Below are 72,089 nucleotides of genomic sequence, written 5' to 3'. Positions count from 1 at the left end.
ATACTTTAAAAACTCCTTGAAAAGATTTAAAAATAAAAATGGACTTGGAATGTTGACATAGTTCACGTTAATGAATAAAATCTTTATAAATGAAAATACAACTCCAAAAATTATGAAATTTCAAACTGAAGCATTTTGTATTTTTTTTTGTTTTTTTTTTTTAGGATTTCAGTGAATATGAAATCAGCAAAAAGTGACTAATGAAAAGTTAACAAATTGTCAAAACGGGATTATTTTCGTAATTTTCCATTTTTAGTGAAAAACCTAGAAAAAATATGTAATTTCATGCCTAATGCATGTATGATGATGTGATTACACACAATGCTATTTTAGGAATTTTTTTTTAATAATTTATAAAAAATTATTTTGAAAATTATTTGGACTTGGACATTTTAATCATTTTTGTAGTTTATTAAGATTAACATCCCCCCAAGTGGGCCAATTTAAGAAGTACATCCGCTCCAATAAACCTTATTGGACACCCTATCCTAATTCCTACCACACCAATCTCTTGAAGAGGATTAAGAGAATATACCTGGACCAAGACCCAATCTATTAATTTGGTCTTAGAAATAATTTGGGCTTTTGCGGCCTGCCTTGGCGAAAGTGGACATCAACACTCTTATATATTTTTTATTTGTTTTTGTTATTTAAAATTCAATGCCATTTTTTTTAATTATTAAAATTACAGTTATTAATAATTAATCATATTATAAATGGATTAATGATGTTATAATAAACTGATTAAACGTTACATAAATGTGCTCGTATTTTATAAACAGGTTCGCATGTTATAAATAAATTCATAGGTCATAAATGAGTCACTTGTCATAAACTAGATTGAGTTAAAGACTTTTTTCTCACCCAAATAATGGCTTAATGGCCTTTTTTACCCACAAATTTATACATATTTACTACCCAAATTATATTCTGACAGCAAACAAATAACAAACTCGGTCTAGGATGATGAGGTTTTGAAGAGGGGAGACCGATAAGTCTTTTGATAGTGGAAGGTTAGGTTTTGGTGATTAGAATTTATCAAAATTTAACTTGGAAGGGGTAACTGTGCAAACTATAATCGTTCGATTATCGGCGATTGACAAGGTTGGATGGAAATAGGGTTCAAGGGGTTTTGGTAAGTGATGGTCGGAGAAGAGAATAGTGGTTGTATGAGATTGCAACGATATTGAAATTGAAAATAAAATATAAATTTAAATAATAAAGTGATAATTTAAAAGTATATGAATGAAAAAATGTGATAAAACTATGATTTGGGTATTAATAAAGGGGTTGAGTTTTCCAAATATTAGTAGGGTAAACCCAACCCATTTAAAGTTTAAACCCTGTCATGTTGGTGTTGGATTGGCAAGTCATGTCAAGAAAAATTGTCACCCCTAATAAATATTAAACCCTGTCATAAGGGGTTGAGTTTTTTGGTCTTTGTTTTGTATACTTTTTGAAATTAGTGCTTTATCTGCTTACTTTAGAAAATAACTTTTCCCTTATTGATAATATTTGTTTTTTTGTTATTTGAGAAAGTAGATGATTATTTCCTACCTAATTTTCTTACTTTACAACAGAGAAAAACTAATGTCTACTAATTGAAAAATAATTGGGCGGTCAATTTAACTTTTATTTTTATAAATAAACCTAAACCTACATAAGTTTTGACGGATTTGCATTCATTAATTGTCAAAGTAAACTCTCATTTCGGTTTATGTTTGTACGCCACCGAATTAAATCATACAATTCGTAGTAGATGATAAAAGTAATATACTTTTTTTTTTTTTTTCCTTAAAAATATTATTAGTAACGCGCAAATTAAGGCAGAAGATATAATGATAAGAAATTGATGAGGTCTCTGCCGGCTTGTCTTCAACCACTTGTTTCTCAATCACCCATTTGTTTTTTATAAAGTCCAAGACTCTGAACGGTCAATTTTGACAAACAAATTAATATTAAAGGAATATGAAAGAATTTTTCAACATCTTGACCTTTCTATGCTTTGGATGCATGCATAATCAACAAAATACGGTATTCATCATATTATTAACTCCCACCTTCTATTATACGGTATTCATCATAGTCAACTTTTTTATATATCTTTTCTATTCCAATATTGCCCTCTTGTTTTTTATTTTTTATTCTGATTCATAGACCTAAAGCATGTAATTATACCCTTGGCTTCATCCTATTTTCTCTAAATTTACATTTTAATTTCTCACTTTCTCTTCTCCTCACCAGTTCTTGGATGATGAAGCATTTCAACATATGGGCCTGAGATTTAATTTGTAATAATGGCAAAATTGTCTGTCTTTCAATGGATCAAGATATGTATATGAATTAAAAGATTTATATTCTCATGATAATCTTATTTTAAGTAATTAGGTCCAAATCAATACATACATATATATATACAGTAAGACTATACTTACGATCTCCATACTGACTCTGATATACTTACTAACGTGATAGATTTGTGTAGGAGGTTAAACTAATATAGCACATAAGGTGATATTTATCATGTCGATTTTCACGTTAGTCAGGATGTTAAAGTCAGTATAAAGGGTTGTAAGTGTAATCTTCCTTTTATATATATATATATATATATATATATATTCTTTAAAAGAAACCGTGTATATGTGAAGTTCTTTCAATTTGTTGTTTCGTCCTTTCTAACAATTGTAGGTTAGGTTAAAGTCGGAATTTGGAAAATAGTTTTAAGACTAGGATTTTAATTGTATAAATGTGCGGTATGGAACCATCACTCTAGTTTCTGCATATGTTAGAGAGGTTGATGAATAGAAGCAAAAGGTATCAAAATGGCAAAGAACTTGTCAGGATTTTTCTTCTTCTCCTTCATTCTCATACACCTTCTTGCTCTTTCCATTAACGCCCAGCCAGAGTTCCTGATAGATTCATGTCCAAATGATTCTGGAAATTACACTACTAACAGTACCTACCAAGCAAACCTTAACACCATCTTGTCCTCCATCTCCACCGGAATAGACTCTGGTTTCTACAATGACTCTTTTGGTCAAGCACCCAACCAAGTAAACGCAATTGTTCTTTGTAGAGGAGATGTTTCACTAGACGTCTGTCAAGGTTGTGTCAGAAACGCTACTCGAAAGATCTTTCAAAACTGTCCCAACCAAATGGAAGCAGTTGGATGGTATGACGAATGCATGATTCGATATTCCAACAAATCTATTCTCGGTGTAGTTGACACTGGATTAGGTGGCTACCTCTGGAATCAACAAAATGTCTCGGATAATTTGGTCGATGAGTTCAACCAGGAATTGCAAAGTTTGTTAACTAGTCTACGAAACACAGCTGCTTCAGGGAATTCTCTTCTCAAGTTTGCAACTGGAAATACAACAGTAAATTTTCAACCAGTATATGCACTTGTGCAGTGTACTCCTGATTTGTCCAAGACGCAGTGCACTGAGTGTCTAGATGAAGTTATTAAACAAATTCCAGCTTGTTGTCAGCAAAGGATCGGAGGGAGGGTTCTTATGCCCAGTTGTAATTTCAGGTTTGAGAGTAATGACCTTTTCTTCAATCCAACACCGGACTCACCACCACCATCGCCATTGCTGCCACCGCCAGCAGAACCGCCAGTAGAAGGTAATACCGAAATAAGGCATTTTTTTTTTTCTCTTTTTTTTTTTTTCCCAATTTTGTTTTGGCTTAGAATATCTATTCGAAAATTTAAACTGATTCTCTTTGTCACTTATTCTGAAATGAAAACCTATCATATTCTCTGATTGGTTTTAAGTGTTTCTCTGCATTATGACATGTCATTTGAGTTGAATTTCATGTATTAACCTAGTTTAGGAAATTAAATTAAATTTTAAGACATTCATAAATTGTGTGCACAAGTTTTTAGGTTGTCTATTAAAGATATCGATTCTTTGACCAATTAAAGTCCGGCTTTCCTTATGCTACTATTTTTAAACTAATGATAAACTTGTGGTTTTCGCAGGGAATAACAATAACACAGCTCGAACTGTTATTATCATCGTTGTTCCAGTAGTTAGTGTTGTGATACTTATCATATGTATCTGTATCTTCTTAAGGATGAGGAAGCAGCCAAAGAGAAAAGTTGAAAGTAAGTCAATTGGTTACTTTTATTTTTTAACTATTGGAAACATGATTCCTGTAATTTAAAGAAATTATGAGTTAGCATGATAAATGCTCTGCTAAACTCATCATAACCATAGCAAATGTTACATTGAAAATTGCTTATACAACAATTTAAGCTCGTCATTCACATGCTATCCAAGTGCTTGAAGAAACTAGTAATTTGATTTTCTTATGACCTAATTTGTCCTTAGGTACTGAAGCTGTGGATGAAATCAGTCGGGTAGAGTCCTTGCAATTCGAATTCAATACTATTAGAGTTGCAACAGATAACTTTTCTAATGCAAATAAGCTTGGACAAGGAGGATTTGGTGCTGTTTATAAGGTAATAAAGGTTATTATTCTTCCGCAGCTTATATTTATTAAATTAAGAAGTTCCAACTCTCGAAGGTCATTTATACAACTTTCACCTGCTCTACTATCAGGGTATTCTTTCCAATAGGCAAGAAGTGGCTGTGAAAAGGCTCTCTATGGGTTCTGGACAAGGAGATTTGGAATTTAAGAATGAAGTCCTATTAGTGGCCAAGCTTCAACACCGGAATTTAGTCAGGCTGCTTGGTTTCTCCTTGGAAGGAAATGAAAGGCTTCTCATATACGAGTTTGTGCCTAATACAAGCCTCGATCATTTCATATTCGGTATGGTTCCTTTTCTGTAATGACTTCAGGTTTTTTGTGAAATAATTTTACTTCAACTAGAATGTTATAAATGAGATGAACTAATACACTATAAATCTCAATGTCATTACATTTCCTTTCAATTTTATTTTAAAGATATTACAGATACTTAGTGGTCAGTATAATTTTGGTACATTGAATCATATTGCTAACTATACATGTATATATAGATCCCTTGAAACGTGCACAACTAGATTGGGAAAGGCGTTACAAAATTATTGGAGGTATTGCTCGAGGACTTCTTTACCTCCATGAAGACTCCCGCCTAAGGATAATTCACCGTGACATGAAAGCTAGTAACGTTCTATTAGATGAGGAGATGAACCCTAAGATTGCAGATTTTGGTATGGCTAAAATGTTTGAGCTGGATGAGACTCAAGGCAATACAAGTAGAATAGTAGGGACCTAGTAAGTACTGCAAATTAAAGTTAGTAATGATAAATATAATGTTTAAGTGATGAAAAAATTTTGCTACCATTCAAATTGAAATGAATATTCTTTGTTTTGAAGTGGATATATGGCTCCAGAGTATGCAATGCACGGGCATTTCTCAGTTAAGTTGGATGTATACAGCTTTGGTGTGTTAGTTTTGGAGATAGTGAGTGGTCAGAAGAATAATTGTTTCCGCAATGGAGAGACTGTTGAAGACATTCTAAGCTGTGTAAGTATAAATAACAACTAATATGGAAAAAAAATTATTATCTGTAGCTGACAAGATTGAATAGTTTAAAAATTATGTCTCCTTGTCGTTGTCATTGCTGTTTGCAGGCATGGAAAAACTGGAGGGATGGGACAACTATGAATCTCATAGATCCCAGTTTGACAAGTGGTTCAAGAACTGAAATGATAAGATGCATTCACATTGGATTATTATGTGTTCAAGAAAATGTAGCCAGTAGACCAACAATGTCATCTGTTGTTCTCATGCTTAATAGCTACTCCCTTACTCTTCCAGTTCCTTCAGAACCAGCGTTTTTTATGCACAGCACCATATCAGACATGTCGTCCTCGGTTGCCTATAGTTCAAGTATTAAAGAAGCAGATCGGACCAAGAATGACACTATTCCATTGACGGCAAATGAGGCATCAATTACAGATCTTTATCCTCGATAGTCTTCATTAAGAGTTGTTCCACCATTACTAAACACGATTCTGTTGAAACCTTGAACTACTCTGAAACCTGATTGTATAAAACGATTAATATATATTTTCATTCTTTCTGTTTGTTTTCTGATACATATTTATGAAATTACCCATATATCAGTATTTAATTTCTTTGACCTTTTCTCTCCATTTGTTATACAAATTCACTTTTTGACCTTCACAAATTTCTTATATTTTTTTTTTATGGAGTTAACGACCTTTTCCCATCCAAATAATGGTTTAACAACACTTTTCTACCTACAGACTTTTAGAATACCATTTTAATACTAAAATTTATATTCTGACAATGAACAAAAAGTAAACTCAGTCTAGGCTATTGGGACTTTTGGAGGGGGGGACTAATGAGTCTCTTAATAATGGAATGTTAGATTTTGATGGTTGGGATTGATCGAAATTTGACTTGGGAGGATGGTTATACAAACTCTAACCGTTTAATTGTCGGCAATTAATGAGGTCGGAGTGAGTAGGGCTTGAGAGGTTTTAGTGGGTGATGACTGAAGAAAAGAATGGTGGTAATGCAAGGTTGCAGCGATACTGAAATCAGAAACAAAATATAAATTTAGATAATTAATAAAGTAGTATTTTAGAAGTCAAATGTAGAAAGTGTCAGTAAACCGGGTGAGAAAAAAACCCTTTACTCTTCTTTTATAAGAATGATAGTCCATGAGATATCGTGGACACCACCTGGAACGTGGTTAAATCAGGAACCGGTAATAAATCCTTTTAAGAGAGGTAGATNGACCTTCACAAATTTCCTATATTTTTGTATAGAGTTAACGATTTTTTCTCATCCAAATAATGATTTAACAATACTTTCTCACTCATAGACTTTTAGAATACCATTTTAATACTAAAATTTATATTCTGACAATGAACAAAAAGTAAACTCAGTCTAGGCTATTGGGACTTTTGGAGGGGGGGACTAATGAGTCTCTTAATAATGGAATGTTAGATTTTGATGGTTGGGATTGATCGAAATTTGACTTGGGAGGATGGTTATACAAACTCTAACCGTTTAATTGTCGGCAATTAATGAGGTCGGAGTGAGTAGGGCTTGAGAGGTTTTAGTGGGTGATGACTGAAGAAAAGAATGGTGGTAATGCAAGGTTGCAGCGATACTGAAATCAGAAACAAAATATAAATTTAGATAATTAATAAAGTAGTATTTTAGAAGTCAAATGTAGAAAGTGTCAGTAAACCGGGTGAGAAAAAAACCCTTTACTCTTCTTTTATAAGAATGATAGTCCATGAGATATCGTGGACACCACCTGGAACGTGGTTAAATCAGGAACCGGTAATAAATCCTTTTAAGAGAGGTAGATGAAAAAATCAAGAACAAAACTCCGCGTTTAGATGCAAACATTGATAAGGTCAATTGTGGCTTGTCTTCAACCACTTCTATCCTAATCCGCTGTAATTTATATTTTAAAGTCCAAAATTGAACGGTATTATGTAATTCTACAATGAATTAGTACAGATATTGTCAAAACATTGACTTCAAATCCTTTGAATATACAAATTCAGCTGCAACAAAACATTCCAATATATTGTAACTTCGTAAATTTATATCCATAATTCAAATTTTACAAGCCGAAAGTGTAACAATGGCAAAAGGTTATTCAAGACTGCTTTTCTTCTTCTCTTCTATTTTCACACATCTTCTTGTTCTCTCCCTGGCCCAGCCGAACTTCGTAATCCAAAGCTGTTCAAATGACAATGGTAACTACACAAATAACAGCGCCTACCAAACAAATCTCAATAGCCTCTTGTCCTCCATCTCCTCCAATAACGAAATAGACTATGGATTCTACAATGAATCTTCCGGCCAAGAACCCGACAAAGTGAATGCAATTGCTCTTTGTAGAGGAGATGTTTCACTTGACGTCTGTCGAGGTTGTGTCAAAAACGCCACCCAAAAGATCTTGCAGGTCTGCCCCAACCAAAAGGAAGCCATTGGATGGTACGATGAATGCATGCTCCGATACTCCAACAACTCAATTTTTGGAGAGATGGAAATTCAACCATCGTTGGAATTGGTTAGTACACAAAACGTCTCGAGCGATGTGAATGCGTTCAATACGGGGCTGCAAGATTTATTGAGGAACTTACGGAGTACAGCTGCCTCGGGGAGTTCACATCTCAAGTTTCAAAAGGGAGATACAACTGCAAGTTTTCAGCCCATTTATGCACTCGTGCAGTGTACTCCGGACTTGTCTGGGGTGATATGCTCTGATTGTCTTGATCAGGCTATTGCAGAAATACCATCTTGTTGCAGTGGGAAGATAGGAGGCAGAGTTCTTACACCCAGTTGCAACTTCAGGTTTGAGCCTTACCGTTTCTTTGACCCAACGGCAAACTCGCTGCCGCCGCCGCCTACAGAAGGTAGATTGCTGATCAAGACATCTTTTTTTCCGTGCTGTTGTGAAAATTCTATCTGAACGACTTAACTTGTGCTAAAATGAAAGCTATCACAATTTCTCATTATTTAAACGTTTTTGTTCTATTTGTTCATGTAATTTGAGATGATATTTAGCATAAACCTAATGTAGAAATAGTAGTTTCCATTCCAGACATATATAATTTACGGTACAATTTGTTGGGTTCCCTAAAGATGACAAGTCTTTACTTGTTCGATCAATTAAACTTGGCCTCTCAGTATGCTGGTATTCTTTAATTAACGACGCACCTCTGTTTTTTTTTTTTTGCAGGAGACGGAAATAACACAGCTAGAACTGTCATCATAATTATTGTTCCACTAGTTGTTGTTGTGATACTTATCATCTGCATCTTCATCTTTCTCAGGATGAGAAAGCCAAAGGAAAAAGTTGATAGTAAGTGAAAATTGATTAATTTTCTTTAATTCCCTATTTGTGGTGCAGATCAATTTCTTCAAAAGCAAAGCTGAATAATGGTTTAAAATTAAACTAACATAATTGTTTATGTTCGGCAGATATCAACTAACGTTACCAAGGCGTTAACGTTCACCTAAATGTTTTCTTAACTTTTTTATTTTCTTTTTCCATGTTAGGTCTGGATCAAGTTAGGCTGATATTTTGTTGACGATGGCTCAATTCATAATATAGAATACTGATAACAAAAGTTAAATTGAGTTATTTACTGCCAATTGCGTTAACAAGATAGAAAGCTCCAATTTGATATTTTTCTGCAAATTCTTAATGAATGTACAATTTTAGTTCCCGTAGGACTATGAGCTAACTTTTCTTTTTAGGTGAAGCTGTGGATGATATTAGTAGAGCTGAATCCTTACAATTCGACTTCAACACTGTTAGAGTTGCAACCAATAATTTTTCTGATTCAAATAAGCTTGGACAAGGAGGATTTGGTGATGTTTACAAGGTAGAATATCATCCGTTGCCAAAACATTTTAACTCATGAAGTTTAAAAACTTGAAATCACATTCACTACATTCTGATGTACATTCAGGGTAGGCTTTTCAATGAACAAGAAATAGCTGTAAAAAGGCTATCTAAGGGTTCTGCACAAGGGGATCTAGAATTCAAGAATGAGGTACTTTTAGTGGCCAAGCTTCAACACAGAAATTTAGTCAGGCTGCTTGGTTAATCGGCAGCAAATGAAAGACTCCTCATCTACCAGTTTGTGCTTAATACAAGCCTGGATCACTTCATTTTTGGTATGTTCTGTTTCTGCAATGACTTAATTGTACTTGTAACGATTTCATTTTCATTATTGAAATGAATGAATCATTGTATCTAGATACAACCATATATAATTTGAATGTGATAATGTTAGTGATCATTATTATTTCATTGTATCGATCCTTGAATCGTATAGATCCCAAGAAGCGTGCACAACTAGATTGGGAAACGTGCTACAAAATTATAGGAGGCGTTGCTTGAGGACTTCTATACCTTCATGAAGACTCTCGCCTTCGTATTATTCACCGTGATCTCAAGGCTAGTAATGTTCTCTTAGATGCAGACATGAACCCTAAAATCGCAGATTTTGGTATGGCTAGGTTGTTTGAGCGAGACGAAACTCAAGGCAATACAACTAGAATTGTTGGAACTTAGTAAGTATTCTCAATGACTAAGAATTAATAATTGTAACTATTTAAGTCCCATTTCAATTTGGAAAAAGAGAAAAAAACTAACTTACATTTCAATTTGAAATAAATGTTGATCTTGTTATGCAGTGGTTACATGGCTCCAGAATATGCAATGCATGGACAATTCTCAGTTAAGTCAGATGTTTTTAGTTTTGGAGTATTACTTCTGGAGATTGTAAGTGGTCAGAGAAATAACTGCTTCCGCAACGGAGAGAATGTAGAAGACCTTCTAAGCTTTGTAAGTATAAACTAATTTTTGGAGAAGTTTTCAGTTTACAGAGTTCATGTATTCATTATTATTTAAATTTTGCAGGCATGGAAAAATTGGAGGGAAGGGACAACTACAAATCTCATTGATCCCACTTTGAGCGTTGGTTCAAAAAATGAAATGATAAGATGCATTCACATTGGATTACTATGTGTACAAGAAAATGTAGTGGACAGGCCAACAATGGCTTCAGTTGTTGTCATGCTCAATAGCAACTCCCTCTCCCTTCAACTACCTTCAGAACCAGCGTTTTTTGTGCACAACACTATGTCTGACATATCATCCTCGGCAAGCTATTCAAGAGTCACAAAGTTCGAACAGTTGAATAGCGAAACTGTCCCATTGTCAACAGATGAGGCATCAGTCACGGAGCTGCATTAACGATAGTCTTGAGAACCTTTGCATCATTTGTAAGTTCGTAGTGTTGAAATCCAGGGCAGTTGTGAAAAGTGACTATATTATTTGAATGCTTTTGTAAATTTGGAGCTTTAATTTTCATGCTTATCCTATTATGTGTGGCATGATGCTACAATAGGATTCAAACCTTCAAGCTCTTCAGCATGAAGATTGACCCTCGGTTGGTTTAGATTTATATTTTTTTGTCCTCTATTTGATACATTTATCTATAAAATTAGCTCACTGTATATCAGTAGTTCATTTCTTTTTGTTCCATAATTGCATTATTGCTGGGTAGACTTATACTTATTAGGTTCTCCGAGTATCTTCTTCCAGGCTGATAATATGTGTTTTCCTATAAGAATTTACTATTTCTCTCAAATGCATCTGTTTTGTGCTCCACTCACTTGTGCTTGTGCTTGGATGAATTCATCAAGAAGAATATTGGTTTATCGTGTAAGGCAAAAGGAAAATAGATATTTCTTTAAGAACTTCCATCACAATTAGGGGTGCAGTCGAACCGAGCTACTCGTGAGCTGTTCGGATTCGACTCTTGACGAGCTCGGGCTCGACTCGTCGGAAGACGAGTAGTTCACGAGTTCGAGCTCAACTTCAAGCTCGTGAAAACTGTCGAGCTTCTCGGGCTCGATTCGAACTGTTCACGAACTGTTCGAAGAACTTGCGACGTCATTCGAGCAGGTGAGCTCGTGAGATCGATCGACTAGGCAAAGCTCGCCTATTAAAATTTGCCCTAAAATGTGATATGAAGTCTTTCATTCGGCTGAAAACAGAGACATTCAGCTTTTCACCTCCGCCAAAACACACCGCAAGATCTGAGACACCACCATTGTCCAGCCTTCATCCAGCCTTCATTCAGCTACTACCGACCAGCGACCAGCTTTAGCTACTACCGTCCACCATCATCTTCCCTTCTTCACTTCCCTGTTGCCACAAGGTACATTTTCCTGCTTCTTGACACCCAAAGTTGTCTTCTGTCGTGAGTCTCATTCTTTAAACTTGTTTACGTTGATTACAAATTTCTTTGTTTTCCTCTCATCGTTTGTTTATGTTGACTTTGCTGCGTATTTGGAAATTGGAAGCTAGGTGATATGAGTTCCGTTAATTTTTGGAAGTTTGCAGAGAATTGTTGTGTTTGACGAAATGCCTCTTAGAGAAGAATTTTGATGGTTATGATGGTTATGTCGCTCAATTTCAGTGTCTTCTTCAGTAGTACATCAGACGTTAAAGATTGTATTAATGGGGACCTGAACATCACTATCTTCCCACCTGTATTTTCCAGGAAAAAAAAAAGAATTAGTGAATCCAACACACCCTTCCAACGGAAATTTGGGTCTGAGTTCTATGCTAGGTTTTTCCCCTTGGTTTGCTTTTTATTTGTGCTTCCTCCATGTGGTCCATAACTCCTGCAAATAAAGCTTTTTAGCTTTCAGTATATAAGAGATTTCATGTTCAAGAGGCCCTTTTTTTAGTCTTAATTTATGTACTAAGAGGGAGAGAGTAGAGAGTAAAGGTGATTCTAGTTGTAAAATATGCTTTGATTATATGTTGGTAAAGTGCTTTGCAACGGATGTGCAGGCCCCAAATTGAAGAGAAATTTCTGTTAAATGAATGGACTATTGAGCACTGATGTATAGCTCCAGTTACGGTGATCTTAAATAATTGACAACCAATTGTTGGTTTCTTTTCTGTAAAGTTGAAATGACGTATGGATAGATATGAATAATTTTCTCTCTTTGAGCTTTCACAACTATTTCTAACTTGTTTGGTTCTTTTTAAATTTATAATTTACTGAGAAATTAATGGCTATTGTAGTCCACTAATACATTATAATTTATATTGGGTAGAGCTGAAATTAATGTTGAAATTAATGTTTGCGTATGATAAATGATACATGACTTTAGTGAGTTATTGACATTTATCGATCATCGTTGTCTCCCGATACCGTGCAAATGCTACTCTGTGGTGGTGATTGGTGTCGCAATCTTTATGAAGTCAAGAAAAGTTACAAAGTAAGTATGATCCATTTTATTAAAATTATGTATTAATTTGGTCATTTATTAACATTATTTAAACTAAAACAATATGTTTTCCTTTTTGTTGTTTAGAAAGAGAAGATAAATGAGGAGTTTCGGCTTCCGATCCTATGAAGTTTGGTGGAATCTTGACAGGTTAGTGATGGTAAAAGTAACACATATATACTCTACTTTTCCATTTAGTGTCTCTGAAGTTGAATGAAAGAACAAGAATTAATTTGATGTCTCTGAAGTTGAATGAATGGAATAAAAAAATTTATGGTGATGCTGGAGAGGAAGATGCTGAAATTTAATGGGAAAAGGTTCATGTCCTTGCTTGGCTTTGAATTTGCAGTGTAGGCAGATATTACAGTCATCTTTAGTAAGGAAAATTTGTAGTTTAGTTAAATGATTTTTGGGTTTGGTTTTGTTGTGATTGAAAGGTGTCTCATTTAGTGGATTGGTGCTCCATATTTTTGTAAACTTTTCACTGTCTTGTAGAAGAACTGGGGAAATTGGGTGGAGCAACTGCACCATTTCTTTGTTTAAATGCTCTATAACCAAGAGGCAAGTAATATGTTGAGCAAGCTTTCCTGCGCTTGAAGCTTTCCTGTAACCTTTGAGTGGATTTTTTGCATTTAATATGGATTGCATCAGCTAAATTAGTCCCTTTTTTACAGCAAGATTTCCATATGTTGAGCAAGTTTTCCTGCGCTTGAAGATTTCCTGTAACCTTTGAGTTGATGCAAGAGAAGAGAAGCTTCATGGGTCAGGTGGATGCAAAAGAAAAGAAGCTGCTGGTCTTCTTGTTGATATGATTTGGCAGAAGAAAATAGGATACTTTTTGTTTCCCATGGACTGAATTCCATATGCTTAATGTTTGGTTTAGCTTATTTTTCACTTTTAATGGTGATTTTGTGATGAAGGTTTCATTTTCCCATGTTTGAATGTTAAAACAGTATGGTTTATTTATCTGAAAGACAATTATTGAGCATAAAGAAAATATGAAAACATTGTATATATGTAGCATGCTTTCCAGCATATACAAACATTGTATATATATATTAGCACTACAAAACATCAAGGTATATAATCTACTGAGCTTTATTGAGATATGCATTAATTAATTATATATTGTTATGCTACTTTAAGAATATTATGATGGGTTTGAAAGTGAGAATGAAAAAGAGTTGTGGAAGAAGGTGTAAATTGGAGTGGTAATTCACGTTGATGAGAAGAGGTAGATTTGGGAAAATGAAAGAAGAACAACAAAAAGCCGTGCTGTGTTTTGCTGGGAAAAAGCTGCAAACGGGCTTGGCTCGAGCTCGACTCGGCTCGGCTCAAAACTTGACGAATTAAGCCGAGTTGAGCTCGAACCATGTAACTTAATTATCGAGCCGAACTCAAGCTCACAAGCTGGAGCTCAACGAGCTCGAGCTTTCATTTTTTCTCACCGAGCCGAGCTCGACCTAGCCACTACTTGGCTCAGCTCGACTGCACCCCATTTATTCACAATCAACTATTAAATTTTGATTTGTCTAAAGAATTTAGAGACTAGAAGTCAAAACAAAAGTAAAAAAAACAACCGCATGGACAATATTTTATGGACTAAAAGACATGTTCCCCACCCAAGGTTTCGTAAGTTCCTATTTCCCACCCAAGGTTTCGTAAGTTCCCACTTCCCACCCTGGTTTTATAAATTTCAGAAATTAACACATTTAGTGGCCGTAGTGTTCTGACACAGATGAAAGGATACTATTATCATACTGCTTGAAAAATAAATTAATAAATTATTTTTAACCCTCAAATTAATGGAATTATTTCAATAACATCTTCTTCTTGGACCTTACACGATCCCCTCTCCATTCACCCAGCCACTGCTGCTGTCACCACCACCTAGCCACTACCACCATGACCACCCAGCCACTCCAACAAAATCAACCAGGATCCGCCACAAACAACCACCGGTAATCAAAGGAAGCTTCAGTCACATGCGACCAACATACCAATCAAACAAATCGGGACCACTTGCAGATGGCACGGCCAATCGCGCAGGGGATTCGCGCTGTGCAAGATCTAATAGGATCGGCAGAGCACGAATGATGTTGACGAAGGACACAAAGGGCATGGCAGGGTGGACTGGAGGCACCGACTGTAGGGAGAAAGCCCAAGAACTCGTAGCTCGGCAACAAGTGTCGCGCACTGGAATCGCGTGAACAGCACGCAAGATTGTGGCTGCGACAGCGAACGGGGAGCAAGGCGCGGGCCAGCGAAGGCAAGCACGCGGTCGGGGAGGGTCATGCATCAAGCTCACGTGGGCAAGCAAGCAAGAGATTGGCACGATCCAGCAACAATCGCATGCAATCTGGCAGAGGCAGGCGACGCAAAAGTGGTCGGCGCAACCACCAAAGGGGCAGGCGACGGAGAAGGTGAGGGGAGGCGGGGGAGGGTGAAGGTGAAGGTGAAGGTGAAGTTGGCATGGGGGGCGCCAGAAATGGCTAGGATCGCCAACGGCGGCACCCCCTGCAGCCATGAAGTTGAGAGAATTTCTCTAAAAAATTCCCCTCCTCTTCCTCCCCGTTTCCTAAACCCTAAACCCTAATTCTAAATTGCGTCTTTGGAGCTGGGATAATGTGAAAGTTGAAAGAGAGTATGTTAGAACTTAACTGTCATTAATAATGTTAATTTAAGGATGGAAATCTAAAATTTATGAAACGTGAGAGCTTGGAGATTTTCAAAACCTTGGGTGGGAACATGTCTTTTACTCTATTTTATGCAATTTTTCATGTTAATGCGTTTGTATCAGTAAAATAAAATCTGTGAAAGGAAAGAGCATATCAACCATGAATCAAATCATAAATCCATATTAAATCATAAATCCATATTAAATTAGAGTGATGCTATAGGTACTAATGGATGAGTACTAATATGTGTACTAATTAAAGCATAATATTCATATTATGTACATAGTATAAATACTATGTTTTAATTAATACGCATATTAGTACTCATCCATTAGTACCTAAAGTATTATTGAATTATAAAATCGGTACTGAATATAGCAAAGACTTGCCCTCTTTTTTGACAAAATATATGCAATCAAAATGATAAACTGTTTACCAGACAATTGACGGATTTACTTCAGATAACATTATTATATTCCATCACCAATTTTTGCGAGATGGCCAGGCCAGAGAAGTTGTTGACTTTGGCTGCCAAACGAGACAATTTCTAGATAAGAAGTGTGAGCAATCGATTTCTCGTCTTATTTTCAAATGTTTAGGTTGAAAAGGTGCAGTCTTCAACGTAATCAAGAAGAGGAATTAATACTTAACAACTCTCCTAAGAAATCCAGAATTAATTGTTATTACTAAACGAAGAATATGTCCAGGTTTGGTGCACTATCATTTATATTATTGTTTAAGAAGTACATTGCGCAGGTGCTGCCCTGTGGCACGCATAACAGCGTCTTGACTTGCTCTACCCCACTGAAATATAAAGTAGCCATAAGGCCCATAATCACCATGTTCCTGCAACCCACCTCCGTTCAATCCGAATATACAAACAATCATGTTTCCACAGCAATGGGGCGGTGTCTTTCTCTTACTTTTGAGCATAATATTTGGGCTTATTGGCTCCATCAATTGCCAGCAGCCAACGTACAATTCGCATTTCTGTTTAGATAGAAACAATACTAAAGCCACAAGGAATTATACATCAAACCTTTCAACCCTCCTGGATTCTTTATCATCTAAAGCTTCTCTTGACAGCTTCTACAAGGATTCATTCAATGGAATCTACGGACTCTTTCTCTGCAGGGGAGATGTTTCTACTGACTCATGCAAAAGTTGTGTCACATTTGCCAGTCAAAATATCACAGAACGTTGTCCATCTAATAGAAGTGCAATTATATGGTACGATCAATGCATGCTGCACTATTCTAACAAAAGTTTCTTTGGAGTTACACAATCATCTCCAGCTTTGTTGATGTGGAATACTGACAATAATAATAGTACTTCACCGGGTGAACCGAACTACGGAGCAGTGGGTCAGATATACACTCTTATAGAATCTGCTTCAAATACAGAGAAGATGTTTGGAACAGATGATAGAGTTGTACCTAGTGGGACTCAGCGTGGATATGCACTGGTTCAGTGTACCAGAGATATAAATATGAGTGCATGTCAATATTGTTTGGGGCAGTTGACAGATGACGTCCAGAAGTGTTGCCAAGATAGGAAAGGGTGGCGTATCTTGAACCCAAGTTGTAGTCTAAGGTACGAGGAATACCAATTCTATCAGCAACTATCGGCTACACCTACTCCTGTTCCGGCAGCGCCACAACCAGCAGTACCTAACGATGACGGTTAGTCAATTCTGACCAAAGAATCCCCCTCGCCTTTCAGATTAGATCACTCGTTGAATTTCTAGCTCTGCCAAGTGCCAAAAGGCATCATGGAAAATACCCATTTAGAAATGGAACAATAATCGTTAAATAGAAAATGAGCAATAAGTCAAACACTCTGACCTAGAAAACAAGAATACAATTCTCAGTCATGTTTCCCTGAATTGAAATTGTTTGCCTGGTTGATGCCATTAGACCAACAAATTAGTGTTTTTCTTTTATTGTTCCAGATTTTGGCAAGTTATGTCTAGGCAACACCAAGAAATTGTAATGTTGGAGGTTCTTTTGTGATATGTTACAATTGAATATTTTCTTTACATCAAAGCTCTTGATTTGGGGTAAACTTTATAATTATTTGTTATGTAATGGCAGGGAAAGGAAGAAAAAACACAGCCAAGATTGTAATCATCATTGTATCAACATTAACCACTGTTGCTGTAGCTCTGTTAGGTTTCTGGTATTATTCATCTGCCTGCAGAAAGAAAAGACTAACAGGTGCATAAAATAAAGCTTGTATGCTCAATATTAACCCCAAAATTGAATTTCTATTTCTTGACAAAATAATTTATCAATCAGGGGAAGGAATGAGCGAGGAAATTCTATTACCAAATTTCAAAGGCACAAATCGCTTAGAATTAATTGAGGGAACTATTCATGCAACAGAAGAACATCACAGTGGAGAGATGAATAGCTTCAGTTTAACTACCATACAAGCAGCTACAAACAATTTCTCTACTGCAAATAAGCTTGGTGAAGGAGGTTTCGGCCCTGTTTATAAGGTTGATATATATACTGATTGTATTATATTTTCTGATGCATGAATTGGCTATTAGGCATTGATTGTGATTTGGTTCACTGTCCATTTACTGAAATTAACTCTTCATGAAGAACAGAGAATGGAAATTAAATTGAACTGCTTGTACACATGAAAAGTAAACTACTAGTGACCTTATTCTAAAGACATAAAAGGACCTATTGCCATTACTTTAATAAATAATTATTTCTGTGGTTCAAATGACTATAAATGCTTTCAGGGTAAGCTGCTTAATGGAAAGGAAATAGCGGTGAAAAGACTGTCAATGAGATCAAGGCAAGGCCTTGAAGAGTTCAGAAATGAAGTGATTCTAATTATCAAGCTTCAACACAAGAATCTTGTGAGGCTCTTGGGATACTGCTTGGAGGGAGATGAAAAGCTTCTTGTCTACGAGTACATGGCGAACACTAGCCTCGATGCCTTCTTGTTTGGTTTGTTCCTTTGGTCTCCCATTGATCTGCTGCATACTATTTTTTTTCTTTTTTCCTCTGCATGTCACTTAATTCCTTGTGAGAAAAACATGTCGTTAGACTTCATGATTTCTCTGTCAATGATGGCTAGACCCTGATGCATTTTAACTAAGCACATGACTAGATCACTGTCTACATTTTGTCAGTCAATCAAAGCTGCAATACAGTTTTTCATAACAGTAATAATTCTACTCATTTCCTACCAATCATTCTCAAATGGTTCATCAAGTTGTCCAATGTGTTTAATTTCTTTAATGGGAAGGCACTACTAACCCCAAAAAATAGCAGTCACCATTACGTGTTGTATGATCACTATTTATCCCAAACCGTCACAGATTCACATTTCGAAAAGCTAAAACCCTGCATTTGGGGCGAAGGACAACCCGATGGTCCTGATTCAATCCCATAGCACTTATATGCTGTCTTCTTTCTTGTTTGAATTATTAAAACAAAAGGAAAATATACTCCAGCTTGTGTAAATACTAAGGCTTGTTAATCTCATGAAAGGGCTTTAGCCATCTAAGAGAATTGTTCTCCTAAAATATTTCAAGAATGCAGATCCAGTGAAAAGTAAGGAACTAACTTGGGAAAAGCGTGCAAACATAATTACTGGAACTGCGAGAGGCCTCTTATATCTACATGAGGATTCTCGCCTCAAAATTATTCATAGAGATATGAAAGCAAGCAATGTGTTATTGGATGACAAGATGAACCCCAAGATATCAGACTTTGGCACTGCAAGGATATTTGGAAGCAATCAAATTGAAGCCAACACTGAGAAAGTTGTTGGCACATAGTAAGTCATTTCTATCATTTTCATTCTTACCAATCAATGTTTGTCATACAATGAGAACACAGTACTAGTAAATGACTGTCTCACAACCTTTACACTTTACTTTTACATAGATCTTGCTCAATGTAAGTAGCAATTTGGGAAATCTCCGCAAAGATATAAATTCCTTCATTCCTTATTACATTAAACTCAATTTTTCTTTCATTATCTTGATGCTATAATTGACTTCAAAAAAACCTTTTCTTTGCCCTTAACAGTGGCTACATGGCACCAGAGTATGCACTAGAGGGACTATTCTCAATCAAGTCAGATGTTTACAGTTTTGGGATCCTAATGTTAGAAATCATAAGTGGAAAAAAGAACAGAGGCAATTACCACTCTGACTGTGGTCAAAATATTCTAACACATGTAAGTGTTTCTTTTATATTCAATCTGTTCCGAGCTGCAAACATGAAAATTATTTCTGATGCTGAACTCCATCAAATATGTTCCTTAACAGGGGTGGCGGCTTTGGAATGAAGGCAAAGGAATAGAGTTGATAGATAAAAACATAGTTGATACTTGTCCTATAAATGAGGCTTTGAGATGGATCCATATAGCCCTGTTATGCGTTGAGGATGACCCTGCAAATAGGCCAACCATGTCTCAAGTTGTTCTCATGCTAGGGAGCAAAGCAATAAATCTTCCCCAGCCATTAACACCTCCATATTCTGTTGGTAGATTTACCACCATGTCTGATCACTCCTCAACATCTGGGTCACGGACAGGGTTTCTCTCATCAGATCAAACTTCCACTAGTATTTCAAGTTAGTAAAACACTAATTACAGCTCTCTCTTTTTTTCTGCTTAACAAACAGAGGAACTTTTCGTTTTAGAAATGTTATGAACGTTTTTCTTGGAAGAATCTTTTTATTATCTTCAATACTATTATTGTGACAAGTAGAGAATACTGAATTACTGATTGTGAAGCATAGTGAAAACATCTTGTACCATTATCAATTTGAATTTAGTAATGGCAGTGTAAGTACTTGTTTACTGCACATTATACTACTTCGATTGTTAACTACAACTCCAAAATGGCTTAGGCTTTACTAAATAGAATGCCTATTACAATAAAAAAGATAAGCAAGAGCAAAAGTCACAATGCTAGTATCAAAACTATGCTGTAATGGCCTTTCAGCTGGAGCAAGACATGCTTGGCGAGGTTTAGAAGTTAACCTGCCATGCCAGCATTTCACGGTGGTGAGCTTTCATTGACTTTGACAGAAGTAAAAAACATAGTGGTCCCAGTGATGTAAAGATTTCTGAATTAAGAAAACCTGTAAGCCGTTCAGCCTCTATACTAACAGATTGCCTGACTTGCTTCTCCCTCATTTTATTGGTTGATTATTTTTTAATTCTTGATTTCTTGGTCTCACTCGTGTGTCAGCCTCTACCTGTCTACCAACACCAACTGACCTTTGACTTTAAAGAATGACTAATCACAATTACTTTCCCAAAGGCTTCTTTCTTCATGTTTATGCAGATTCAGGTTTTGGCATATTAGTATGAGAGTTCTTTTATTAGTTCATGATTGATAAAGAAATTGAAATTTTCATTTACAAGAATAATGAATGTAAAACAGTATCAACAAATTAATTAAAAGTTCACCTCAGCAGTTCCACCCTCCATGACAGAAGTTAAGAAGTCGTTTACATTGATCAGAAAGGGAAATTTAGATAATCAGTATAATATTGCTTACTGACAACCCAAAATTTTTATCTCCTGGATATGATATCAGATTGCTCTTCCAGACTATAAAATTAAAAGAAGCTTTAGCACTGCCACCATCATGGCAACTGCAACCACTGAACATAGTGATGATATTCTGAAGCCTACATTACCAAATAATATACATCAGTTGCAGCAATACCAAGTCTAAAAATCCCAGTTTCTGTTAATAAAGACTGAATCCATCTGAAACACGCAGTAAAAAACTAAAAATAAGAAAATCAAAGCCATGACATCACAGAACTCACCTTCACTTGCACGGGAGGAGATGTTGAAAAAAAACTGAAAATCATGGTACCACATGCTACAACTTGACCCATAAATTTCCCATCCTCTTTTATTTCCAACTGTAGTTCTAAAAGTCATCAATTGATTATCCAAGCATTTGCTACAGTCACTCCTACTGATATCTCTGGTGCACTGAGCCATCCCATATCTCTTCCCAGTTGCCCCAGCATCGAAGACTGACGTCTGGAATAATTGAGGCTGCTTTGGAGCCGTGATTGCAAGTTCAGTCATAAAGTTAAACCCTCTTGAAACCACTGATGGATCATCAAAATTTGTATCATTAGTTAAAGCCTCTGAAGTTTGATCCCAAATACCAAAGAAATCCTCATCCGAATAGCGAAGAAAACACCATTTGAACCAAACCTTAACCTTTTTACTCTGTGAACAGTCATTCTCAGCTACTCTGATGGACTCCTTGGTGCAATTTTCACAATCTGGTCCAAAAACATCACCTCTACATTGTGCAAGACCATAAATCTTGTTTGATCCTTTTCCTTCTGTAGATGTATGGAAACCATGCTGAAGAATTCCCTTTGCAGCCAGAGAATTGAGAAGATTGTTGAGTTTGGTTTGAAATGCATTTTCAGAGGTAGAATTATCAGCCTCTGAACATTCAGTACCAGCAATAGCATTAGTGTCAGCATGGCAAGGTCTGAATAAGAACAATATTGAAGTTGACAATACAATAGCATTGAAATTGAGCATCTTCATCTCTTTGATAAATTTATGGGAAGCAAAGAAGGGAAGGCCATGAATGTACAATGGTTTTAATTATACCAGGTCATTGTCAAATACTCAAATCATGGCAATTTCACTTTTGGACGTTCAAAGTCAACTCTTCATGCTCTAATGTGCAGAATATACATAGTATTTTGAAGGGTTAGCAATAATAAAAAACTCAAGTCAACTGAAGCAAGTTGAGGTTTAGTTAATAGTAAGGTTACCTCCCCACTTGTTTTTCAAATCAAGGGATAAGTACGAAGCAGGAACTGAACTTTACATGAGATTACAATAATAAATTAATGATAATTGAGAGAATCTAGGCATAACTAAGCCAGAAGTGTTAAGCAAATGGATTTCGTAGATGATTTTGAAACCTACTTTTTCTATTGATATGGATGAGGATAGCAAAGCAACCTATTAATACCCGGAAAAGTAAATCATTTTCTTCACTCTTTCACCTTCTTTTTCATATTTCCATCATTAACTCATCACCACTTTGTGCGCTTAATGATTTTTGTATATTTAATTCTGAATCAACTTATAAAACATAGTGACTTTGTTCTGATTATTAATAGATATTGCCCATTTTATATTCTTTCTTACACTAAGAAAAAAATGATTTAAGTGGAAGAGGGGATATTCTTTTATGCTTTGGGGTCTGGGTTTGAAGCCCCTTTACCATTCAACACAGAACTCATAAAACTTAACAATTTTTATAATATCAAAAGTGATTCTAAATTATCCAAAACCTTTTTTGTTGTGTCAACTTTTTAGTGTTTGGTGAATTAGATTAAACTATTTTTTCAGATTAGAGAAAAAATTTGGGAATGCTACTTATCATGAAAATTTGTGTCAGGTCTAAAAAAATTTATAAAAGTAGTCTTAGAAAAGCAGTTGATTGATGATTTTTGAAAATGTATTTGATAGGCATTCTTTTAAGGAACTAACTGTTGATAAATTCAGAAATGTTTTCCAACCCAAGGTTTGGCGAAACGATACTTTCTCACCCTTCAAGTTTCAAAATGACACTTTCCCACCATTCGTTAGGTTGTGTTATGTTTTCGTTAATATTTTACTAAAAAGATGAAAATACCCTTAAATATTTGACTTTATAAATTTTTTATTATTTTTTAATTAGCCAAAAAGTCAAAAAAGAAAAAATAGTTAGCCCCACCTAAAAAGTTAAAAGTAATGCAATGAAATTGTTTAAAGTTAAATGACCTTAATATTTATTTATTTATTTATTTATAATGTCATCAATATCCTAACACTATTATTCAATAATCTACTAAATTTATAATGTTTTTTATTTTTACTAATTAATATAGAAAATTAATATCAATTAATTAAATAAACAAAGAAAAAAAGATATCTTTACACTTGAACTAAAAATAACTAAGTAAAGACTTTGACTTAATTAAATTTTAATTTATAATAAATTAATTAAGAAATAAACTATTTAAAAGTATTTTCATCTTTTCATTCAAATATTAACAGATAATAAAGTATCATTTTGAAACTTGACAAACGGGACAGTGTCGCTTTACCAAACCTTGGGTGGGAAGATGTCGTTCTCCCACGAAATTATCCCAAATGCATCTATACTTAGTAAATGGACTATGTTATGCCATCCGGATCCTCAATATGGGTAAATTAATGGGCCGCAGATTTTAATTTATAAGGGCTGCCACGGACTGGGGCAGTTTTTTAGAGTATTATTATTTTAGTGAGTGAAAAACATACGTCACCCAAACTATAGTGAAAGAACATTTTCTACCCCTGGTTTCAGAAACACATGAAGTTTTACCCTCAGTCTATCTCCATTAGAGAAATTTGTCATTTGACATGGGTACAGTTGAAGAAATAACTAAAATACCCTTGGTTGTCTGACTTCCAAATATCTAATTATTTAACATGTCTGTTGTGTGTGATTTTTCCTTCAAACTCAAAAAATTGTAAGGTTATAGCTGGATCCAGAACCAACTCAACTCTACTAATTATTCGACCCAACATAAGCTTGTAGAGTTGTAGATCGACCTAGCACAAGCTAGTTGTGACCAATCCTTACAATTGTTCAACCAATTCACAAATAACTTCAAATCCTAAGTAGCTNGATCCTCAATATGGGTAAATTAATGGGCCGCAGATTTTAATTTATAAGGGCTGCCACGGACTTGGGCAGTTTTTTAGAGTATTATTATTTTAGTGAGTGAAAAACATACGTCAACCAAACTATAGTGAAAGAACATTTTCTACCCCTGGTTTCAGAAACACATGAAGTTTTACCCTCAGTCTATCTCCATTAGAGAAATTTGTCATTTGACATGGGTACAGTTGAAGAAATAACTAAAATACCATTGGTTGTCTGACTTCCAAATATCTAATTATTTAACATGTCTGTTGTGTGTGATTTTTCCTTCAAACTCAAAAAATTGCAAGGTTATAGCTCGATCCAGAACCAACTCAACTCTACTAATTATTCGACCCAACATAAGCTTGTTGAGTTGTAGATCGACCTAGCACAAGCTAGTTGTGACCAATCCTTACAATTGTTCAACCAATTCACAAATAACTTCAAATCCTAAGTAGCTCGAAAAGGATCAGATCGTCAACAATCTTTGTGCAATCACAACGCTCAATCGTAAGAATATCGGAGTTGCATTTCAAACGTTATTGTAATCTCTTTATTTTTCAATCCTTCCTTTGTACAAAATCTGTATATAGACCCCCTCCAACGATGAGAATGGGGTTGGCAAATTATTCTAGGATTGTTATTGTAAGCTCTCATAACAAATACAAAAATAATGGACGAAGGCTCAAGAGTATAACTCGCCGAACCACTTTAAAAACTTCCTTGTCATTTACTTTACTGCATTTTCCATTTATTCATTGCTGGTTACGCATAATCACACATACATCAGTTTCAATCCCATCAAGGTTGATCAGATCGCTCTAGTTGATCAGTTTCAATTCTATAGACTTCACACCTTCCTATTTCAGTCACGACGACTAATGCATCCTCATGAGGGTGATTCAGTCATACCACGTCTTTTTCAAAAAAGGTAATCTCCTCTTCTCTGCATACTTTACTAGGTCGTGGTGCCAAATTCAAAACATTTAAGGGCTCATGCCGAGCCTCTCAAGCATACTTTTCTTGTGCATTCTGAGAGTTTCCGACTATATGAGGTCCCCCAAAAATAGTCCCTACCAGGTAGAGACCTTTGCAACCTTGACGCCTCTTCCCATTGCCCTCTTGATCCTTCTTTCTTATGGGAGTTGGACCATCAACATACTCTTTGAAGTGCCCTTTTTGAATGAGGTTTCAATTGCCTGCTTAATAGCTCGGCATTCATCGGTATGATGCCCATTATCCCAATGGTAACGACAATATATCTTGCTATTCCTTTTAGACGCAGGTTTCTTCATAGGCTCTGGCTCTTCGAGTAAATTAGCTTATTCTGATTTATCCAAAATAGCTAAAGCCGATACATTGAGTGGAGTGAAGTTATCACGGTCGCGATCGCGACGAGAAACTTGGGCATAGAATTATTAGAGTCAAACTGTTGTTTCTTTCCCTTTCTCTAATCGTCATCAGCCTATTTGCGATCAGATCTTCTACTACTCTCTCCCCGGTTGTCCTCCTTCCGACTGGAAGCACTGGTCAAAGGCCCGAGGTCATAGCGATTGAAAGTTGCCACTAAGTTTTCTATCCGCAAATATTTCTCTGTTAGATTGTAGAAACCAGTGAGGGAAATATCATCCTTAGATTGTAGTTTCTTCCACTGGTCGGTTTGCAGGCAAACTCCGGCTATAATCAGAGTCTGAATTGAATTCTCGGGTGTATTAGCCACTTATTCAATTCCTTGTGAAATCTGTTAATATAGAACTGGAGAGACTCATTCTTCTCCTACCGTATGTTAAGGGTATTGAAAACTTATGATTGGCCTGGAAGTGTCTCAAGAATAACGAACTCATCTGTTGCCACGAGTTGATAGACCTTGGTAGAAGCGATCTGAACCAATGTTTAGCGTGGGCAGTTAGAGTCACTGTTAAGCAAGGACATTTCGCCAAGTTGGAAATTTGATGAAGCTCCATGAGGTCATTAAACTCATAGAGGTGACCCTACGGATCAGAATTCCTATTGAATGTCCTCATGTTGGGCATTCTAAATCTCAACGGGAGAGGAGCAGTCAAAACTGTTGGAGAAAAGGGAGATGCCTCAACAACCTACCCTTGCTCATTCTGTTGAGCTCTAAGCTGATCCAAAGCTTGCTATAACTCCTCTATTTGAGGAAGCAGAGCCCTCTGGGGATAAGTTTCTACAATATAGGTGTGCTCCTTAAATTGCGATTAAGGAAGGACCGCAAATCAAAACCTTCCCTGCCTTGGCCATAGCCTTCGGCATGCCTTGATACATGCTAGTCGAAGCCTTGTGAAGGCACTGAATGGCTTTGGGAGTTCTCTCTACCTCCGTGGTGGTCAAAACCAACCCGCTAACGGTGGGTACTTCCCTCGCGATGATGGTCAAGACCATCATTCCGACGATGGTGGGAATCTCCCTACCAAGCACTCTTGTGGGGGTGGCCCTTGCGATGTGGTATAGGATGGCTCTTGATGCAACATATTGCCAAGTCACAAGGCCACAGGTTTTCTCCGTGGTTTGTGACCAGTATTCATTAGCCCTTTAGAGCCTTTCGACCCCTGCTCAGCCACTTGCTTTCTCTTGTATTTACGTGCTGTAATGCGCATGGTATGAGCTTTTGCTAGTTTCCATGCTTTAGCATGACCTACAAGCATTTTTGGAGGTGGTACCGCCTTATCAGAATTTGGCGGCAAAACCTGATCCAAGCAATCTGTCCTTTGGCTCATCGTTTGGAGGGTGTTATTGAACCTCTCCAGATAGTCCATCACAACTTTGGCTGAGAAGTCGAAGGGATGTCCGCCGTAGCACTTTGAGGAACTGGAGCTACTTTGGGAAGAGTAGTCTCTTAAGTGCGGGGAACCTTTTCGTTGTTGGCGCTAGCAAGCTCAGTTTCAAGACCACGAGCCATGAGTTTGCAGGTAGAACTGATTGATAAGTTGAGATTACCGGATGAAGAGTTGATGTGAAATCTAGGCCTCCTTCTAACTCCAAACTGTTGATGCTTGATTTTAACACCCAACCTCGCACGTGCAAAGTGCTAAGCAAGTCTTAGAAATTATACGTAGTTAATTTGAAATTTATGTTAAGGTCATAGTAGCATGCAAAAGACTTAATAGTAAATGAGACAGTGAGAATTTTATAGTGGTTCGGATGCTTAAAGTGATTCCTACATCCACTATTTTCTTTTATATGAGTTTTCTTGGTTATGAGCCAAGTTACAAGAGGTTGCGAACTACGAACAGAATTACAAGAGCTTGGTATTCAGATAGAATACTAAGCCAGTCTCTTTCTCATAGGTTGTCTCTGCTATTTTTTGTTGTTGAAATCAAAAGATCCTGATTTGGTGAGGGAGAGTCCTCTATTTATAGTCGCAAAGTTCAAGGTAATGATTATAAGTCAACAAGTGAGTAGGTGTCGTGCAAGTCTTTCCTTGCGTCCCATTGGCTGTTAACTTAGGAAGTGTCCTTAAATTATATGGGGCTTGGATAGGTGTGCAGACCTCATTCATTCACAGATAAAACTTGAGTCTGCTGAGTTGATGACAACTGTATTCTTTCTGTCTTGGGGCGATATGGTAGATTCTAAATAGTATAAAGTCTTCCTAAACTTTGATTAGTATTCGTTGATATAAGCTTATGTCAGTTCTGATTTTTTAAGCATAACATCATCAATCAAAGATAAACCAAAAAAAAATTGAAAGTACCATTTGGAAATGCTTTTCCCAAGTACGTACAAATGCAGATACAATGGCTCCGTTTGGTTCAAAAGTTGGGGGTTTTGGGAAAAGTTTTTTGAAAAAAGTTAAAAAAAAAGTTGAATTGGGCGGGTATTACGATGTAGGATTTATAAATTAATAAAATACCCCATATGTTTATTTTTTTACAAAATACCCCCTATAATAAAACATTAAAAGTTAACAAAAATACCCCTAACCCACCCTCAAACACCCCCAGTCGGCCACCACCACCGGAGGTGGCCGGAGTCGCCTTATGGGCGCATGACCGGCTGGATCTTGTCGGTCATGCGCCGATATGGCCTTTTTCGGCCAGATCCACGTTGGATCTGGCCGGCAAAGGCCAGATCTACGGCCAGATCTACGGCCAGATCTGGCCGTCAACCGCCAGATCTGGCCGTATTTGCTCTCAACGACGGCCAACAAACTGTCGTCGTTGATGGTCAACGACGACCGTTTGTTGGCCGTCGTGACCGACTGTTACGGCCAAAGATCTGGTCTTTTTTAGCCAGATCCACTATGGATCTGGCAGGAAAAAGCTAGATCGGTGCACTACCGGCCAGATTCAACGGGTAGTGCGCCATCCTACTAGATTCCGGCTATTTTTCGACGGTGGTGGACGGAATCTAGTAAATGTGGATTGTTGGGGTATTTTTATAATTTTAAAAAAAATATTTAGAAATATTTAATTAAATTAATAAATTTAGAGGGTTTAAACAAAATTGAATAGTACTGAAAATAGTATTCCCAAGAATTATCGGTGCGATAAATATGAAAACTGGAGAGCAGTTAAAATTTCGCTTTCGGAAAAGCTTTAAAAACAGTAATAATTATCATGCACTTCCACCGTGCCATCCATTTTGTGTTATCATTATCATCTTCATTGGTTAAAAAAGATTCGAACTGATTTCCCCCAATTGGTCATTCGCCCGGCCAACCAGCTTTTAACAACTAACTAGCTACGTGGCTCTTTCCCATTTCTCTAATAGTTATAAATAAATTTCATCTTCAAGAGATCGATCAAGTTTATTTAGTGTTTTGATTGAGCTAGGCAGCTAGCTACCTATATAGCGATATATAGAAGTGCATCAGCATGACAAAAAAGTATACGTTTAGCTACCCTTTCACATGAATCTTAATACTATTGCCAAGTGTGTTTTTTTTTTTTTTAAATGCTTAATGTGTTCAAACTAACTTAAATGTAATTTAATTAATCTTTTAGGACCTTAAAACTACTAATCATATAAAAGTTTTAAAAGCTATCATTATTAGCACTTGAAAAAATACTTAGATTCAGAATCTCTTGAGTAATACACACAAGAGTCTCTATCAAATCACTTAATCATCCAAGATAATTACTATTACCAAGTTTCTCCATCTGTAATAACCCTTTAAAGTTAAGTTGTTTCATGTATAAATATTAAGGCTAATTTGGAAGAGCCGGAAAGGGCGAAAGGCTTTTGGTTTGCTTTAAAAGGTTTTTGGTTTACTAATTGCAAGTTGAATAGTAAAACCTGCAAACACGGTTTATTTTAAGAAAATATAGGCAACTGGTCAGGATTTTATTTCAATAACAAATCACAGATGGCACATTATTTATTTCTATTGGGTATATATATATATATATATATATATATGACTTACAGGATTTGTCTAATCCATCAATTTTACTGATGAGTCGCTCTCGGGCCCTCGGCATACTGGCTGCTCAGCAACTTGGCTGAACTCAATATTATATAACGTCACGTATTAAGATGTCCCGTGCCTTAATTACAAAAATCTGTCGCTGTTGTAAGAAAAGGAGGGTGGCCATCCACGGCCTTTGTTACTTGAGGCGGTGAAAGTGGGGAGATGTGATGGCTATAAATACTCCCTCAATCCCTTTCATTCCAATTCATCCCTTTCATTTGAAATCAATCCGAAACTCTGAGGATTTAAGTTATATCAATTACATCTTTCAATTCTCTCAGTTTAGTCCTTATTATTTACTTTATTTTTTCTAAGTTATTACTATAAAGCACCACTAAAATTATAACACTCGCATAGTTTTATAGACTTCTTTTCAGGTTTGATTTGACCACATAAAAATTCTCCAACTTGAAAACAGGTAAATTCTTTTTCTGAAATTCAGTCTTATCTTTGGTCGCCTAAAATTTTTATATAATTTATTAACATCACCTATAAAAACATTACTTGTTTATTTTCCAAAAAGGTTCTCAAATCTTGATTAACTATTTCATATCCAAGTTAATCCTGCGAGCAAATTTCTGGCAATAGAAGACAGGGTGCAGTTCTGAAAATTTGCAGAAGTGGGTCTTGATTTTAGGTATGAGTGTTATTTGGTGGGGTTGGGGCTTTATACCATTAAAATTAATGTTGAGAAGAGAATTTGGAAGCCCACTTTTTGCAATACGAAACTTCCAGGGGCTTTCATTTGTTTCAGATTTCTGTACTACAGTATCTTATATTTGCTTAATCATTAATAATTTGGACTACACGTGATAAATCTATGGTACATTCATTCGATTCTTAGAAGCTCAAACTGCTTTTCCTTTTTTAAGTTAATATATATGTTATCATGGGATCTGGTGTTTATGCTAAGATCCTCTTGCTTTAAATTTACTATAAATTACACTTTTTAAATTAAAATTAGGATACCCTTTTATCTACAATTTTTCATATCTCTTTCAAATTTTAAATTGTTTATGGTATATAACAATAATATCTCTATATCTGAATGAGATTTCTCTCCTTTATTATTTATTTTGTTATCGGATAAGCTTAATCCTATAAATAAATGTTGGATAGATTTATAAAAATTAATAAATTTGTTGACCAAATTAAAGTGATTTCAAGTTTTCAATTATCTAATGAAAGATTTTAGAAGGTCCAAGTTGTATCCAATAAAATTGATTCTATTCTTCATCAATTTATTTATAAATAAGCATATTTCATAGTTCTTTTAGAGAGAACGACATTTTCCCACCTATCAAGTTTCAAAACGGTATTTTCCTATCCACCGTTATATATGTTCCGAAAATCCGTTCTCTCACATGGTATAAACAGTATAAAGACAAAAATATCCTTTTCCTACTTCTCTTTCTCTTTCACCGAAATGACACCACAATCTTCTCACACAAAATCTCATTACAATCTGGCCATAACTTTTTTCAAATCAAATTCCAAGCAACTTCCTTTCAGACGGCAAAAAACAATACAAAAACAAAACTTAACCAACTAAAAGCTTCAACCTACCAACAATGGAGACGAATATGATTCTCTTCCTTCTTCTTACAGCAACTTCATCATTCCTCATCAAATGCGGCAACACCAACCACGTATACTCATCGTGCTCTGACATGAAGGTGCAGATTGTTGGAAAAATTGCCCATTTAGCAAATGACATGGGGGTAGAAGTGATAATGGAAAAAGGTTTAGGGACTTATAGTAATAGGCCAAAATGTTAGTTTGTCCCACATTGCTTGGGAATGAAAAGTGGAAAACTTTTGGGGCCTATATATAAGGACCTAAATCATTGTTATTTGTATCCCAAGTTGTAATTCCATTATACTTCTTTTGTTTAGGGTTCTTTCTTTAAAGACCATTTAGTTTGCAAGTTTTGTTGTATCTCCCCTTTGTTTTGGGTATTTGTTGTATTGCCCAAAAGTTTGTAATATTGTTTGAAGATAATGGAGTTTTCTTTTGCAGCACCCGAGGACATAGGTTTTAATACCGAACCTCGTTAATTCCTGGTATTCTTTATTTTTGCATTTAATTTTGGCAATTTATTTATACTTTACTACTTGTTATTATTATATTCAATAAGCTAGCGTTAGAGTTTATGTTTCTATTGCATAACAAGTGGTATCAGAGCCTAGGTTTAGGACAATGAGTAGCTATTTGTATGGTTATATGCATGTCTAGGAAATTCTGTCAAAAAGACGATAAAAGTCTAAGGAGACTAGATTTTAAGTGGGACCATTTGTGACCCCTCCATTGTTTCCTGGAAATTTTCCTAGTGCGTATTTAATCATTTCAGAACTTACTACTATCTAGGGCTATTGTTGATTTGTTGGTTAGCTATTGAATCCTCGGACAATGATGCCATTTATGCCTTACTCAATTGACTTGGTAAACAAAGTTCCCAATAAGCAAGCACCACCATCCGTACCAATAAAGATGATAACGGTTTCAAATGCAAAAATTGATGTTGAAAAATTTGATGGCCAAAATAATTTTGGCTTGTGGCAGAGTGAGGTAATGGATAGCTTGTATCAGCAAGATCTAGATATCGTTCTGGAGGAGCAAAAACCAGAAGATATCTATGAGAAAGACTGCGTGAGGTTGAATGTAAAAGCTTTTGGAATGATTCGCTCATGTCTTTGTAGAGAGCAGAAATATCCATTCATGAAAGAGACGTCTACAAATAAATTATGGAAGGCGCCAGAAAACAAATATATGAAAAGAAGTAATGAGAATCGGCTCTATTTGATGAAAAGATTGTTTCGTCTTCAGTTGAGACCAGGTTCAAATATCAGTAGTCATATTGATACATTTAACGGATTAATTGCTGATTTGTTAAATTTGGATGAAACATTCAAAGATGAACATAAACCTATGTTGTTGATTGGATCTCTTCCAGATGAGTTGGACCATCTTAGTATTACGCTTCTTCATGGGAAAGAAAAATTGTCCTTTGAAGAAGTTGTTCTGCTCTGTCCAATCATGAAATTCGGAAAAAGGATCAGAGGGAGAATAGAGATGAGTCAGCAGAAGCACTTGTAGCAAGAGGGCGGAGTCAAAATCAGAGTCGTAAGAAGGAGAGAAGAGGAAGATCTCTTTCAAAGGGAAAACTCAATAGGGATCAATATGCCTTTTGTCGTGAGAATGGGCATTGGAAGAAAGATTGTCCGAAGTTGCAAAAGAAAGAGGGCAAATCTACTTCTGATGCATGCGTTGTTGAGCGTGAAGAGGATGAGTCAGATTTCTGTCTAGTTAGCCTACCATCCACCTCTGGATCAAATGAGTGGATTATGGATTCAGGTAGGAACTATAAATGTGTCCTCACCAGGACTGGTTCTTTAATTTTGAAGAAAGTGGTGGAGTTGTTTTATGGGCAATGATGATGCTTGTAAAACAAATGGGATAGGTTCAATTCGGTTGAAGAATCATGATGGTTGACTAGAACTCTGACAGATGTTTGGTATGTACCGAAGTTGAAAAAGAATATCTCATCTCTTTGGGAGCTTGGAATCTAAAGGCTTCACTGTGAATGCGAGATGGAATTCTAAAAGTTTCTTCAGGCGCCTTGTGGTAATGAAAGGCACCGAGGAGAAACTTGTATTATCATAATGGTAGTACCGTTATTGGAACGACAGCTGCAGTCGTATAGGAGGATGCAGATTCAGAAATGCTCAAACTGTGGCTATGTGTGTGAAGCATACTGGCAAAGGTGGAGTTTGAAACAACAGTTGAACCAAATAGTGTCCACGAGAAGAAAGTGATTCTGAGGTGACTAATGTGGATATTATAGATGAAAAGGAGAATTACCCAAGAATCTCATCAGCAACAGGAATCGAGCATACAATAAGTCAAGAGAGAAATTCACAAGCCTGCTCGTTTCGCTAAGATGGTGGCTTATGCACTTCACATCATAGGTGATGATATTCTACTACTATAAAGAAGAGTTAGGAGTTCAAATTGTTAATCATGGAAACGGCCATGAATGATGAAATGCGATCCCTAAATAAGAAGCGATTGGGTGCAAATGGGTGTATGCAAAGAAGAAGGATTTCCTAATAGAGAGATATTCGCACAAGGTTAGGTTGGTGTAAAGGGTACGCTCAAATGGAAGATTTATACAGTGAAGTGTTTTCTCCTGTGGTAAAGTATTCTTCCATTCTAATTTTGCTAACCTGGTGGCACGTTGATTTTGAACTAGTTCAATTGGATGTGAAAATTGCATTTTCACATGGTAGTTTGGAAGAGGAAATCTACAAGACTCAGCCGAATGATTATAGGGTTGCTGGAAAGAAAATTGGGTTTACAGATTGAAGAAATCGCTATATAGTTTGAAGTAGCACCAAGACAGTGGTACAAGCGATTTGATCAATGTATGATGGGTCATGGGTACACAAGGCTGATATTTCACAAGCAGTTAGTATGGTGAGCAGGCATATGCATGATCCTGGTAAAGGACATTTGTAAGTTGTGAAATGGTTTCTACTGTATATTTATGTACTATAGAATTGGTTTTGTTTTTGTGTGGGATTATATTGAAAATGGGAAAATGATTCTCCAGAAGATTGGCCCAGAGATAATCCTACAGACATATTGACTTCAGGAGTGACAAGGTCAAGTTCATTTATTGTTTGAACTTGATCAACATCTGCGAGCTTGCTATGCTTTAGCGCATTTGAAGGTGTTGCAAAATTTGATAGAAGAATACAAAACTTTGAAGGTTTGCTAATTCGCCAAGGTGGAGATTTGTTGGAAAATGGCTCATTTAGCAAATGACATGGGGGTAGAAGTGATAATGGAAAAAGGTTTAGGGACTTATATGTAATAGGTCAAAATGTTAGTTTGTCCCACACTGCTTGGAAATGAAAAGTGGGAAACTTTTGGGGCCTATATATAAGGACCTAAATCATTGTTATTTGTATCCCAAGTTGTAATTCCATTATACTTCTTTTGTTTAGGGTTTTTTCTTTAAAGACCATTTAGTTTGCAAATTTTGCTGTATCTCCCCTTTGTTTTGGGTATTTGTTGTATTGCCCAAAAGTTTGTAATATTGTTTGGAGATAGTGGAGTTTTATTTTGCAGCGCCCGAGGACGTAGGTTTTAATACCAAACCTCGTTAATTCCTGGTATTCTTTATTTTTGCATTTAATTTTGGCAATTTATTTATGCTTTACTACTTGTTATTATTATATTCAATAAGCTAGCGTTAGAGTTTATGTTTCCGTTGCATAACACGGATCAACGACGGCTTCACTTTTGGCAATGTCTTTGCTCAACGCACAAGTTTCATCTACAACAACTCCCTTCAGTTGTCTCCCTACGACCGTAGACTCTCTCTCCTCCGCCAACTCGTAGATCACCGTCTCCAAACCCAAAGTTGGCGAGATGTCTCTCCTCACTATTAACACTTCATCCTTCTCTCCGGTTAACACCAAAAAGCAACCCATTATCCTAAATAACAACAATATAACACTAGATCCGAGTTTGGAATTGGCTGAATGTGATTTGGCCGAAATCGCACTAGGCTAGGTGTGATTCTGGTCGAATCCCACCAAGCTGGTTGCGATTCGACCAATTGGTGGGGGTCAGCCTCAATAGCACCTAGTCGAGTGCGATTCCAGTCGAAACACACCAAGTTGGCTGCGATTCCGGCCATTGGTAGGGGTGGGGGTTGAGGATTTTGGGGTGGTGGGGTGGTGCAGAAAGTGTTTGAATTTAGGGGGGGTTTTTTTTTTTTCTAAGTTTAAATGGAAGATATAAAATGACATAATTACCCTTTTACTGTTTTTTGAATTTATCATTCTATCCTTCTTCAGTTAAAGTTAACAGACAGTGGGGGGAAAGTGTCGTTTTGAAACTTGAGGGTGAGAAAGAGAAATTGTCCATCGCCAAACCTTGGGTGGGAAAATAACGTTCTCCCATTCTTTTAAATGAATATATTTGTGCCATGATTTATTTAATAGAGATGAGAAAGACACAACACCCACCTCAGAATAAAGGACTAGAAAGAAGCTTCTTCATTTTTGTACATGGAAAATAAAGCAAGGAAATTGAACAAGATGATTCTTACAAGAAAAATAAAGTAGATAAACACATGAAACTTGAAAGGATTGCATTCCTTATATCACTTAATCACCAAGAAAGCCTCTATATATAGATAATGTTTTCAAACAGTATTAATGTTCAAGGCATACGGAAAAATATTTCTGGTTTTCTGAAACTATATGATTGTAAATAGATTTTAATGCCTCTTTTATAATTTAAGAGACATTCTCTCTTAAACTTTAAAAAATTTAATGATAAACTGTTCCAGATTCCCAAACAAAAACCATTCACCGATCCTATGAAATAAATGAAGAAATTTGTATTCGTACACAAGTCTTCTAATTCGGATAAGATTATGCATAATAGACTTTCCACCATCCAAAGCATTTAATAATTAAGAGTCCGTTTGTTATCATGATGTTCATTAACTGATTAATTAACTTTTAAACAAGCGACAAATTCATTCAAATGGAACGTATCGATGATTTATATAAGCACATCGCTATTTCAATCCTTCTACGCTAAGGACAGCTTTAGTTAATGGTCCCTTCTTTTGCTTCTTTCACCTATTAATTTCTGCCATCCTTCACCATCAAATAAAAGTTTTTTTTCTGTAAAACAACCTGTCTTGTGATTCACAGCACCACCCACAACTCAATCCCAGTTTGTTTTTTTTAGCCATGAGTTCCTGTAAAACCAAAACTGACAATTTCTTTCCATGCCTCACACTTTTTCTTGGCATCTGTGTCACATTAAGCCTATCCTATGCAAAAGAAACGCAACCTGAAGATACCCTTCAAGTTAATCACTTTCTGAACAAAATTCAACAATGGAGTCATCATCAAGATTCCGAACTGAAAGTTACAGCATCAACTGTGATTGCAGGACTTTTATGCTTCATAGCTTCTTCTATATCAAGTGCAGGAGGGATTGGTGGCGGGGGGCTTTTTATACCAATATTAACTGTAGTGGCTGGTTTAGAACTTAAAACTGCCACTAGTTTCTCAGCTTTTATGGTCACTGGTGGTTCAATTGCAAACGTTATGTACAATATGTTAACTACAAGTTCAAAATTTGGTGGTAAGATTCTAACTGATTATGATATAGCACTTTTATCAGAGCCATGCATGTTACTTGGAGTGAGTATTGGAGTGATTAGCAATCGAGTTTTCCCAGAGTGGCTGGTTACTATTTTGTTTGCTGTGTTCCTTGCTTGGTCTACTTTTAAGACTTGTAGAAATGGATTGTTGCATTGGAAATCTGAATCGGAAAGTGTGAATCGATACGTGACGTTGAAGGATGAGAGTTATGATGGAACCAGCGAAGAACCTTTGTTGAAAAAGGAAGAAATTAACAACCAATTGAAGTTTCCATGGATGAAACTTGGTGTCCTGGTTATGATTTGGTTTTCTTTCTTTGTTCTCTATCTTCTTCGTGGCAATCGTTATGGACAGGTATGATTTCTTTTTTCAATTTAATATAACTTTCCCAGTTAAAATTTTTCAAAACTTACCTAAGTACTGAAAAGGCTGAAACTTATGTTGTTTAATGTTCTTTCTGCTTAACACTTTGAATTTGAACAAAATCGTTACCTGGAATCTTGCCAAGCTTCCTTAATGGCCCCATTGTATCCACATCTCCTTTTATGAGTGTGTCCTAAAGCTAATTTAAGGCACTTTATATTGAGAAAATAAGAGGGCCTAGCACGAGAATCTTGTTTTTCTCTAACCCCACATGACCAATTCATCCTTAGGATTCTCAGCTTTAGAATATCCAAAAGGAAACAGGTGTTATTACTTTAGTGGTTTCAACCTTTGCCATGAAAAATTATTTTCCAAAGTCTAGTCTGCTACTCTTCACTGAATTTCAACTTTAATCTATTTGTTTCATGAATGAGTTTAACAGATGTATGAGATACATTGTTCATAATCTGCAGTCAATCCATGTGTCTGTTTCTTTGCACCAACACAAAATGATAAAAGGAATATGCATGGGAAGGTACTCCAATTTGGACTTTCCAAACAGGGGATTAGCCAAGCTTAGGCCTACTTTTATATTATTAGAATCATTTACTATAAGACAACAAATTAAATCCAATATAAAATGTTATGTCAGAACTTTCTATAACATATTTTAGCATTAGGACAGTATAGCTGTTGATCAGAAATCCATACCCTTTTAGATGAAAATCTAATATGAAAAATCTTTTGAGAGTATAATTTAGTATCTGTACTTGAATTCTAAAAGTTGTATGGAACATGTTCTTAATCCATAGCAATTACTGCATGTGACTGTCATAAATCCATGCAGGGTATTATAACAATGGAGCCTTGTGGAGTGGGATACTGGATTATTTCCTCACTCCAAATTCCAGTTGCTATAGTTTCTACGGCATGGATCCTGTGCAGAAAAGAATGCTGCCAAAATAAAGTTCCAAACCATCAGGTTCTAAATAGAAGTTGTCAATTTAATTAGCTATAACTGATAACTTAGGAAGTTTGTTGTTGATCACCTTACATCAAGGCAAAGCTTATCTAAAATTTTAACTTATCTGTGAAGGAGAAGGACATAGAAGATTTAACTAGCAGTGGACCGTCAAACAAGCTTATTTTCCCATTCATGGCACTATTGGCCGGGATCTTGGGGGGACTTTTTGGAATTGGAGGTGGTATGCTTATAAGCCCACTTCTTCTTCATGTTGGGATACCGCCTGAGGTAATTTATGCTTGTAGCTTTTCAATGAAATTCATCTTCTTATGCAGAATCCGGTCTAAGCTATCATTATATTTTGTCTTAGGTAACAGCGGCGACTTGTTCATTCATGGTTTTCTTCTCATCTACGATGTCAGCATTCCAGTACTTGCTATTAGGCATGAAGCACACAGACTCGGCCCTCATCTTTGCCATCATTTGTTTTGTTGGATCACTTCTCGGATTGCTGGTTGTACAGAGAGCTATACAGAAATTTGGAAGGGCTTCGTTGATTGTATTTTCAGTCGGTATAGTTATGGCTTTAAGTGCAGTTTTGATGACCAGCTTTGGAGCTCTTCATGTTTGGAGTGATTACACATCTGGGAAATATATGGGGTTCAAACTACCTTGTTAGATACAATTTTGTACTTTAGGCTTTATAAATTTATGGATTACCATGTGAAGTTTTGCTTGTATAATGAAGGCATGGCAAAGTAGGAAGATGGAACCTCTTCCAGAGAAAACTATCTGATTCAATTCTGAGAGCCCACCCTCACACTTTCAAATGTGCTCCCATTCATGCAAAAGTAAAAAGCTGCAGGATATGATAAGATAAATCATTTGTTGAATAATAATGTAACAAGTCATGCTATTTAAAAGGTCAAAATTGGAAAATTAAAATTACCAAATTTGTTATCTGAACTCAATGAGAGTTCAGAATTCCCCAACATATATGATCATATTTTACTCTCACAATTCCAAGTCCCAGCCTTGGACAAACTAACATCAAAAATAAATGAGAAAACACCGCCAAGAGCCATATCAAGATTCATTATGAACAAAGGTATCCTGCTGTTGAAGTAGGAAGACCCAACAATTATAAACCGACAGATTATTAAGCAACTGGTGGGCGGAGAACATGATCTTGTGAAGTATCAACAGCAGCAGGTGGCATGAACTGCCACATAGAAACTCCAGGATAGCCAACAAAAGGCACCAATTTGCCACCAACAACTTGCCCTGGGGCAGAAAATGGAGCTGGTATTGCAGGAGGGTGTGGTAGGAAGCCTGGCTGAGAACTCAAGGCTTTCACTTGCCGATCAAGATTCTCTTTCTTAGTCTTTAGCCTTTGTTTCTCATCACGAAGCTCATTCTTCTCAGCCTAAGAAACAACATCATATTCAACATAACCAACAAAAATTGGATGAAAACTCACAAAATTTTCCAAATAAATTTTGACGATTATAAACAAAACATTCAAATATAGAAACATGGTTAAATTCCTTAATTCCATAACCCGTGTTAATTGGCCCTATAGTACTAGTCCAACCCAATCACAATATATGTGATTAAAACAATTAAATTCCAAGTACGGCACCTACAAAGATGAATTCCATCACCTAGTGACGCAGTCATGACAACACTCAATAATATGACGATAGCAACTGAACTTTAAATGAAATGTCACCTTTAATTCATTGATCTTCTCCAGCAAACTGTCAATTGTATCTTTCAGCTTCCGAGCTTCATCACGCAATTGAATCACCATTCGAACAGCATCAGACAATAAAACAGCCTTGTCCATTTTTGGCAGTCTTCCAGGATCCAGAATAGAACCAAGTTCCAAGAACCTTGAGATAACACCAAAGTCAGCACACAGGAGAAAGAGAAAGAGAATGGAAATTTAAAAATATCAGAGCATGCCTATCATTTAGCCTATCTCTTCGCATCTTCTCTCTACATGCTTTGGTACCAAAAGCACTGCATGATCCAGACCTCACCCTGTTATACCATCATAGCACAAAACTTTTGGAACATGAGAAAAACATGAAAAAAAAACTCTAACATAGCATATGGTTAAAAATGATAAAATGAACGACAATCAAATTTATGACAGAAAAGAGGATTTAATTATACACAAAATGTGTTGAAGACTACTTAGCTTTCACAGGAAAAGCAGTAAAATAATACTTCCTTGAGTCTAGAAGGATGATAATGAATAGGCATCTACCTTTTACGGGAACCAATTTCTTTAAGAGCATCCAAATTGGCAAAGGAATCATCAAAGTCCACACTGGAAAACAACAAAACACAAAAGTCTTTAGGAAACTATTAGTTGATCTAGCTCCAAACGGTAAAGACCAAGTTATTGATTGAATTGTCCAGAAAAGTATCAAGCCACAGAAGTAATATCTTAAATTTTAATTCCTCTTCAAGAAAAAAATAATTGAGAAATGCTTTGCTTCTTTTTCGTCTCAGGCAATAGTTGAGCTTAGAACACATCCCCTTCTTGCTAGTAAGTACTAGAGCTACATCCTAAGGAAACCATAAGAAAATATACCATAACTACAGACAATCACAGCCAACCAATATTATTAAACTGGAAAAACTATGCTAAGCTACTCATTCTAAGAAAGAATTTCACACAAAACCAAAATAGAAGGATATAACTAATGTCACATAAATTATAGAAATTTACTACTTTCTTTACTCTGCCATCATAACCCATTTGAAGATTAATTATTCACTTATAAACCAAAATTAAATTTTACTAATGTCAAAACTTTAATCATCTTAATTTTTCTTACCTATCCAAAAAGTTTGAAATAATGATATGAACATGGAGCTTCATATATTATTCAACTCTGAAACGACTAGAACAAACAAGAAAACAAACATTAAGATTTAAGTTCATTACTTAAGCCACAGAACAAATTCATAATCCTGGTAACAAGATGTTCAAATAAACTATGCCAAACAGAGACTAATATTAAAAAAAATTAAGTACACAATACTGATATGTTAAAATGATGAACAAAAACCATTAACTGTTTCATTACCTGAGAGGAAGTGGAGGGTCAGGGGAGGCAGAAGAAGAAGAATGCCAAAGAACCTGAGGGGGGTCAAGAGAGGGAAGTTCGCCATGAATGTCTTCTAACAAACCATAATCAAATATCCAGTTATTGGGATTATCAGGTGAAGCCATGACTGTGTGTCTGTCTCTGAATTATGAGTGACAGTGAGACGCTGTGGAATGGGGAATAAGTGAATAAAGATGATGGTAAAGAAACGAGTGAACTGGGTTGGTTGAGATATCAATCATATGATGGCTTGAAAACAAAAAGATAGAGAATATTGTAAAAGAGAGACTTCACATATCTTCCACTACCACCACAAGAAAAGCGAGAATCAGAAAGCAACACAAACACAAAAACGACCTTCGTGTGTTTTGGGGTGTGCCAGAAATTTAATGGGTTTTGGGCTGAAATAACAGACAGATATTTGACCCATGGAGAAAGAAATCCAAGGCCAATCCTAAATATCATTTTATTTGGATATTAGGCCACTTTTAACTCTTTGTTGTAAGTTTCTTGAAAACTGTTATAATATAGTGGTAGTAAACATAAAATAAGAGGGGCATAACGTATAAGAATACAAAACAAGATTATAGGGGTTATAATGTAACTACGCTTGTATTTATCACTTTATTTCACTTGGGGTGTGTCACCNGCTGCCATTGAATTAAACTTAGAGAGCTTATTCTAGGTTGTTCAAGGGTTGGGATCTACTTGGAGAGCTTATTTCAGTAGTGACAATTAAGGGAAAATTCGGGTAACAGAGCTTGTTGTTTCTTAAGGTCAGTAGTTCCATAATAACGAGATAGAATAGTGTTATGGTTAGTTCATGTCCAATGCATGTTTAGGTGGATCTTGAACCAAGAACTGGTTGTTTTTAACCTGATATTTTCTACCATTAGAGATTTCTTTGTTTTACTTTAATTTGCCTTGACTACAACCCCCTTTCATTACTGTTGTCATGTTTACTGTTTAGGGTTTTATTTTATTTTTCTGTTGTTTTTATTGTTTTAGAATATAGAAATTAATCGAATCATTCCCTGTGGGATCCACCCTTGCTTACCCTATATACAATTCAGTAGTTAGGTTAGGAAGGTTATTAATTTGGAGAATTCGGCACGCTACCACTGTACATCAAGTTAGTTTTAGTTTGTTAAATTGATGAGCTGGAGTCTAACGGATTTCAGTATATAAACCATAACTTCTCTGTTTTTCTCAATAAGTTCAATAAAAGAATTTATCCAAGATCTATTTTTTCTCATGGTATTAGAGCGCTTCTGCTTCCTTGTCTTCTTCTTCTTTGTTCTATTGTGATTTCAATGGTGAATTCAATGGCAAATTCAGATCCTACACAAAATTCGTCAAGCCATTATTATCTTCATCCAAATGAAAATCCTGCAGTTGTCTTGGTTACACTTGTTCTTAACGGCACCAACTATCATTCTAGGGCAAGTACCATGAAAATGGCTTTACTTTCCAAGAACAAGCTAAAATTTGTTGATGGAACACTCCGAGCACCTTTGACTACTGATCCAATGTTTTCAGCTTGGGAAAGATGCAATACAATGGTAATTTCTTGGCTTAATCATTCTCTTTCACCTTTAATAACTAGCAGCATGTTGTGGATTGATAAAGCATATGAAGTTTGGGAAGATCTTCGGGAAAGGTTTTCACAAGGAGATATTTTCAGAATTTCAGATCTCCAAGAAAAGATCTATACTTTCAAACAAGAAGATCGAAATGTAACAGATTACTTTACTGAGCTTAAAATTCTCTGTGATGAGTTACTGAATCTTAAGCCAACTCCTTGTTGTTCTTGCACAAATCCGTGTTCTTGTGGTGCTTTAACTAAGATCAAGACTTATCAAAGCAATGATTATGTGATCAGATTTCTCAAGGGCTTGGGTGATCAATTTGCCACAATAAAATCCCAAATTATGCTCATGGAACCGCTTCCTTCCATAAACAAGGTATTTTCTTTGGTTGTGTAGCAAGAGAGACAAATGGTCTTAGGTGCATCCAAAGTGTTTGTAAGCAAGACTATACGAGAAGAAGTACTAAGTTCCTCTAAGCAACGAATCAAAAAAATCAAATCAATCACAGCACAATGGGGATAATAAATTATGTACATTTTGTGGCAAACCAAGACATACAATCGAGACATGCTATAAAAAGCATGGTTATCCACCTGGGTACAAGCCAAGAAATCAAAACTCTACTGCTCATAATGTCATTTCTGGAGAGGATACTGAAGGAGCTGATGAATCTCATCAAAATACTGCCACGCAGAAAGGGATTCTTGAACCTGGTGTTTCTTTTACTTAAGAGCAATATCAACAATTACTTGCCTTAATTCAACCTTCTGGTGTTGATAAGTCGTTGCACATTACCAATCAAGTTACTGCTCAACCTGTTCTTGCTTCTAATTTTTCTTCTTCGGCAGGTAACCATTTTTCTTTGCATTGTTCATCCAGTTCACAACTATGGGTTGTGGACACGGGAGCCACCGATCATATAACCCATTCTTTATCATTTTTCACATCTTATAAACAAATCAAACCCATCTTTGTCACTTTACCAAATGGCACCAAGGTCAAAACACAATACTCAGGCACTGTCTATCTCACTAAAAATTTAGTTTTCACAGATGTTCTCTTTATCCCTAAATTTTCTTTTAATCTGATCTCTGTGACCAAACTTACCTCACTTCTTCCGTGTTGCCTGATTTTTAAAGATTCATGTTGCATTATACAAGACCTGAATTCGTGGAAGATGATTGGTTCAACTAAGGTGGAGAATGGTCTTTACTTAATGAGAAAATCAACAGTCAAAATTCATTTTCCTTCTTCAAAAATTTTAGCATCTACTACAATGCAGAATTGGATCTCTGGCACTATAGGCTTGGTCACCTTTCTAATTCCAGGCTTAAACTTCTTGCACCATACATTTCTGATCTTAAGTTTTTAGATAACTCAACTTGTACTATTTGCCATTTAGCCAAACAAAAACATTTGCCTTTTCCTGTAAGTGTTACAAAATCCAATAATTGTTTTAATATTGTACACGCTGACATTTGGGGGCCTTTCTCTACACCCTCTGTTCATGGCCATAGATATTTTCTAACAATTGTTGATGATCATTCGAGATATACATGGATTTTTCTATTCAAACACAAGTCTGAAGTGAGACCTATTATACAGTCCTTTTTTACACTCATTGAAACTCAATTCTCTACTAAGATTAAAATCCTTTGTAGTGACAATGGTCTTGAGTTTAATCTTCCAAGTTTTTATGCCTCTAAGGGAACAATACACCAAACATCTTGTGTAGAAACACCACAGCAAAACGGTGTGGTGGAGCGTAAGCATCAACATATATTAAACGTAGCTCGATCACTATTATTTCAATCTAACCTTCCTAAGATGTTTTGGAATTATGCCACTTTACATGTTGTGTATCTCATAAATAGGCTTCTTTCTCCTCTTATTGAGCACAAATCTCCCTTTGAAATTCTACACAAATGTCCACCTGATTATGCCACCTTAAAGGAATTTGGTTCCCTCTGTTTTGCCTCTCCTTTGTCTGTTCATAGCACTAAATTTGATCCTCGTGCCAGAAAGTGTATCTTCCTTGGATTCAAATCTGGTACAAAGGGCTTTGTTCTCTTGGACATCAATTCTAGGGAGATATTTGTTTCACATAATGTTGTTTTCCATGAACATATTTTCCCTTTTGCATCTTTAAAAAATGATTATGTTCCTCTTGTTCGTGAATCTTCCTTACCAGCCTCTGATTTTTCTCCTGTTACACCATCATCTACCTTTTTTACCTTTGGTTAATCAACCTTTTATACCACCTGTACCACGTCAATCTACAAAAGTGTCTAAACCTCCTTCATACTTGGTTGATTATCATTGCCATTCTGCCACTAGTGATCTCCACTCAGGTACTCCTCATCCTTTGTCCTCTGTTCTCTCTTATTCAAACTTATCTCCTTCTCATTTACATTTTATACTTGCTGTCTCTGCTTCCTTTGAACCAAAATCTTATCAACAAGCTATAAAATTTCAATGCTGGCTAGAGGCAATGCAAACTGAAATTAATGCACTTGAGCAAAACAAAACTTGGGTTCTTGTTGATCTTCCTGCTAACAAAACTCCCATCGGATGTAAGTGGGTGCATCGAGTTAAACACAAGGCCGATGGTAGTATTGAGCGCTATAAGACGCATTTAGTCACCAAAGGATACACACAAACTGAAGGCATCGATTACTTCAATACTTTTTCTCTTGTTGCTAAACTCACCACTGTCAGATTGTTACTCGCTTTAGCAGCCATACATCAATGGCACCTTAAGCAGCTTGACGTCAACAATGCTTTTCTTCATTGTGATCTCCATGAAGAAGTTTACATGGTGTTGCCTCCTGGCTTCCATTCTTCTCATTCTCATAAGGTTTGCAAGCTTCAAAAGTCCCTTTACGGGCTTAAAAAAGCTAGCCGCCAATGGTTCTCAAAACTCACCTTTGCCTTGCTCGCATTGGGTTATGTTCAGTCCTCTTTTGATTATTCTCTTTTCATCAAGCACCATGACAGTTCCATCACTGTCTTGCTGGTCTATGTTGATGATATAATTTTAACAGGCAATAATCTTGGTGAAATTGATCATGTAAAGAGGTATTTGGATGTTGCTTTCAAGATAAAGGACTTGGGCGATTTAAAATTTTTCCTTGGCTTAGAAGTCGCTCGTACAGTTGCTGATATTGCATTATTTCAACGTAAATATGCTCTTGATATCTTATCTGATGGAGGGTTCTTTGATTCTAAACCTGCCAAGTCTCCGATGGATTGCTCCTCTAAGCTTAGTCAATCTCATGGTGACACCTTGCCTGATGCTTCTTCCTATCGTCGACTAATTGGCCGTTTACTTTACCTTACTTCTACTTGTCCTGACATCTCTTTTGTCATCCAACAACTGAGCCAATACTTAGACAAGCCTACCTCTCAACACCTTCAAGCAGCCCATCGAGTTCTTCACTACATCAAAGGTTGTCCAGCTTATGGTCTTTTTTTCCTGCTAGATCCTCTTTAGCTCTTCAAGCCTTTAGCGATTATGATTGGGCGGGATGCATTGACAGAAGGTGCTCGGTGACTGGTTTCTGTGTCTTTCTTAGATCATCCTTGATCAGCTAGAAGGCTAAGAAGCAACCTACTGTATCACATTCCTCTTCAGAAACTGAGTATTGTGCTCTCGCTTCCACAACTTGTGAGTTACAGTGGCTGCGTTAGATGTTTTTACGAAACTACTTGCTGTCGCTCCTTTTCATGCAATTATTTCCAAGTTGGGCATATTAAGCATACATTCTCCAGCCTGTGGGGGGTCTTGGAGCATAATAAGCTTGAAACATCTTCTGTTAATAGTTAGTTAATTAGTTGAAGTTTGTTATTTTAGCTATGTTAGACTTTTTACAATATGGTCCTATACTTCTCATATAATTACATTTTGATCCTTGTTGATGTGGACTGATGTGGTCATACGGTTGTGTCTCTTGAGCAGTTGTCTTTGATGGAAAGACAACTGCATATGAGAAACAGACTTTACAGGTCCCCATTGATGTAGTTTTTATTTTTAGTTTCAAAACCATCACTCCAAAATTGCAGTCAGTGGAAGATCTCGTAATTTATAAAGGAGCAAGAAGAANATTGAAAAACAAACATTTTGTTTTCTTCTTGATTTCTTAAGGCCAAGGAGGATCTAGCAAATCCCTCCTTGGTTCTTGTTGATTGTCTTCGTGTGGACTTCTACGGTTTGATCCTACACTTGGATCGGTAGCAAACACATTCAGGGACAACATTGGTGGAGCCTACAAACGTGGGTATGAATCTAAACATTTGGATTTATTTTTCTGCAGATTCTTATTATGCATAAACTGTAAAATCTATGCCTTGATTTTGGGTTCTAAGGAACGATCCGTGGTTGTAAATTTTTTGTTTTCCGCTACACAACCGGGTCGTTTCCTAACAAAAAGTGTTATGCCTTAAAAAGTAGGGTTGATGTGGAGTCTTGTCAGCACGGGACGATCAGAACTTAGCAAGGTTATGTGTCGTCCAGGCGCAACCACATCAGTAATGGCACAAGTGGCATGCTCATGTCAGTGTAGTAGGTGAGTGCTAGACTATCAGGCGGTTGGAGATCGTCCACGTGTCCGAACCCTGCATAAGTCAAGGAAATCCCTTAGGCAGGTAAAGAATGGGACGTAGAGAAGGATTTGTGCGGTACCTACCCACTTGTAGAGTTAGTAATCATTACCTTGAGTTCTCCCAATATAAATAGAGGCCTTCCCTCTCATTTGCGGGGATTGGCTAATTTTACTCTGAAATAGCTTACTCTCTCTCTCTCTCTCTTGTGTTCTCTCAAAACTGTAGCGCAGCTCGCTGAACGCGACCTGACCTTTACTCTCTTATTAATACAATAGCAGTGGACGTAGGATTCGCTTTTGAGCATCCGAACCACTTTAAATGCTTCTCACCCATTATTTAACTTAATATTCTCATATCACATGTGACTTTTAAGTCCGCTTAGCATTTTAAACATGCGAGTAGTTGGTGTCAAAATCCAACATCAACAAAAAGTGTTGCCACTTTGAAAATCAAAAACTTTGTAATCAAAAAATTGTTTTATTGTTTCTAATTCTTAATGGAAGTCAAAGTATTAGTGCTTCTTTGTTGGCATAGTTAACCTTTTTTGTATAGATGTTTTACCATATATTAAATGAAATGATTCAATGGTATTGTACCAATATGGCAATATCATAAATGACTCAACTAACCTTTTTTATTTGTTAAAAAAGGAAAATTACTTATTTGACCCTTTTTTAAAAGTTGAATTAAAACATAACCAACTTTTAAATGGATTTGTAAATAAGACATCTCATAAAATTTTTGAACACTTTGCGCCTATCTTCCGCACTTAATCACCGTTACTTTCATCAAAATGATAAAAAGTTTTTTATTTCAGATTGAAATGTAGAATATTATGATTTTTTGTTGTTGATTTTTTAAAAGAATATCGTGTTAAAAAGATATATGAAATGTAAAAAATGTGTTTAGTGTATAAAGAAAGCAAAAAACTTGTGCTAATTCAAATTGAGTTAAAAGTTCACTTTTTTCAGAAAACTAATGAATAAACTCCATCAAAGTTGAATAGATCAGAGGATAATAATTTCATCATGTTCAAGTGGGGTATAATGATATTAACCTTGCTTGAGTGGGTCTTAGGTGTATTTTATATGGACAATTAGACCTGGCAAAACGGGCGAGTGGGCCGGGTCGAGTCTAAACTGGTATGGGTCCCACGAGTACAAGCCCAAAACGAATTGATCTAAATGGATCTAAAATATTGGACCTAGACCCCACCCTATGCGGGTTCAGGTGGACCCGTGGGTAAGGACAATATTTGATATTTTATGTAATAAATGAGATGTAAAATATCAGTATGACCTATATAAAATATCTAAAAGGCCCACACAAGCAAGATTAATTGAAATTATGTTCGAGTTATGTTGGGTTGGGAATGATTAGCGGAAATGCCCTATTGCCTGGATTTTAAAAAATTCCTCCTCGTAACTAGGGCTGCAAAAACCAGTTAACCGAACCGATTAGAGGCTTTTCTAAATGAAACCAGTTTTCTGGCTTAAGCAATATGCCGAACCGAAATATTGTTTAAACCAGTTTATAACTAAACCCATAATTCGGTTTGAAAAACCGGTTAACTGGTTTTGAACCGGTTTTATATTAAACATTCCTTAATTGAGTTAAGTCTCATTTTGCTATTGTTTCTCTCTTTCAAATTTGGTTTTGTATAGCATAATGCAAGCAGTACATGATCGAAAATGGGAACCATATAAGTATAATTATTAAAAATAATGAAAGGAAGCCTACACCATACAAGTGTACATGATCAAAAATAAAAAATGACAAAATTAAATTGTGCAATTCCTCAAAATGACAGAACTAAGTCTAGTGCCTGCCATTACCAATTTATATTTTTCAAAATGACAAAACTAAATCTGTCACTGCAATGCAATTCCTCAAAAATGACAGAACTAAATATGCCACTGCCAATGCTATTCCACAAAATGAAGGGGAAAGACTAAAGATGTTAAAATCAAACAAAAGAAATCAGTGTAGGCACAACACAAGCAGTCAATCACAATCAGTATGACAAGTTAACAACAACAAAAAATTCAGCATCCAATTTGTTCTGTGCTTGTTCATCACTTGAATAATGAACAAATGATGTAGGCATGCCCACTACGGAGCCTAGCTTGCCAAGACAATATTCAAGAAGTTACATCCATTAATTATGAGCACCTGCATTAGTTAAAATAAGGCACCTTCATGAGTTAATTATGTCCACAACAATAATTAAAAGTAAAGGAACAATCATTAATCAGATCAGAACATAATTAAAGAAAAGGAACAAAGAATCATAGAGGTATTCATGCTGCAAGTATAGACAATAAGAAACGGAGCAAACTAAATCAAAACTTTAGCTCTAAATCAACTTTAAATCAGCAAAAACAAACCTCATATATTGGACATATTAACTTACATAAATTGAAAGTAATATAACTCACATATTGGATTATCGTTCAATCATCTAGATGAGGACGAGTGTTTTCCAATCCCAAACATGAAAAGCGAAGACAGGGAGTAATTGCTTTTGGCTTCTAGCTTCTGCTTTATGATTGCGTTGTCGTGGAGTCATGCTTAATATCGATAATCAAAGAGTGAAGACGAGGAGTAGTTACTTATTGTCATTCGCCATTCAGGACTTAGCAGTGAGCATGTTAGGGTTAGAGAGGCGTGGTTATCGAATTGGAGAATGGTGATGGCGTGTTTGTGTTTGAGAAGGAGAAGGTTAGCCTGTTAGGGATTTACTTTTAGTCAACTGTTAAAACATAGGTAATTTAGGGGTTTTTACTTTTTAGGAAAAACTGGTTTTGGCTAACCAGTGTAAAAATGCCCTTTAACCATTAACTGAATCGGAAAACCGGTTTGGTCATTTTTAAAACTAAAACCAATTTTTCAAAAAATCAATTTTTCGGTCCGGTTTACCGATTTGGTTCGGTTTCCGAGTTTTTTTTAGCCCTACCTGTAATGCCATTATGAACGTGGTAATAACATCTTAGTGCAAATAACGCATGTATGTATATATGTATCAACAATAAATCCACATATCACATATGGATATAAAGAATACAGAATGAGTAATTAATAAAATGATTACTGACTCCTTTGATATATCTTTCTCCTTGTTGAATCCAATCGAAGTACTCTAAGTGTGGTTTTTCTAGATTGATACACACAAGATCTTACACTGATGGAGATTATCCCACTACAATAGAATTGTTAGAGTAGGTGCCCTAAAGCCAATCCAATTTCATAAATTGACTCTTTGTAATCATGTTTTATTATCAATTAAGGCATTTATCTATATCATATGATATGATTATATTCATATAAGAAAATGATATATGTCCTTAGGATGGTAGAACCATGACGAGGGTATTGAGTGTTTGAAATCTTGATAGTGAGAACCCTATGAGCACATATGGTGACCATTCTAGAAACATCCATAGCCCTAGTATTATCCTAACCTAGGGCACAAATAATACGGTAAGACTATCATAGTGTTGGACGGCCTTGTCGAAAGACAGTAACAGATCTAACTTGTCAAGGTTGTTTGGTGACAACCTGGTGCAACACATGCATGCTTGCCATAGACAAGTTCACCGGACTGACCCATAGGAGGATTCCACATAGATGGTAACCATAGTGTTTGTGGAACAAACCTCCAATGAATGGTGGTGCATGTGATCCTTAGACTTAAGATCACCAGAACGCCTTGTGCACCGATTGGTGTAGTTTGACACTAGCCTAACATAGTCTTATTTACGACTATCAAAATGGTAGTGGTTGGCTGCATTGAAAAGTGTATCGAGACTATCAGGAGAAATTATCTCACTACGTAATTTGGTGAAAGGACAACGACGATAAAGTTATGGCCACGGTGGGACTGAGTTGTTGCTCAATCCAATTTGTTAAGGTCATTGGTCTGAAGAATCAAATACAAAGATATCAAGGATATCCACTGAGGTTGACACAATGTCTATACTTCAGCCTTGATGACATAATAGATGATGAAGGGATTTGATTGCACGGTAACCATATCATTGATAGGTAATGGTTTGGCAGAATCTAAATCTATCGGGTGGCCATGATGCCTAACTAAAGGCCAATCTTAGTCTGTGTCTAGTGGGACAATTGATTGATTGTCAATCGCTATATGATTCACTGCCAATATGATGAGGAGCCTTGGGGTCACACACATATAAGACAGATTAAGAATAAGATAAGTGAGAGGGGCTTTTTCGTAATTTATAATGAAAGGTTATTTTTTACTTTTAAGATGAAATGGCCTTTTGGTAATCTCACAGTGCAATTAAATTTGCTGAGGTTGTTGCCTACATTTAATTTCATATGGAAATTAAATTAGTGAGATTGTCTATTTAAATATTTGTTAGAGAAAGTGCCCTAGAGCTAATCAATTATTGTAGAATTGACTCTATGTAATAATGTTTATTAATCAATAAAAGGCAATTTCTACTATATCATGGAAATCATAATTGTGTGTATTGATATATGTCCTTAGGATGGTAGAATCATGATGAGGGTATCAAGTGTTTCAAATCTTGATAGTGAGAACCTATGATCACATATGGTGGCCATTCTAGAAATGTCCGTAGCCCCAATATTATTCTGACCAAAGACACAGATAATACTGTAAGGCTGTCATAGTGTTGAACGACCCTGTTGAAAGACAGTGACTGCTCTCACTTGTCAAGGTTGTTTGCCGACAACCTGGTGCGACACATGGGTGCTTGTAGTAGGTAAGTTCACTAGACAGACCCACCAGAGGATTCCATATGGATGGTAACCCTAGTGTGTATGGAATAAATCCTCTAACGAATGGTGATACATGCGATCCTTAGACTTGAGATCACCATATCGCCTTATGCACCGATTGGTGTAGTTTGACACTAGCCCAATGTAGTTCTATTCAGAGCTATCAATACAATAGCGATTGGCTGCATCGAGGAGTGTATCAAGACTATGGTGGATCGACAAAAGGATTCATCACTCCTGGGTATGGGAGAATTTATCTCACGATGCGATTCAGTGAATGGAAATAAACTAAAGTTGTGGCCACAGTGGGATTGAGTTGTTACTTAATCCAATTTATTATTCCGGTCATTGTTCCAGTAATTGAATACAAAGATATCAAAGATAACTTAGGTTGACACTATTTATGTACCTCCACCTCGATGAGATAAAAGATGATGAAAAGATATCGCTGATAGGCAAGCTATTTCGCTGAATCCGAATCTATCGGGTGGCCATGATGCCTTGCTAGAGGCCAATCTTGGTTTGTGTTTAGTGAGACGATTGATTGGTGTCAATCGCAAGACTACTCACTGCCGATATGATGAGGAGCCTTCAGGTCACACACATACAAGACAGATTAAGGATGAATTGGTGAGAAAATGTATTTTCGTCATTTGTGATAAAAGGGTATTTTCGTCATTTACGATGGAAAGCATATTTTCGTCTTTTGAGATGAAAGGGCATTTTGGTAATCTCACAATGCAATTAAATTTTCTAAGGTCATTGCCTATATTAAATTTCATATTGAAATTTAAATTAGTGAGATTATGTATTTAAATATATTCATATATTTAAATATTATATATATTATTTAATATTAATATTTGATGATATTAATATTAGTGAAGATAATATATATGAAATATGAAATTCATATTTGAATTTAAATATATATTCAATATTAATACTTGATGATATTAATAAAGATAATATATAAATATGAAATTCATATTTGAATTTGAATAAGATGCCATGTGGATTATTGCCTTGTTTGGTAATGGGGATTTACTATTCTAGTCATGGAATAAATTTATTACTAACTAGATTAGGGTTTTAATTTTTGTTGCATATAAAAGGCAACTTAAAATTAAAATAAATATTCGAACACATTAATTAAATCCAAGCCACTCACCTCACTCTCTCTCACGTTTTTCACTTGGTGGAGAAGAGAATTTTTCTTGAAGAAAAATTCTGCATCCTTTTTGCTTGTGTGTCTTGCTAGCACTTGAGACCACAAGTCGATTGCTATCCTGTCTTCGTGTAGATACCAAGAGTTCATATTGATAATATGGAATTCAAATTTTTTTTTTTTTTAAATTTGAATTGAAATGCTTTGTTTGGTAACAATGGGAATCTATTCCAATTAGGAATAAGTTGTTAGCTACTCCCAAATAGAATAAATGACTATTCCAAGTTGGAATAGGGTTTTAATGTGCACTAAGTGCAACTTAAATTAAAATAATTAAATAAGTTGCAACACTTGAAAACCTAGCCACCCTCTCTCTCCCAAAACGCCAACTATATTGTTGGCTGAGCAGAATGTTTGGTTCAAAAATTCTGCTGTATTTTGTTGTTAAAGTTGAGGATTTTTCTAGCCAATAAAATCCCTCAGCGGCATTCATCCTGTCTTCATGTGGATACCCTTACTCCTACCTTGGAGTGGTTGTGATTTCAATCTCATCAAAGGAGCCTCCAAACGCAAGTATAAGTTCTGAAACGTTTATGTTTATTGTCGATTTATACTATCGACGTAAATTAAATATAAGGCTTCTTGGATTCATGGTTGTTGTTTTGGGGATTTGTTTTATTTTTCCTCTGTGTAAACCCCCACAACAACTTACAGTGGTATCAAAGCCGACCTTATACTTTTTGTGTTGTTATGTGACAGTTGGTTGTATTGATTTCGATATGTATCAATTGCAGTTTTTACATGTTGCATAAAAACTGAAATTTTGTTGTAAAAAATCTGCTGTGGTTGATGTGTTGCAAAACTGATTTTGTGCATCTGTTTTTCGTGGATCGAAATCAAATAAAACTTGATTTTGATTAGAGGAGTGTGCTGCCACGGAGGGTGGCATGTTGCTCCGTGTGTGTCATGCATGACAGCAGCAAGAAGCAGCAGCGGCAGTGCCGTGCGCTGCAGCTAGTCAGATCATGCACAACAATGTGCAGCAGCACTTCTGTTGCATGCTGTCGTGCGTGGGGGAGCGCTGGCCACATGCTCCAGCATGTGGCCTTGGGCTGTGCCACCACAAACAGCACAACAGCAGCCCTGTGCGACAGCACAAATGCGAATGCGCTGCTGCTGTCCTCTCATGGCTACTATTTTGTGGCTGCCCCGTAATGGCCAAGTGCTCCATGCTCTTGACCTTGACCGGCACTTGGTTTTTCAACCAAGGGTCGGATTTGGTGTGTGTTAAAACGTGCCCTAAATCTGGATTTTTAGGCCAGCCCACTGTAAAGATGCAATGGCCTGAATATGTGATTGTGCCACTATTGTCCTCCCCATTTGCTATTGTTTTGTGGCTTCCCCGTCGTGGCCAATTGCTCGCTGCACTTGGCCTTGACTGACACTTGGTTTTTCGACCAAGGGCCTGATCTGGTGTGCGTTAAAATGTGCAGCAAATCTGGATTTGTAGGGCAGCCCACATAAAGATGCAATGGGCTGAATATGCAATTGCGCCGCTATTGTCCTCCCCGTTTACTGTTGTTTTGTGACTGCCCCGTGGTGGCCAATTGCTCCCTACACTTGGCCTTGACCGGTACTTGGTTTTTCAGCCAAGGGCTTGATCTGGTGCGGGTTAAAACATGCAACAAATCTGGACTTTTTGGGCAGCCACATAAAGGTGCAATGGGCTGAATTTTGGGCCGTGATCGTGTTGTTGCACAATATTTTTTAATCCATAATTTTTCTAAAAATGCTGCTGCATGTCAGAAACATTCTGGAGGCCCAATTTAGTGAGACCCATTAACAATGGACTAAAATAAGAAATTCAAAACTTGTTGGACTTAATGAACACTGTCAAAAATCAAGGAGTAACATAATTTACCAACCTAATCAAAATTTAATTTTGATTGTTTATGCATGATTCTTGTTTGTGAATATGCATGGTTCTTGATGCATAAGCCTACGAACCTAGTTTAATTGTTTTTAGGTTATGTAATTTAAATAGGGCTTGCGTGCCCTGCCTCTCTCTATTTCTCCAATGTAACTTCTCTCTCTTATCTCACTCCCCTCGAATGTAACTCGAGATTTCTTTTCAAACATGTAAAATTAGAGTTTTAATTTTATTTTGAATGTTGTGTAATGTTCGAGAAGAAGAAGCAAAGGAAGAAGAAGGTGAATTACTTAAAGAATCCAAAGTTGTAATTACACCTAGGTTGACCTACCAATTCCTCTAGGCTCGAGGAATTGGTTTTAATTAATGCTATGCACCAACACATTTATTTTGTGCTTAGTATGCATGCTAAGGGTGTATGTTATGACTATAACATGCTAAACAAGATAAAATTGGTGAGACACACAAAATAAAAATCCCTCAATAAAGGATATTAAGTCATTAATAAAAGCCTTCCATCACCATGAATTTAATCAAACCACTGTACATCAAAACCTTGTTCGCCAAAGCAAAGAGTACACTTCTACCAGTGGGAGGTTAAACTTCATTAGAGTTTTCCTGAATAGTGATGGGTCGACTTAAATGATATGTTGCTTGTTCGTCAAAGCGAAGCTTGATAAGCATATCATAGGCATAGTAGAAAAGTGCACTTTACAAGTGTACGTGGTGACATGTAATCACTCTACTGGTACTGAGAATTACACTTAAGGACAATGGTTGGTGCCATTGGATTGTGTAATTGGTTTGTTGGCTTAACTTACATTAGAGGTTGATTAGTTGGTGCTATCGACTTGTGTAATTTAAGTTTGTTGACCTACCTAATCAACCCATTTTGGCTTATTCACCAAAGCAAAGGTTTGAAATGGGCTAGATGGGATCTCGGTCCACTAGGAAAGCCAACGGGCTTTCGCAAGTTAATAATGATGGCTATTGGCTTGAGGAAAATAGTGGAAGCAATTATTTAATAAAAGACCTTACTAAATAATAATAATAATAATAAACATGAGCGTAAAATTTGTTTTTCTACACTTGTAGAATCCTAATATGAGCAACAACAACCATACAATGCATTCAATAATCAACACAGGCTAGATGGTAGTAATTTATCAAGATGGTATAAAGATCTTTGGGTTGTACTTGAGCTTGAAAGTACAATGTATACCATTGATCAGGCTCTACCTCATGAGCCTGGTGATGACATTACCCAATAACAACAAAATGTTTGCCAAAACGTCTAGATGATACTAACATTAAGTTAGCATCAATAATACCTGAATTACAAAAGCAATATGAAAAGATGGATCCTTTTACCATGATTTTATACCTCTAACATAATGAAAGGTATGAGGTATCAAAATGTGTAATGCTTTCTTTCTAGCTAATATACTCATAAAATAACCACTAAAACTCATTAATAATATATATAAGAAAATACACACACACACACACAAATATTTACAAAATGTTCTCAAAAATAGCAACTTGACAGTGTAGCCCAACCCTTCCACTACGTGACATTCCGAGCGACCGCAACTCACCTATTACCTGCAAAACATTAAAAATAATGGAGTGAACACTAATGGCTCAGTAAGTGAACCCGCTATGCTACCCTTCTCTCTCTTCGTTGCTTAAAATTCCGAATTTTCTTTCCTTACATCACATTTCCCGATTATTCTCTATTCTTTCCTTGTTCTTCTTTGTTCTTTCTCTGTTCTTTCTCTATTGTTTCTGTGTTTTGCTCTCTGTTTTCTAAATTTTTCACTACCCATGATAATGAGCATGGTATTATGCATATTCATGAAGCAAATGCACAAATGCATAAATTATGCACTTTCATTTCTATTTTTCTTATTCTGTTTTCTATTTCTTTTTTTCCTTTCTATTCTTTCTTTTCTATTCTTTCTTTTCTTTTCTTTCTTTCTTTCTTTCTTTCTATTCTTGTCGATCGGACTCGGTTGACACATGGATTTGGAGCCTTGGCCGTGTGAGTGAATTCTCTAATTCTGTGTACAATCCTCATCCACACACACTTCTAAATGACTGTACAATTCTTCTTTCTGAATTCTGAGAACGCTCACTAAAGGCGGCGTGCATGTGGGACTATGTCACTCATGGCTCCCCATCGCGACAACCTTCTCTTCTTTTTATCTTTTTTTTACACTTCTTTAAGAAAAATTCAGATTTGAATATCTTTAATATCTTTAATATTCTCACTTCTTTCTATTTTCTCTTTAACATATTTTATGGCTTTTTCATGCTCTTATGAATATGTATGCATGTTGATGGTTTCATGCTTATAATTCTTTCTAAATTCACATATTTAAATGCAATTATGCATTATGGAATGCAAACATGTCATTCTCTACCATCTACAAACACATCCCAAGGTAACACATAATCATACTCATACATGCACTTCTCCTTGGCATTTCATCAAACAATTCATGTGCACAAATCAACACTAATTTGGCTACACTTTTATCTCTATTTTAGGCCACCAAAAATTTGGAATAAACTCCTCTGTAATTAACACCAAATCTGCCCAAAATACACACTTCAAAATTTTCACTTCAATTCTTCCAAATCTTATCCAAACATTCATCAAATAACAACTGCACCAACACAACTTCTCATAGATAGGTTCTAATCATTATTCAACACCAAATCCATCAACAATTTTACGTATAACACATATATATGCATAAAGAAAGTTCTCTACACAACATAACTTAAATCATACTTACGGTAGGATTTACTTACCTTGTGCTGGAGTAATTCCAGCAGAATCTCTCTTTCTTTGGTAGACTTGTTCTTTCTCTAAAACCCTAAGCATAAACACTATAAGAATTCAACACTTTAAAAATTAATCTCACATCTATTGCAAGAATTCTTACCTTTGGGTGCTTAGGATCAAATCTCTACAAAAATCCAACCAAAAGCCCTCTAAAATCCCTTGGAAATTTGATGAAGAGATGAGAGAAATTGAGAGTGAAGTGGCGTGAGAGGGAGTAGAGAATGATAGGGTCTTTTTGCTTGAACTCTTAATATCTCATATTAATACTTTCCCATTTTGCACTTACACTTTCTTTAAAATTCCATCTATGTCCCTTAGTCAATTACCATAATGCCCTCATTTTTAATACATTCTCCATGAAATTCTACCTCTTTTGACTCCCCACTTTTACAACTAATTTTAAGTGAAAAAACCATTTTACCCTTAATGCAAGTTGAAGGCATTTTCTTCACATTTTCTCAAAATAACTTTAGCAAAAAAATCAACTAAAGCTATAAGAGCATAAATTAAATTACGTACCTCCATGTGGGCGTTACAATTCTCCCCCTCTTATAAGAATTTCGTCCTCAAAATTTAAACAAACAACTCTAGGTAACGGTTCTACATGTCTTGCTCTACCTCCCATGTAGCTTTTTCAACTTTATGATTTCTCTAGAGGACTTTCACTAAAGGGATACTCTTGTTTCGGAGCTCTTTAATCTTTCTGCCCAATATCTGAACTGGACGCTCCTCATACACAAGATTTTCTTCTAAGTCCACATACACTTAATATATGGGAGCGATCACTTACATATTTCCAAAGCCTCGAGACATGAAATACATTGTGTACTCTGTCCATGTTGGGTGGTAGAGCCAACCTATAGGCTACCTTTCCCATTCGTTGTAATACTTCAAATGGACCAATGTATCTTGGTGCTAACTTTCCCTTGCTACCGAAACGCATCACCTGTTTGTAGGGGGCAACTCTTAGAAACACTTTATCACCCGCTTCGAATTCAATATCTTTCCTCTTTTTGCATAACTTTTCTACCTGTCATGGGCTTGTTTCATTCTACTTCTGATTAACTTGACATCTTCTATCATTTTCTGAGTTAGTTCTGGCCTAAGAGTTGTATTCAACTCATCTTTCTCGCCTATATCATCCCAATGTAGTGGAGATCTACAACGTCTACCATACAAAGCCTCATAAGGAGCCATCTTAATTGTAGACTGATAGCTATTATTATAAGCAAACTCCACCAAGGGTATCATCTCATGCAAGGACATTTTGTAATCCATGTAACAAGCCCTCAACATATCCTCAAGTATCTGATTCGTTCTCTCTGTCTAGCCATCTGTTTGAGGATGGTAGGAGGTACTAAAAGCCAATCTGGTACCCAAGTTCCTCTATAAACTAGTCCAGAAAGCTAAGACAAATCTGGAATCTCTATCTGATACTATTGTCTTGGGTACTCCATGTAGTCTCACTATCTCTTTAATGTAAATCTGGGCCAATTGATCCGAAGTAGTGCTCTCCTTTACTAGAAGAAAATGGGCTGACTTGGTCAATCTGTCTACTATCACCAATATATCATTAAACCCTTTCTGCACTCTAGGGAGACTTGTAATAAAATCCATCGAAATACTCTCCCATTTCTATTCAGGAATACTAAGCGGCTGAAGCAACCCTGATGGCCTTTGGTGTTTTGCTTTCACTTGTTGACAAACCAGGCACTTAGCTACAAAATCTCCAATATCCTTTTTCATAGCTGGCCACCAATAGCCTTTCTTTAAGTCTTGATACATCTTGGTTGCTCCAGGATGAGCAGTGTATGGTGTGTCATGAGCCTCCATAAGAATTCTCTTCTTTAACTCATCATTTTAAGGAATGCACAAATGACTCCTGAAACGGAGGACACCATCTAACAGATAGAACTCTGATATCTTACCCTCAAGCACTTGTTGACTTATTTTATAACACCACTCATCAGTAACTTGCTTTCCTTTGATTTCTTCCAGTAATGTAGACTGAATCTCTAACCTGGCAATCCTTCCTGTTATGACCTCAATCTGTTCTTTGCACAATTCTTCTATTAATTCTTTCTACCTTGTGAGTCAGGACAAGTAAGCTTTTCTACTCAAGGCATCGGCTACTACATTGGCTTTCCCAGGTTGATACTTAATTTCACAGTCATAATCTTTAACCAACTCTAACCATCTCCTCTGTCTCTCATATTCAACTCTCTTCGGGTGAAGAAATACTTCAAGCTTTTATGATCTGTATAAATGTTACTCTTTGCTCCATACAAATAATGCCTCCATATTTTCAGTGTAAAAACTACAGCAACCAACTCTAGATCATGTGTAGGGTATCTCGTCTCATACTCTTTTAACTGACGAGAAGCATAGGCTATTACTCTACCCAACTGCATCAATACTGCACCAAGTCCCTGAAATGAAGCATCTATATAAATGTCATGATCTACATCCTCCTGTGGTAACACAAGAATAGGAGCTGTGGTCAATCTTCTTTTTAACTCTTGAAAACTTTCTTCACAGGCATTCGACCAAAAATGAAAGGAGTTATCTGCTTGGTGAGAGCTGTAAGCGGTTTGGCCAATTGAGCAAACCCCGCTACAAACCGCCTATAATAACCTGCTAGCCCCAAGAAACTTCTAACTTCTTTTACTGTCTTCAACTTTTGCCATTCCAGAATTGTTGTTACCTTACTTGGATCCATCGATACACCCTCTTTTGAGATGGTATGGCCCAGAAAGATAACTTGATCTAGCCAAAACTCACACTTAGAAAATTTGGCGAATAGCTTTTTATCTCGCAATAGCTGTAGCACAAATCTTAGGTGTTCTTCATGTTCCTTTTCTGTCTTAGAATACACCAAGATATCATCAATAAACACCACTATGAATCGATCAAGACAATCCTGAAACACCCTGTTCATTAAGTCCATAAAGATTGTTGAAGCTTTGGTTAACCCAAAAAGCATCACCACAAACTCATAATGCCCATATCTGGTTCAAAAAGTCTTGGGAATATCTTGCTCTACAACCCTTACTTGATGATAACCCGACCTCAAATCAATCTTTGAAAACACTACTACTCCTTTTAGCTGATCAACCAAATCGTCTATGCAAGGTAACGGGTATTTATTCTTCACTATCACTTTATTTAACTCTCTGTAATCTATACATATCCGTGGAGATCCATCTTTTTTTTTTTCACAAACAAAATTGGAACGCCCCAGGGAGAATAGCTAGGTCAAATAAAACCCTTGTCTAAGAGTTCCTGAAGCTGCTTTTTCAATTCTTGAAGCTCGGTTGGGGCCATCCGGTAAGGGGTTTTAGAAATGGGTGCGGTCCTTGGTGCTAGTTCAATATTGAATTCTACTTTTCTTTTCGGAGGTAAACCCGACAAATCTTTTGGAAATACATCTAAGAACTCCCGAACTACTGGCATATTCTGAATCTCTGGTTGTGGGACATCACTACTATGCACTACATGAGCAATATATCCTGAGCACCCTTTTCTTAACATCTTTCTGGCCTTTACACTGCTGATTAACATACTAAGATGGTGACCCTCACCAAAATTAAACTTATCTCCATCATCAAGATTAAATCTTGCTTTCTTTCTCCGAAAATCAATCTATACACCAAACCTCCCCAGGAAATCCATGCCTAAAATAACATCAAAATCAGGCATATCAAACACTATCAAATCCACTAGCAACGCCCTTCCATGGATCACTACGGACTCCCCTGGAAGCATCTCTTGAGTTACTACACTAACACCATCTGGTAACTCTATCTTAATGGGACAATCCACTCTAATAGGTTTTAAACCTAATCTCTCTAAAATCCCATGTGTAATGAATGAATGTGTGGCTCCAGAATCAATTAATGCATAAAGGGGAGCTGAATGAAATAATAATTGACCAGTAACTGCGGATGGGCTAGCTTCAGCTTCACTCTAGGCTACTGTAAACACTCGAGCATTGGTACCTCTAGATGTCTATGCTGCGAGTGCAAGAGGGGCTTTACAATCTTTCATCATATGCCCTGGCTGCCATCATCTATAGCATACATTTCGGCCCAAATCTCTAAGGCACTCCCTAGAATGATTTCTTCCACACTTCTGGCACTGGGGAACTTCACTAGTCTTGGCTTTTTATTCTACCAATCCTTCCTGATCTTCTTGGGTTGAAACTTTTTCTTATTTTTCACCTCTCTATTAATGGGGGCATCAGCTCTATCTCTCTATGAATTAGGAGGTGGAACACTAGGGGCTACTACTGATAGAGTTGCCAGTGTTAGCTTATTCACAAATATTTCTGTCCGTAAAGCTCGTTCCAAAGCTTCACTGTGTGTCTGAGGGGGCTAGGCACCGTCCATCACATCTCGGGCTATTTCTGGTTTCAGCCCATGCACGAATTTATCTCTTCTCAACTCTAGTGTACTCACTACTCCTAGCGCAAACCTTGCCAGGGAATTGAATTTTACTGAATATTCTTTCACTAAATTAGCCCTGTGTTGCAAACTAATAAACTCCTAAATCTTTTCATGGACTCGATCAACTGTTCTATATTTTGCTTCAAACAATCTCCTGAAATCTCCCTAGGTCATCAAAGTTGTATCAAGAGTATCCTCCATCAATTCCCACCATATACAAGCATCACCCCTAAAAAAAAAACCTGGCATATAGAATCTTCTCTCGGTCTGTCATAGGGAAAAGTGTCATCGTACGGTCCACTAATCTGAACCACTCATCTGCCACTAGTGGGTCCACTGTACCCCTAAATTCTGATGGCTGGTGTTGACTAGGCAACCCATAAATCGGCTCAATATGATTCTGTACTACTGGGGGTACCGACCTCTCTCTCTCCTCTCTAGGGGTTGGTACAATCACCGGGGTCTCAACTCTCTCCAGTACGGAGCCTCCCCTATTTTCTGCCAAGCTTGCTGTATAATATTATGAATCCTCGCTTCATCGAGGATAGGGGGAGTAGATTATGGAGGGTTGGAAGGTTCACCCGTGCTCATTTCCTTACTACTGCTTCCTTGGGTTCTATGTCTCATCTACATAAACCAACACTTTTAGTCAACTCAATCAACTCATCTACTACAAGTAAGGAAAGAAATAACTTACAACGGTCGGCGACAGAACATCAACGTGGCAGGAGAGGCACACTGTCAAATCCCAAAGCCTTTGCTCTGATACCAAAAATGTAATGCTTTCTTTCTAGCTAGTATACTCGTAAAATAATCACTAAAACTCATTAAAAATATAATAAAATACACACATATATACGAGTAATAAAGTATGGGCCCATATTTAATTTTTCTTTATATACAAATATTTACAAAATGTTCTCAAAAATAGCAACTTGACAGTGTAGCCCAACCCTTCCACTACATGAAGTTCCGAGAAACAGCAACTCACCTATTACTTGCAAAACATTAAAAACAACGGAGTGAGCACTAATGGCTCAGTAAGTAAACCCGCTATGCCACCCTTCTCTCACTCCGTTGCTTAAAATTCTGAATTTTCTTTCCTTACATCACATTTCCCGATTATTCTCTATTCTTTCCGTGTTCTTCTCTCTGTTCTTTCTCTATTCTTTCTCTATTTTGCTATCTGATTTTCTCTCTGTTTTCTAAATTTTTCACTACCCATGGTAATGAGCATGGTATTATGCATATTCATGATGCAAATGCACAAATGCATAAATTATGCATTTTCTTTTCTATTTTTCTTATTTTGTTTTCTATTTCTATTTCTTTATTTCTTTCTTTCTTTCTTTCTATTCTTTCTTTTCTATTATTTCCTTCTTTCTTTCTATTCTTTCTTTCTTTCTTTCTTTCTTTCTTTCTTTCTATTCTTTCTTTCCATTCTTGCTTTCTTTCTATTCTTGCTGATCGGACTTGGTTGAGGCATGGATTTGGAGCCTTGGCCGTGTGAGTGAATTCTTTAATTCTGGGTACAGTCCTCATCCACACACACTTCTAATGGACTGTACAATTCTTCTCTCTGAATTCTTAGGCTGCTCACTAAAGGCAGCATGCATGTGGGACTATGTCACTCACAGCTCCCCATCACGACAACCTTCTCTTCTTTTTATCTTTTTTTTTTTTACGCTTCTTTAAGAAAAATTCAGATTTGAATATTTTGAATATCTTTAATATTCTGACTTCTTTCTATTTTCTCTTTTAACATATTTTAGGGCTTTTTCATGCTCTTATGAATATGTATGCATGTTGATGGTTTCATGCTTATAATTCTTTCTAAATTCACATATTTAAATGCAATTATGCATTATGGAATGCAAACATGTCATTCTCTACCATCTACAAACACATCCCAAGGTAACACATAATCATACTCATACATGCACTTCTCCTTGGCATTTCATCAAACAATTCATGTGCACAAATCAACACTAATTTGGATACACTTTTATCTCTATTTTAGGCCACCAAAAATTTGGAATAAACTCCTCAATAATTAACACCAAATCTGCCCAAATACACACTTCAAAATTTTCACGTCAATTCTTCCAGATCTTATCCAAACATTCATCAAATAACAACTACACCAACACAACTTCTCATGGATATGTTCTAATCATTATTCAACACCAAATCCATCAACAATTTTACGTATAACACATATATATGCATAAAGAAAGTTCTCTACACAACATAACTTAAATCATACTTACGGTAGGATTTACTTACCTTGTGCTTGAGTAATTCCACTAGAATCTCTCTTTCTTTGGTAGACTTGTTCTTTCTTTAAAACCCTAAGCATAAACACTATAAGAATTCAACACTTTAAAAATTAATCTCACATCTATTGCAAGAATTCTTACCTTTGGGTGCTCAGGATCAAATATCTGCCAAAATCCAACCAAAAGCCCTCTAAAATCCCTTGGAAATTTGATGAAGAGATGAGAGAAATTGAGAGTGAAGTGGCATGAGGGGATGTAGAGAATGATATGGTTTTTTTTTTGCTTGAACTCTTAATATCTCATATTAATATGCATACTTTCTCATTTTGCCCTTGCACTTTCTTTAAAATTTCATCTATGTCCCTTAGTCAATTACCATAATGCCGTCATTTTTAATACATTCTCCATGAAATTCTACCTCTTTTCACTCCCCATTTTTCCAACTAATTTTGAGTGAAAAGACCAGTTTACCCTTAATGCAAGTTTAAGGCATTTTCTTCACATTTTCTCAAAATAACTTTAGCAAAAAAAATCAACTAAAGGTATATGAACATAAATTAAATTGCGTACCTCCATGCTGAAGTTGGCTCTCATGTACTCAAGATGATTGCATACATTAAAACGCTTAGGACTTTGGGTTATGGTTTGGACAATGACTTGGCAATCAATCCTTATTTGATTCTCATTCTCAGTTCATGGATAATATGAGCATGAATGAGAACACTGTTCCTGAGCTCCTAACCCTTTTTAAAGACAATAGAGCAAGACAATAAAATTTTAAACCAATTATGTTAGTTGCTACTAACACGAGTAGAGGAGCCGTCAAAGGTAAAGGTAAGGCTAAGTCCAAACCCAAACCTAAGTCCAAACCCCAAGATTCTCTTAAGTCTATGGGTGACATCAACAAAGGTGGGAAATGTAGTTTGCTTTTACTATGGCAAGCCTGGCCATTGGAGGAAATACTGCACGACCTTCCTAGAGAATAAAAGAAATAAGCCTCTTCTTCTAAAGGTGCGTGTTGAGACTTATCTCCTATTACATCTTGGGTCATTGACACTAGATGTGGTTCTCACATTTGTAATAATTTGAATGGACTACAATAGACTTATACACCACAACATAATGGTGTGTCTGAAAGGTGGAATAGGACCTCACTTGAGATGGTTAAGTCTATGATGAGTTTCACTGATTTGCCCACATCATTCTGGGGTCATGCCCTAGATACCTAACCCACATACTAAACCGTGTGCCATTAAAATCTATAGATAAGACTCCATATGAACTATGGAGTGGGTGAAAGCCCAATTTGTCTTATTTTAAAGATTTGGGGTTGTGAAGCTTATGTCAAGAAATTGACTTTTAATAAGCTAGGCCTGAAATCTAAAAAATGTATCTTTGTGGAGTATCCTAAGGAGATCAAGGGATACTATTTCTACCAACAAGAAGAGCGCATAATGTTTGTTGCTAGTACTGGTGTCTTCTTAGAGAAGGAATTTTTTCTATGAGGTATTAGTGGGAGAAAAGTAAAACTCGATGAGGTTCTAGTACCACAAGATACATTAGATGAAAGATGGGTTGATGTGCCACAAGAAGTGGTTGAACATCGTGAGGAGGTTACTCCATAATCTGTGGATCAAAGTGAACCACCTCAAGTATCACAGGAGCTATGTAGTTCTGGAAGAGTGCGTCATGAGCCCGAGAGATATGGTTTTCTCGTGACTCAACATGGTGACGTACTAGTCTACCAAGACAATGAACCCAGAACCTATGATAATTCTATATTAGATCTAGATTCCGTTAAATGGCTCGAAGCCATGAAATCTGAGATGAACTCCATGTACTAGAACCAAGTATGGGCTCCAGTGGATCCACATGAAGGGGTAAAACCCATAGGGTGTAAATGGGTCTTTAAGAAGAAGACAAATATGGATGGTAACGTGCATACCTATAAAGCACGACTGGTTGTCAAAGGTTTCAAATAAATTCATGGCATAGACTATGAAGAAACCTTTTCGTCGGTTGCAATGCTTAAGTCTATCCGGATTATACTTACAGTTGTTGCATACCATAACTATGAAATTTCGTAGATGGATGTCAAAACAGCTTTGCTAAATGGAAACCTTAGAAAGGATGTGTATATGACATAACATGATAGTCTTGTTTTTGATCGACAAGCTCATAAGGTATGCAAGTTGCAAAGATCCATTTATGGACTCAAGAAAACTTTAAGGAGCAGGATATTCATTTTGATGAAGCTGTAAGAGACTTCAGTTTTATCAAGAATGAAGATGGGCCCTGTGTTTGCAAAAAGGTTAGTGGGAGTGCGATTGCATTCCTAATGTTGCATGTTGATGACATACTTCTGATCAGGAATGATATACCAAACTTGCAGTCAGTAAATACTTGGTTATCCAAGTGCTTCTTCATGAAAAACTTAGGAGAAGCAACCTATATCCTCGGAATAAAGATCTATCGTTATAGATCGTGTAGGTTGCTTAGCCTAAGTCAGAGTACATACATAGAAAAAGTATTGAAAAGATTCAGTATAAAAGAATCTAAGAAGGGATTTATTCCAATGTCACATGGCATGTATCTCCTTAAGGATATGTGTCCTACAACACAAGAAGAGAGAGATAAGATGAAGAGGATTCCATATGCATTAGCAATTTGATTCATAATATATGTCATGTTATGTACTTGGATGGACGTGTCATGTGCATTAGGCACTTATAGTAGATATCAATTGGATCTAGGTAAGCATCACTAGACAACGGTTAAGAACATCCTCAAGTATCTGAAAAAGACTAAAGATATGTTCTTGGTTTATGGAGGAATGATGAGCTCACTATCAGAGGATACAGTGATGGTAGTTTCCAAATGGATAAAGATCATTATTGATCACAATCAGTTTTGTATGTTGTCTTAATGGAGTTACAATGAGCTGGAAGAGCTTGAAACAAGGTATTGTAGCGGATTCTACAACTGATACTAAGTATATCACATTATCTAATGTAGCCATGGAGGCGGTTTGGTTCAAGAAGTTCATTACTGAACTTGATGTGGTTCCAAGCTGTAAAACCCCCCTCCAGTCAGTTATCCTTTGAATATCCCTCAATGAGAATCCCGAGGATACATGTGTGGAGAATAAGTTGTATTTAGAAAAATCTATGTAAAGATAGTAATAATAATATCCAAAACATGCATATAAAATGTCACGCAGGATCCAAACTTATAATTGCAAAAACTTTAAGAATTTATCCGAAAGTTACACAATCAAAACATATTCATAGCGTGGAAGCTTCCAAAAGGGTGTTTCACAAACATTTATCATTTACAGTATTTACATCAAGATAAAAACATCTAGATGACAATAAATCATTTCCCCTCATGTGTAGCCCCGCTGTCTCTAGCTCCTGGCTTGTAGTCTACCTGTAAACAATTAACAATGAAAGGGTGGCGCTAATCGCTCAGTAAGGAATGATCCATTTATTAATGTGCTATTTGCACCTCATTTAAACATATTTGTTAACATAACACTTATCTTTTACATCTAGGCGTGCTTCCCTTTTCTTACAATTCATATGCTTTTATCTTTTTTTTCTAGGCTATATAAACATCAATGTGTAAACATACAAATAAGTATGTAAATATAGTAAACACACATACAACTGTCATGACAAACATAAAATCATCTAACATGAGTATAAACATCTCATGATGTAAATAACTCCTAACTCATGTAATGCAACTAAATGCATATGAACCATTAACGTCTAGCCGATCAGACTTCTAGCATCTTAAGCACTTCATATCATCTTGCCTCAAATTCATCTAGAGCTATATCATTGGGAGGCATGCTATGTGTATTAACATCTAAAGCATATATTTATCTTTTCTTTCATCTAGCTCAAATTCATCTAGAAGCTCATCATCGGGAGGCATGCTTAAGCGTTATTAGCATCTAAAGCATATGTTCATCATTCCTCAATCAGAATACAAGGATATGCTAACGCGTTAATAGCATCTAAAGCATGTTCATCTAGCCTCAAATTCATCTAGAGCTCAATCATTGAGAGGGTGCTTACGGTTATTAGCATCTAAAGCATATATTCATCTTTCCTCAACCGGTATACAAGGATATGCTTACGTGTTTTCCATCATGTCTATAGCATCTCATCATGTCTATTTGCATCTTCACATTATGGCATGTAAATACATATTTTGGTGAGCTTAATACTTTTGATTCATCATGGATTATCAATCCATTTACATTACCTCTGCTCACATACATATCTTAAAACATGTATTACATTGCAACTTCATGCCATTTCATAACATTAATCATGCATTGACATCACCCATGTATATCTTTCAAAGATCATCTAACTAATGGGTAAACATTAGTACATGGCATAATTACAGTAATACATTAATAATCAATTCATAATCATCAGAATTGATCATGTAATCTTAAACTTTAATAACTAGTCATACTTCAGGCCATTTCCATCCATTTCTCAAACGATTGGCTCTTGGAAAACATAAAAGTTATAGGTCTATGTCGAGCTTTCTAATGCTTTAAGAATCATCTCATTTTGATTTTTATAACTCAAGTTATGGTCGAAATACTGAAGCAGGGTTAACAAAACCCTAAGCTCACTAATCCGAATTTATATTAACTATGCCACATCAATTCCTATTGACATTAACCAATAGGTCAACTTATGGATCAAATAAACCTCCCCTAATAGTCTTTAACATCTTAAAGGAAGTGTAAAATCTCATTCCATAATCACCATTATTGCTATAAAACATGTAAGCTAATGCAAACAACACATCAACACTTCTAATAGCAACCATTCAACACCATGTGGCCTCCAATACTACAATTTTTGCCACAATCAGTATCCACACTTCATTTTCTTCAATCAAACATAACAACTCATAAAACATAAAGAGCAATAACTTCATGTATAATGAATTCAAGGCAATAAGTAGAATAAATGAGTTCAACTACACTTGCCATCAACTAATTCTATGCCTTAAAGCCTTAATTTAAGGTTTCATAAAAATCTACAAACCCTAGCATAAACCCTAAAGTCATGGGAGGTTCTTCCTTACCTTTTTAAAGACTTCCTCCAACAAATCCTTTGCCTTTGACTTCTTTTACACCTTAATCCTACATATATAACATTATACCTCAACATCTACCTCAAATCTTCAAATCACATCAAAACTAAAGTTTTTAATCCTTACCTTAAACCCTTCAAATTGAAGATCCAAGGCTCCTATCTTGTTCTCCTTGAAAAATTATGCAAAACTCCTTGAAAACCTAGAGAAAGAAAGCTTGTTTCATGGAAGATTTGAGAGAAAATGGAAGAAATGTTGAAGAAAGGCTCTCTCCTTTGGCTTGAACGAATTTCATCTCGTTTATAGGAAAATATTTCATTTATTTTCCAAAATTATGCTATTGGCCCAATTATTTTAATTGTATAACTCATAAGTCCTTAATTCTTCATATAAAGGCATTTTGGTCATTTCACACTAAACATAATTATTACTTAATTAATGCCATTAAATGCAATGAAGCCTACTCATCCTTGATTTTTTCAATGCTTATCCATAGGAAAAATAACCATTTTTCCCCTAAGCCTTTCTATGGATATTTGATTCATACCGTTCCAAATGAATCGACTATTTTGCCCTTAGTTAGATTTTATGCTTTTTAACATAAAATTAACATCTAAAGGACTATTTTGAGTTAGGAACATACCTTTGACATCTTGGGTATTACACAAGCATTACTGATCCAGTAAAAATCTACTGCAACAACAATACAGCCATTGCTATGGCTAAAGAACCACAATCTCAAGAACGATCCAAACACATACTTAGTTGATTCAATCTGATCTAAGAAATTAATCAAAGAGAGGATATGTAGATTTGCATATTACCTACTAAACCACTATTGAAGTTTCTGTTGCAGCAGAAGCATGATAGGCACTTAGCGTCATTTGGTATTAAATACAAGAATGATTGGCTATAGTGCAAGTGGAAGATTGCTAGAGTAAGTGCCCTAGAGCCAATCCAATTTTGTAAATTGACTCTTTGTAATCATGTTTTATCATCAATAAAGGCATTTATCTATATCATATGATCTGATTATATTCATATAAGAAAATGATATATGTCCTTAGGATGGTAGAATAGTGATGAGGGTATCGAGTGTCTGAAATCTCGATAGTGAGAACCCTATGAGCACATATGGTGGCCATTCTAGAAACGCCCATAACCCCAGTATTATCTAGACCTAGGGCATAAACAATACGATAAGTTTATCATAGTGTTGGACGACCCTATAGAAAGACCGTGACAGATCTCATTTGTCAAGGTTATTTGGTGACAACCTAGTGCAACACATGGGTGCTTGTTGTAGGCAAGTTCACCGGACTGACCCACTAGAAGATTCCACATAGATGGTAACCCCAGTGTCTACGGACCAAATCCTCTAACGAAAGGTGTTACATGTGATCCTTAGACTTGAGATCACCAGAGCACCATGTGCATCAATTAGTGTAGTTTGACACTAGCTCAACATAGTCTTATTTAGGACTATCAAAACGGTAGTGGTTGGTTGCATTGAAAAGTGTATCGAGACTATGGTGGATTAATAAAGGATTCATCACTCCCGGGTATGGGAGAAATTATCTCACTACACAATTTAATGAAAGGACAATGATGATAAAGTTGTCGTCACAGTGGGACTGAGTTGTTGCTCGATCCAATTTGTTAAGGTCGTTGGTCTGGAGAACTGAATACAAAGATATCAAGGATATCCACTAAGGTTGACACTATTTTTATGCCTCAGCCTTGATGAGATAATAGATGATGAAGGGATTCAATTGCATGGCAACCATATCGTTGATAGGTAGCGGTTTCACTGAATCCAAATCTATCAAGTGGCCATGATGCCTGTCTGAAGGCCAATCTTAGTTTGTGTTTGGTGAAACGATTGATTGATTGTCAATCATGATACGATTCACTATCAATATGACAAGGAGCCTTATGGTCGCACACATAGAAGACAAATCAAGAATAAGATAAGTGAGAGGGGCATTTTCATAATTTATGATGAAAGGTTATTTTCGTCTTTTAAGATGAAATGGCATTTTTGTAATCTCACAGTGCAATTAAATTTGCTGAGGTTGTT

General features: G+C 36.2%; 5 protein-coding genes across 7 annotated transcripts; 3 read left to right on the top strand and 2 right to left on the bottom strand.

Moving 5' to 3' along the window:
* Positions 1-2,690: 2,690 nt before the first annotated feature.
* On the top strand, positions 2,691-6,069 carry LOC116121430 (putative receptor-like protein kinase At4g00960). Its single transcript, XM_031407391.1, has 7 exons — positions 2,691-3,627; positions 3,986-4,111; positions 4,338-4,468; positions 4,569-4,779; positions 4,989-5,226; positions 5,329-5,479; positions 5,587-6,069. Exons 1-7 carry the CDS (start codon positions 2,823-2,825, stop codon positions 5,929-5,931), a joined length of 2,007 nt encoding a protein of 668 aa, XP_031263251.1. The 5' UTR covers positions 2,691-2,822; the 3' UTR covers positions 5,932-6,069.
* A 1,517-nt stretch (positions 6,070-7,586) lies between these two features.
* Positions 7,587-20,259, top strand: LOC116121423 (cysteine-rich receptor-like protein kinase 25). The gene is given in 14 exon segments (XM_031407386.1): positions 7,587-8,364; positions 8,694-8,813; positions 9,218-9,339; positions 9,427-9,634; positions 9,796-10,033; positions 10,157-10,307; positions 10,383-10,694; positions 16,298-17,132; positions 17,550-17,668; positions 17,816-17,950; positions 18,206-18,416; positions 19,014-19,251; positions 19,506-19,656; positions 19,748-20,259. Coding segments are annotated over 14 exon segments (3,930 nt in total). The 3' UTR covers positions 20,060-20,259.
* A 642-nt stretch (positions 20,260-20,901) lies between these two features.
* On the bottom strand, positions 20,902-22,115 carry LOC116121421 (cysteine-rich repeat secretory protein 38-like). Its single transcript, XM_031407384.1, has 2 exons — positions 21,267-22,115; positions 20,902-21,122 (listed from the first exon to the last, which is right to left on the bottom strand). The coding sequence occupies exons 1-2, from the start codon at positions 22,015-22,017 to the stop codon at positions 21,043-21,045; spliced, it is 831 nt and encodes a 276-aa protein (XP_031263244.1). The 5' UTR covers positions 22,018-22,115; the 3' UTR covers positions 20,902-21,042.
* Positions 22,116-36,219: 14,104 nt separating this feature from the next.
* LOC116121431 (sulfite exporter TauE/SafE family protein 5-like) lies at positions 36,220-38,898 on the top strand. Its single transcript, XM_031407392.1, has 4 exons — positions 36,220-37,144; positions 38,001-38,135; positions 38,250-38,405; positions 38,488-38,898. Exons 1-4 carry the CDS (start codon positions 36,371-36,373, stop codon positions 38,794-38,796), a joined length of 1,374 nt encoding a protein of 457 aa, XP_031263252.1. The 5' UTR covers positions 36,220-36,370; the 3' UTR covers positions 38,797-38,898.
* A 19-nt stretch (positions 38,899-38,917) lies between these two features.
* On the bottom strand, positions 38,918-41,588 carry LOC116121432 (transcription factor bHLH115-like). 3 transcript variants are annotated; one of them, XR_004126727.1, is made up of 6 exons: positions 41,222-41,588; positions 40,393-40,455; positions 40,086-40,163; positions 39,850-40,012; positions 39,067-39,543; positions 38,918-38,976 (listed from the first exon to the last, which is right to left on the bottom strand). XR_004126727.1 is itself a non-coding variant. In XM_031407393.1 (5 exons), exons 1-5 carry the CDS (start codon positions 41,365-41,367, stop codon positions 39,277-39,279), a joined length of 717 nt encoding a protein of 238 aa, XP_031263253.1. In that variant the 5' UTR covers positions 41,368-41,588; the 3' UTR covers positions 39,041-39,276. The 3 variants fall into 3 exon arrangements, 2 of the variants coding, with proteins under 2 accessions (XP_031263254.1, XP_031263253.1); XM_031407393.1 differs by lacking the exon at positions 38,918-38,976 and having other exon boundaries at positions 39,041-39,543; XM_031407394.1 differs by lacking the exons at positions 38,918-38,976; positions 40,086-40,163 and having other exon boundaries at positions 38,987-39,543.
* Positions 41,589-72,089: the final 30,501 nt, after the last annotated feature.

The sequence above is a fragment of the Pistacia vera genome, unplaced genomic scaffold, assembly GCF_008641045.1.
Source record: "Pistacia vera cultivar Batoury unplaced genomic scaffold, PisVer_v2 Contig980, whole genome shotgun sequence".
Lineage (NCBI taxonomy): Eukaryota > Viridiplantae > Streptophyta > Magnoliopsida > Sapindales > Anacardiaceae > Pistacia > Pistacia vera.
Note: the sequence above shows the minus strand (reverse complement) of the source record. Positions and strands in the feature narration are given on the sequence as shown.

Bases quoted from the DNA above. Each gene is read 5' to 3' on its own strand.
- LOC116121430 (XM_031407391.1), top strand. From the start codon at position 2,823: ATGGCAAAGAACTTGTCAGGATTTTTCTTCTTCTCCTTCATTCTCATA. The intron at 4,112-4,337 runs GTAAGTCAATTG...ATTTGTCCTTAG, and splicing joins GCCAAAGAGAAAAGTTGAAA to GTACTGAAGCTGTGGATGAA. The intron at 4,780-4,988 runs GTATGGTTCCTT...ATGTATATATAG, and splicing joins CCTCGATCATTTCATATTCG to ATCCCTTGAAACGTGCACAA.
- LOC116121421 (XM_031407384.1), bottom strand. From the start codon at position 22,017: ATGAAGATGCTCAATTTCAATGCTATTGTATTGTCAACTTCAATATTG. The intron at 21,123-21,266 runs GTGAGTTCTGTG...TTGGTAATGTAG, and splicing joins CTCCTCCCGTGCAAGTGAAG to GCTTCAGAATATCATCACTA.
- LOC116121431 (XM_031407392.1), top strand. From the start codon at position 36,371: ATGAGTTCCTGTAAAACCAAAACTGACAATTTCTTTCCATGCCTCACA. The intron at 37,145-38,000 runs GTATGATTTCTT...AAATCCATGCAG, and splicing joins GTGGCAATCGTTATGGACAG to GGTATTATAACAATGGAGCC. The intron at 38,136-38,249 runs GTTCTAAATAGA...TTATCTGTGAAG, and splicing joins ATAAAGTTCCAAACCATCAG to GAGAAGGACATAGAAGATTT.
- LOC116121432 (XM_031407393.1), bottom strand. From the start codon at position 41,367: ATGGCTTCACCTGATAATCCCAATAACTGGATATTTGATTATGGTTTG. The intron at 40,013-40,085 runs GCATGCTCTGAT...TGTTATCTCAAG, and splicing joins AGAGATAGGCTAAATGATAG to GTTCTTGGAACTTGGTTCTA. The intron at 39,544-39,849 runs GTGACATTTCAT...GTTGTTTCTTAG, and splicing joins AGAAGATCAATGAATTAAAG to GCTGAGAAGAATGAGCTTCG.